At 36.1% G+C, this 72,089-nt stretch overlaps 1 protein-coding gene across 3 annotated transcripts; it reads left to right on the top strand.

The window, feature by feature from the left end:
• The first annotated feature begins 13,446 nt into the window (after positions 1–13,446).
• LOC132101745 (cholinesterase-like) lies at positions 13,447–47,481 on the top strand. 3 transcript variants are annotated; one of them, XM_059506926.1, is made up of 4 exons: positions 13,447–13,496; positions 39,589–41,127; positions 42,412–42,569; positions 47,077–47,481. In XM_059506926.1, exons 2-4 carry the CDS (start codon positions 39,605–39,607, stop codon positions 47,202–47,204), a joined length of 1,809 nt encoding a protein of 602 aa, XP_059362909.1. In that variant the 5' UTR covers positions 13,447–13,496; positions 39,589–39,604; the 3' UTR covers positions 47,205–47,481. The 3 variants fall into 3 exon arrangements, with proteins under 3 accessions (XP_059362909.1, XP_059362908.1, XP_059362907.1); XM_059506925.1 differs by having other exon boundaries at positions 13,455–13,563; XM_059506924.1 differs by lacking the exon at positions 13,447–13,496 and having other exon boundaries at positions 39,333–41,127.
• The last annotated feature ends 24,608 nt before the right edge of the window (positions 47,482–72,089 follow it).

Genomic DNA, 72,089 nt, shown 5'->3' with positions numbered 1-72,089 from the left:
CACTTGACGATGAATGAAATTAAATATGCTGTGTTTTCCGCCAACTGGCATCCCAGGAATGCCGAAATACAACTGTGTAAACTGACAGTGGGCGGGTTTCACAAAACAAAGACCAGCATTCCGGCCCAGAACGCACATTTTCAAAGGAGAATAACTGACTGTAGCATTGTTTTTCAGATAAACAAGTGTGTTAACTTAGCATGTTTTTTTTTAAATAGCTGCAAACATATTATGGTATTTTAATACTTTAGTAGAGTCAAAATCTTACATACAGCACCTTTACCATATAAATATTTTTAATCCTTAGTTACTAGTTAGCAATAACAACAGAGGTTTAGTTTTGCCATTTGGGGTTGGGATTACCTAAAATGAAATTTTCAGACATCTGTGGCTATGGGAGATTCAAATCAATTGTGAAAATGCTTGACAGATTAATTTAAAACCCTGCTCACAAATCACTATGACTTGCACAAGTTTTAATCTACAAAAGAGCACATTGAATTGAAGTTGTATAACATCTTGAGTGTGTTTATTACCTTAACTTTTAATTTTTATTTGTTTCCATGCAGTGCTTTATCTCTAACATACTCAAAACTAGGCTTTATGTTAATTACCAGTCCAGTTGCTGTAATTTTGCAGATGATTTGATGATATCTGTGTCAGTATTTGCTCCTGCTGTGTTCTACAGCACAGTCACGACCTCTTCTCTGTAGAATAGAGGTCTCTGCTGTACATGTAGCTTGATGTGATCTTCATTAACTTTTTAATTGGCACGCCTGCTGTGTCTGGAGGTCAGTAGCACCCATGCGTCCCGGGACACATCTATCCATCCTGTTCTAGTGGTCCAGGCCCCGCTGCTTTACCACACAGCTCCTTTCTGGATTTCTTTAAATTCATCCCAAAACTGAGGTAATTAGTATAAGGCCTGGGTTTGGGTGAAGATATATTGTTGTAGAAGCTCCGGGGAGAGGTTAATTGTGTAATCAGAAACTTCATCATCTGACGCTCGACTGGGATGCATTGAACAGGGGCCGGTGTAATTGGATGCTTACGTATTTGTTTGAGAGAAGAGTGCTGGGATGTTTTATCAGCATTACTTTTGGTTGTAATTGAGCCCGGGAAAGGTTAATGAGTTTCTGCATTGAAAGGAAAACCAAAAAAAAAAACAAGTGGAAGATTTGGAGAAAGAAAAAACTGTTAAGTGTTTATAAGGTTAAGTTTTGTTTGCTGTCTGAGCTTTTGCACACAGAGAGATAATTAAAATGAAGCATATGATATGAGGGTGTTCCATCGCGTCTCGCGCTCCCCTCAGTGATAACTCAGCAGATGATAGAGAACATTTATAGAACAAATGAAGGAAACAGACCGTTGGATCACACCATTAGTAGTCTATCACAAATGTTTTGACTTCAACCTTTCGCCTTAAAGTAAAAGAGTCTGTTACAATGAAAGCATGCAAAACTACATATTTTCAAAATGGAGTTGGTTCTTTTTGCATAAGTAGTCGCTCTAACAAATGGATTCTGACATGGGTTACAAGACACTACACACAAACAAACAAACAAATATTTCATACATTCATTCATGGATTCATTCCTTCATTCATTTGCAGTGCCTTTTGACCCATGAAATAATCCATCTTTGAAAGGAACTGCTTTATTTTATTTATTTAAAATAAATTAAAATAGAAATCTCAGTTCATTCTGATATATATAAAATGTATACTGACCTGTATATGAAATACATGTATAAATAAATGAAATATGTGTTGTACTCAATACATTTATTTATTTATTTATTTATTCTCAATTTAAGAATAAGAATAAAAACCTCAGTAAAAAAATAAAAAATAACATTAGTTTGATCTGTGGACATCAGAGCAGTTTTAGTTCAGTTCCATGGCGGAAAGAAAGTCATAGAGGCTTGGAATGACGTGAGAGTGCGTAAATAATGACAGATTTTTTATTTTGGGCTGAACTAACATTTGAATGTCTCTCATCCATAGACGACACCTCTCCTCGCTCGCTCCAGTCTGCTGTCGTTTCTACTGCTGTTCTCCATCTGCTTTTCCTGTGAAGACCCATTAAAGCTGACTTCAGGACGTGCTGTGATTTGTTGAGGGTTGGTATCTTTTTTTTTTTTGGCTGCTCAGTGTTTCAATTAACAAGCTGACTTTGGCAATAAAAGGAAATGTGATCATGAGACGAGAGAAATGCTGGTCACCACAGTCAAATTCACAAACCTTCGTAAAATTTGTGGTGGTTTCCTGAAATTATGCTACTGCATGAAAGAAACTAATACAAGAGATTATAAAGCCAGAGCCTATGGATATTACTGATGATAAACTTCATGATCATTTCTGTCGTGGCCTTCTTATTTTTGTAAATAATATTAATAATAATAATAATAAAAAATCATACTCACTCTCACTTTTGAAAGTAGAGAAAGTGTCCAAAATAAAGTAAAAAAAAAAAAAACAACAGCTATGGTATCGGCCAGCAAAAATAAAGCACAAAAATGCATAAAATCACAGATCAGTTGATAGTGACTTGCATCACCTCAAATGACTCTGAATGACTACACGCTACTGACGAACAGCATGAATAAATCAGTTCAGGTTTAATCAAATACACACACACTCACACACAATACAAACCAATCAACAGCTATGAGTCTGAGCAGCTTCATTATTTGCAAATGATTAGCAGCTCTGACTGACGGAAGCTTTGTGATCCGCGAGGAAGGACTGGGGCAAATATTGGAAAGCTTCACTGTAATAAATAAGAGTATAAAACAGAATGCATTAAAAATGCCAGAGCTTCTGTAAGTAATTTCATTTCTCTGTGTGGATGTAATATCTTTACTTTTTTCAGCGCTGTTATGGAATATGAGATGGGATGGCACTAAAATGAAATTGAGGTAAATTTGGAAATATCAGATTTCATCCATCTGCGGCAGCGAGGCAGTGTCAGATATGAAGGTGGCTGTGATTGAGTGTAGGATCACGGCCGGAGATGTTTTTGTCAAACCCTTGGATGTTGTGCTGAGGAAACCCTGTCATTATTCCATCATCAATGGAGGAGTCGTTTACGTTCCTCATCTCAAATGTACAATTAAGACAATTGTTAGCCACGCCCACATCCGGCCCTGTCATTATGACAAGAGTCACTGCCATTGTTCCAGCATCAATGGAGGAGCCATTTATGTTTCCACCTCTACAATTAGGAAATTAGACACAATCGCATTCACTCAAGCATCATTCTCAAAGAAAACTGTGAGGTTTTAGGCACTTTTCTCCAAGAGCAAATGAACAACAAAAAAGTTCAAAAAGTGTCACTGGAGTGGTATCCTAAGGTACAAATTCTTGTACTGTACATAATTTGTCTTTAAAAATACATAATATAACCTAAAGTTTATTATTAATAGTGCCTTTTAAAAGTGTCATCATATTAGAATCAACATGACATCAAAATCATGACATCTTCTTTACTTTACATGGTGAAAATGAATTTGCTTTTCTCGCTGTCAAATGATTTGAAATCATTTGATCTTTAGAGTATTTTTTATTCGTTTTTTGGCTTTTCTTTTTTCTTTCTTTGCAGGATTCTTAGAAAGTTTAAAAGATTTGTAACATTATACTTTTCTTCAGTCACTTTTGATGAATTTAATGTATCCAGTAAACTTCTTTCTTTCTTTCTTTCTTTCTTCTAAATTGCATCTTAATGAAAATATTGCAAAATATTGTTGTTGTTTTTATTGACAAGCTCTTTTAGCACTGTGGTCTTGGCTTTTGTATTTATTCAGCTTTCTCACTGTGGAAAAGGACAATATAAAACAGGCCCTATACAATCCAGTTTCATGTACTGTACAATATGTTTTTCTTTACTTCAGAAAATTCAATATTCATGGTCTGTCTTGTCTGTCTTCTCATTGCTTTCAGAACTTTTTGTTGAGATTCACAGAGTTTCTCTCTACCTAATTTGCCTGTTTGTCGCTGTCCTCGTATTGTATAAGTTACAGCACTTTTCTCAATTATTTCCAAATTAATGCAGAGACAATCATGCTTGTGAATGGAGACTGGCTCTGATGACACTTTAGTCATCTAACTGCCCTTTTCTATCCTTAAGATGCATCTTTGAGACCTTCAGTGTGCAAATGAGACTTCACAAATGTGGCCTGCGATGAGTCAGACAATCTCCTTCAAGACGTGCTACTGTTGAAGGTGTTTTTGGGTTCTGCAACCTTTAACACAACTCCAATCATCTTATCACCCGCGCCTGAACTCTCACCGAATAACCACCATTACTGATCAGTAATGACCGAGAAAGTACAATTTCCTCATTTAGTCAGGACCTGACCCTGTCCATCCAAGCATCCTTCACTTCTCCTGCTCTTCAGCTCTCTCTCAACATCTTTTTCGATGAGTCACAACCACAAGAAAGGGTCGGGCTCTTGCTCTCCCTCCCTGTCTTTTGTCTTTCTTCCTCCCATCTCATTTAGAAGCAGCTACGCTTCACTCCCCTCACTGAGTCCCACAGGCAATTTAGGGAAAGTAGGCCAAAATGAAATATGGCCTCAATAAAAATCCCACAACACTTCAGATGCACACTGGCAATAAAACCTACACAAGTGTATACATGGCAGGGCACTAAACAGCATGTTAGTTGGTTAAGTGTGTTATTAAGCGATAACCAGACAAGGTTTTTCACTCCCACAGGTCCTGGGTCAGCGATATGTAGCTTCTGCAGACATAAACACTGATGCATTGTGGGCAAAACTGACCTGAGATCAGCAGATCCTGCATGGTTCGTTGTTCCTCCATATTGGCAGCTTTAATCTAAAACAGAAGAATCTGGCCAGATGCTGCTTTGATGTATGTATCGAGACAGATCGGAAATGTAATCTCTGGTGAGTGACGCTAAAACGTTAATGCTCTATTCAGTTTGAACTGATAGTTCAACACCTTCGCTAAAACCATCATGCCATTTCAGTTTCCTTATACAAGTCTTTTATTCATGTTTCACTGGATTTGTACCTGAGTGCTCCACATTGCAAGATCAGTACTGTACTGCGTATTGTATGTATAGGTATGTTTTGCAAAAATGAGTAAAAATATTTCCAATAAGCATAGGTTGCTGTTTTAAAAATGTTATTAGCATGTTCAGGTTGGTTATTAGCTGGTGAATCAGTGACCATGTTCCAAAACCTAGGGGGACCATACGTCCTCTTTAGTGTCCAGGTTGTAGTGCCCCCCCCACCCCCCTGTTTGGACAATAGCAAAGCTAATCTAACACCAAGCATTTTATGCAGCTTAGAAATCCCAGCCAGGACATGTCTGGGAAAAGGACGTACAGTCTCCAGACAAAACCCAGCTTAAAAACTGATATGACCAGCAGTTAGCTGGATTGGTGCAGGTACAAGATGGCTTACCAGATAAAGACCAGCCAGAAACTACGAATGACAAGTCTGGACACACTATAGACCGGCTACTATGTTTAAAAACAGTTATTAGCTAAAGTTGGATTTTCCAGCATGGTAGTAAATGTACTCTTTATGTTATTTAAATGCACAAAAAAGGAAGATTCAGATCTTTCTGGATTCAAAGAGCCAGGAGCTGCACTCATACGCTAAATAGAAAATAGCTGTCCGGGGATGTTGCCAAGATGGTTGGTGAGTGAACTGCGTGAACTTCCCTTAAAGCAACTATAACATAGTAAGTGTTGCATCAGAGATGGAGGATGAGAAAGCATGTGATGTTTCATTGATTCACCCATTACATACAAAACAGAAAACTCTGCTGAAACAACGGAGTGCAGTCAAAGCTCTCTGGTTTCCAAAGCACATTGCATAAGGTAGTTCAATCAATACTGCTCAGACCCAGAGCAGCGATACAGTCCAGTGATTGTGTGTGTGTGTGTGTGTGCATGGCTGCGTAACAGAAAAACACTGTTAGATCTTACAGTTTCATTTCTATTGACTTTTAAATGGGATTTCACAGACTTTCTGCACACTTTAGCCAATTTTACTAGCTGTCTTTCTGAGAAGTAAAAGTGCAAAAAGGTCATGCTTGAGACTGGCAAATATATAACGCTTATTGTTCTTTAAAAAGATGTTTCGACAGTATTTCCAGCTAAAATGAAGCTCTAAGATGCACCATAATCTAAGAACGGCTTAAGAGGATGTCTTTTTGAGCTGAAAAGGTATTAGTGAAGGCACAACAAAGCCACACAGCAATGCTTAAATACATTTTCATAACTCAAGACTTTCTGAGGAATGTGTTAAAGGAATATAGGGCTGTGACCCACTTTTAGGATTAATACAAGCGTGTTCTCTTCACCATTGTGGTGTGCTATTCACATGAGAATCTCATTGGGTGCGTGCTGAAGAAAGGTGGAGCACGTCACACGAGATGTTCTTGAAATTGCATCTTCAGCAATTCTTCTGCTATTTTAAATGAAAAGCAAGATGAAAATTTTAATAAAAAAAAAATTACATGAAAAACTTTCCAATTAGTAGCACATCTGACTAATTGCTGCCCTGAGCATTTGCCCTTTGGCTCGCAGATTGTCAAAGATTACAGGCCTCAATGTGTGAATGCACTCCTCCGCAGTTCCCTGTTAACCACTTTAATGACAGTGTTCAGGATGATTTAGCATGTTACAGATGATTTTTGATCATCTGTGACTGATCTCACATGTGCTAAATGTTTATAAAAAGCAAAAAAAAAAAAATTAAAAATAAAATAAAGACAGCAGACGTCTCGGGCCCTCTTCAACAAGAAACTTGCCCCTAGATATGCTCCTATCTAAGTTTATATTTTTAAAGATAGTTTAATGCATTACGCTCTCGTCTCTGCAGACCCGTCCTCATTTGTACACAAAATTATAAATTATATGCTACAAGCCCAAACAAGACAACACACAGTCCCTTTTTCCAAAGACTGTCACAAAAATCTATGTTATGCTTTTAAAAACCTCCAGAATTAAATAGTAAATGGAGGAAGAAGCTTTTGATTGATGGTGTGATTACGACATCTACTAGCAAGGGCTAACCAAGTCATGCTAACCAGTTGAAACTGGATTACTTAGAAAAATCACACTATGAACTTTTGACACCATCACAAAATTGTATACTGTGCATCAGGCTTAAACCATATATCTAGTTATTCCAAGTTCTCTTGTCCTCTGAGGTGTTGATTTGCTGCTCTTCTCTTCTGCAGTGGATCCGTGGAGACGTGCCATGTTGACCTTCACAGGTCTTAAGCGGAGAAGAAATTATTCTCACAATGCTGAATTGACGTTTTATTAGTATTTCAGGGGGCCAGAAGCCCCTGTGAGAATCAACAGTACTGCGCTCTGGGTATTAACCTAGTTTTTTTGAGGATGTGGCCGATTGCAGATTGACACTTTCTATAGGGCTCCTGTTCTGTACCTGCACATGCACAATGTAGGCTGTCTGTATTTCTTTTATCTCTCACACACACATTGCCTGAACACGTGCTCTGATAGCTGAGAACCAAAAAGTGTAAAGAACATCATTTGTAGCTCTTATAAACAAGATTAAAAAGATAACATGAGATGTCTTGGGACAAAAAGTCTCTAAAATTAGACAGACTGAAATACTCCCTCGAGTCCCAGCCCCGGTTTAACACGATTAGAAGATGAGGGTGCGCCTAAATGGAGGCTTTAATCGACATTCAGTTCTCTTTTACACAGCTTGATCCCAGTATGACTGAGAAAAGCAGTCTTCAGAAACCCTCATCAGCACATTATAAACATACACACATACACACACAAATGTGTGGGGTTACAGTGGTGTTGAATGTAAAATAAAGCATGTTACAAAAACAGCCCAATTTTGTCAAATTTAGAACACACACAATATGCTTCATATTCAACAAAACAAAAATAACCTATAATAATGGATTAAGCAACAGAATCCGCCCTTTTTTATTATTATTATTATAGACAGTAGACAGACAAATTCAGTTAATACATTAAAATAATAAATTTTATATTTATGTAATTTTATATAATGTTTACAAATTTTTAACCTCATTTATGTAAATTATTTTATTTATTTTAGGTACAAAAAAATGAGAAAACTGGGCTTTTTTCCCCATTTCAAATCCTGTATTCTACATATACACCATTACATTTTCATATAAAGGAAAATTAATGATTGATTGAATGAATGAAGGAATTAATAAAGTTGTGGTGGGATATAAAAATTAGTTATTTGTAATACTTATACTACCCAGAAACTTGTTCAAACCTTTAACCCTATATAACTATTCAGGGGTGTCATGCATTCATGATTTTTGAGGGGGCAAATTGGGGGGGGGGGGGGGGGGGTTTCGGGAGTATAAGTCATTCTACGAAAGCACTGTATAACTGATATAGGCTTATTTTTTTTATTATTTTTTTTTCCTTTTTATTCAAAACAATTCCAAACATGCTTAATATATCAGGAAATATCTCGTTTCTCAAATATGTGTAGGTAAACGCGTTTTGCACCTTTATAGATTGTTATTTGATCAATATATGGAAATGTAGTGTAATCTATTAACTACACATAAAAACCTGACTTTTTACTTAAGTGCCATATCATACCATAAAATATTTTTAATACGACTGAATTTGCATTTAATGTAAATTTTAATAACAATATTGTAAGATACTTATTTTAACACTTTCATTTTACAGAGAGTAAAGAACATTTACATTATCAAAAAACATTGTCATTCAGTCTAGCCAGAGTTCAGGCACTCTCAAAAACTCCCATTAAAATCACTGAAGCACTTTACATTATGAAACGAATATCTTACTTACATTCGTACGCACATCTGCACTTTTTGTTGTTTCTGATGAGAGAATTCGCTAAATAATTCAGTCAACGAGCAAGTGAACAAAACACCGCGTTTCAGTGATGACTCTTCTGGACGTCTCTCATTGGCCATTGCATCCATAAGCGCAACAGAATAGTTTCTGATTGGTTATCATGAAGCGTTGTACGAACGCGTCTGTCTCTGGCTCAGCGCCAGCCAGCGAACGCAGATTTGAATTTAGCAGCTGATGCTGTGCACTGAACGATCTAATCACACCTCTGTGATTGTATCAAATATATAAAAAATATTATTCTGCAATTTTTTTTTTTTTAGTTTGGAAGCTGCATTTAAAATCCACTTGGCTCAGAAATCTGAGGGGGCACGTGCCCCCACTTTGAATGGGCACGACGCCTCTGTAACTATTAAAGGAATATTTCACCCAAAAATGTAAATGTTCTTTTATTAAAAATGTTTTAATGATGGATTTATGTCTTACAAGCATGCAGTACACATTGTTAATTGATGGATAGAAGTGGAGTTGATTGCTTGTGGATTATTGTGATGTTTTTATCGGCTGTTTGGACTCTCATTCTGATGGCACCCATTCACTACTAAATACGATTGCTGAGCAAGTGATGTAATGCTACATTTATGTAAATCTGTTCTGATGAAGAAACAAACTCATCTGCGTCTTGGATTGCCCGAGGGTTAGTAAAGCAATTTTTTTAATTTTGGCTGAATTTTTCCTTTAAATTTTGGCACATAACCAGAGTGATAAGAAGTGTGCTATTGCTTTTTTTTCAGCATTCATATGTATATTTTTCACCTGTAACAATAAAATGGTTTAAAAATTTCAGAGACTGACACTAAAGAAAGGACCTGTCATATCTAGTGACCAAAATAATTACATATTTCTGGATAAGCAACCAACCACCCAAAACATCCTAGCAGATAGCATAGCAACACCCTTGCTTATCTTCACAAAGTATGCGCTGCACTAATCCAAATCTGTTTCATCATTCCACCATAGTTCAGTGATCAGGTGACCATGCATTACAACAGCTGCTGTTCTCATCAAGGTGCATGATGTGTGTTGATGAAAATCATTTCATTTTTTTTTATTAACAGCAATAGTTTTTCTAATTGTCATTAGTAAGAATTTGAACAAAAACAGCAATTGTCAGATAAAGAGATCACAAATAAACTTGTCATTCAAACCTATTCTATTTATCATGATAGTTCTGCAGATGAGATAAACAAACAGCCTAAAACAACAGAAACTACAGGAAGTCTGTACACGGCTTCATCTTATTAGATTTGTTAAAGACATTAGGAGTGATGAGCTATGCACACGTTTTTATTTCAGCTTTGGGGAAAATCATAACATAACTTAAGTCAATCATTGTCATTAAGAATATTAAAAAAATACATCAGCATGAAATTGGCGCATATAGTGCATGTTCCACTCATTTCACAAATCATATAAGAACGAACTTCTAAATTCCCGCTAGGGGACTGAACAGATCGAATAAACTGGGAAATGAACGTAATGCGGTGGGAAGAAGCTGCTATTAAAGAAGACTACCAAAATTACTTCCAGTTTGTTCTTTGTAGTGTGTGTGTCTCAGTCATTTATGCATGAAAATGAACTGCCAGGTCAGGGACGTGGGAACTATATTGTGAGAGGGGGGGCGGGATTCTTGGGGGGGGGCGCCCAAGAATGAAAGTGTGTGCATAGCTACAGAGTTTGTGGCACACTGTCTTTTGGTTCTGCATTTTGAATAATGATATTTGCTTTAAAGCCTGTAATGGAAAAGCTGCAATGTTTTTGACTTCTGTCACCACTGGATGATGAAATCAGATGTGTTTTATAAACCACACTGGCTAAAATGGCACCTTAAAGTTTCATTTTTTTTTTTTAAATGGCTCCTTATATGTTTGGAGTAATAGGGTGTTTTACATATTTCCTTAAAGTCACACAATTCACCATTCAATGTTAAGTGACTCTCACGTGAAGATAAGCACTTGTGTGATCTTAAAAGGTGAGACTTCAACCAGTGGTTTTAAAGGAGCAGATGCAGTCTGTGTAGAGGCAGGGTAGTTGGCAGTATCTTCCCTGGTAGTGGCACAGTTGGTCATGTTTCAAAAGGAGCTCCGGGGCAGGGTGTTCAAATCTGCATATCTTGCACTGCATCACGCTAATCAGGAAAAAAAAAGAAAAAAAAACAATACAGTGGTAACGTTAGAACTAAATCTTTTGACAACAACAAAAGATTTTATTTAATTTTTTACCACAAGGGATACATTAATTCATTGCTGGAGAACAATATAAAAGAACAACTGAAAGGGATAGTTCATCCAAAAATCATAATTATGTTATAAATAACTCACCCTCATGTCGTTCCAAACCAGTAAGACCTCCATTTATCTTTAGAACACAGTTTAAGATATTTTAGATTTAGTATGAGAGCTCTCAGTCCCTCCATTGAAACTGTGTGTACGGTCTACATGTCCATGTCCAGAAAGGTAAGAAAAACATCATCAAAGTAGTCCATGTGACATCAGAGGGTCAGTTAGAATAAAAAAGACTTTATTCAGCATTGTCTTCTCTTCCGTGTCTGTTGTGAGACAGTTCAAAACAAAGCAGTTTGTGATATCCGGTTCGTGAACGAATCATTCAATGTAACCGGATCTTTTTTGAACCAGTTCACCAAGTCGAACTGAATCGTTTAAAACAGTTCGCGTCTCCAATAACTTTTTTAACGTGACTGACACTCCCTCTGAGTCAGAATAAACCAATATCCCGGAGTAATTAATTTACTCAAACAGTAAACTGACTGAACTGCTGTGAAGAGAGAACTGAAGATGAACACAGAGCCGAGCCAGATAACGAACGAAAGATTGACTCGTTCTCGAGTCAAGAACCGTTTCTGTCAGATGTGTCCGATTCGAGAACGGAGGAGCTGATGATACTGCGCATGTGTGATTCAGCATGAAGCAGACCGACACACAGAGCGTCTTAACCGAACTGATTCTTTTGGTGATTGATTCTGAACTGATTCTGTGCTAATGTTATAAGCACGACTAAACCGAAGGCTTGAATCAAGGGCAATCATCCTCAATGACGCCATTACGTCTAGCCCAAAAGAACCAGTGAACCGCTTTCTTCAACCGCTTTATTGAATCTAACTGTCCAAAAGTATATATATATATTTATATATGAACGGAAAACAAAAACAACGAAAAAAACAGCTGGCTGACCCCTACAGGGGTGGGGAAAAAGGTTGGGAGGGGGGGCGGCTGCCAGGTAGAAATAAACCCACAACATCACATCATAGTGTTTCGTATTTGCTTCTGGTATAAATTTTCTGGGAAATAAGAATGTTATCTGATCTCTGCACTATAGCTAACATACAGGAAGCACAAAAAGCAAACTTAACTGCTTTTGATTAAATTGAGAATGGACCCCTTCCGTTGTTTAAATGACCCCTGAATTTCAATAACAAAAACTTTTGTGTAAAACTTTTGCCATGTAATCAAAAAAATTGCTGACACTACAATAGTAAAGCGAGAAATACTGAATGCAACAAGCATTTCACTAAAGGGACACAAGCTGATGATGATTCAGAGAGTGACAAATCCACATGAGAGGTCAAACTGGTGGAAATGAGAGGCTTAATTTTAGAATTAAACACTCAACCACTCGGACATGATCAGGTTAACTCACGACCCAACTGAACTGAACTTGAAATGATGATCTGTCAATGAGCCACTTTTTAGTGACCTCTCATGTCAGTTAAATGAAATTTACACTTAGGCATCAGTGACCCATATCACACCTGCAGTGACTAATGGTCTTAAAAAAGACTGCTTATATTAATGAAAATCCTGAAAAAGGATAAAACAACTAGTAGAATAAAGCAATTATAAAAATGCATACACTTGGTGAGACTTTAATGGTTGGATTATAAACATTTAAATATTATAATATTGGTTCTTGTGGATTGTTTAATAAATCTTGGTTCAAAAATGCATTATATAGAAGGCTTTGCCTCATTTGAGAGGTTCACCACATGTCACTGAATATTATGTCAAACAATAATATTACATTAAAAATGTCAACGCAAATTCATCCAGACCAAAAGGCATACATAACACACATAGTCAAATCATGTAAATGATTTAGATGAAGATTAACCCTGAAGTACTAAATCAGTTTTTCCCCCAAAATGACAGGAAAAACTAAGCCACTTACTCTGGGCTTCTATGAACAACAGCAGTTAGCCACTAGCCAGTGACTCAGATTTGTGTTCCAAACATGAAACGAATTCTGCTTAAATCATAGCTTTTTAACTAATATACTGTACTGTAGCTCGGGGCACATGCAAACAAACAAAACATGAAAACAGGAACTAAGCAAGCAACACCCTTCACCCATCCTCAGTTTAAAGTGGAAATTCATAATGACAAGTGCCTTTTTTGATTGGTTTTGATTTATGCAATGTTTCATGCGCTTTTGTTCTCCATTTGTGAATCGCTTCGGATACAACCCTCTGAACCCTGCATGTAAATAAAAACTTGTCGCATCTCTCATCCTGACATCTCCAAACCTCGCGAGGTTTGAAGCTGGACGCGTCGAGCGCACTGCGCGCAATTGGGCACAACACCGGTAATGTACCGCGAAAACCCAAAACAAATCTGCTGTTAGAAGAGACAGGGTTCCACAATCTTGTAGGGTAAGAACTGTATCTTTATGCCTGAAAGCGTCTCCTTTTCCAAGCTAGTGGACGCATTTGGGTGGATGTGTCATTTGTTTCTGCATCTTAAATGGCGGATTTGTGAGGAGGTTTGTTTACACGCTGTTCGGGTGATTTTTTTTGGACCGTGTTTCAGTCTTGCTGGATTCTAGGCTTTGGTTCGGTTTAAGTAGAGTTGGTCCGCGACGCCTCGCGGATGGATGTAGCGTTTGTTTCACTGACGTGCGTCTCTTGTTTCTCTATCATTATTTCCTTAATAAGCAGCGCTGTAATTATTTGACTATTTTAAGACATTTATCTGATTCTACTGGCCTTATCAAAATGTTCCCACACCAGGCCCGGCTCCAGAATGAAATCATTATATCTATTTAATTGCATATTTAAATGTGTGTGACACACACACACACACACAGTCACATCACTTCAAAACTTTATTGGCATAATTGTCAGATAACTGATAAATGAGCCTGCTGTGCTTTCATGTACAAATGAAACTACGTGAATGATTAATTCCTCAACAAAACACTATAGTATTTATAATTATGGTCTATTAATTAGCCAAAATAAAATTAACTAAATGTTAAATTTAAAATGCCTTCCATTAAAAATTCCAGTCAGCATAATCAAAGCTTGATTTTCATGTCAAGCATTTACAGTAGGCTACTATTTACAAAAGTAATCAGAACGTAAAGACATTGAAATGAAGCAACAAAATTTATATATATATATATATATATATATATATATAAAATATAACCAGTGATAATGGTCTAATAATAATAATATACAAATATTACGGAGAAAAGACGATCAGTTAATGGACTTAAAAGACTGTAGGATGGATACAATTTTTTTCTTGTAGGTCTATTTTATATTATGCACTTTGTAACATTAATTCAGGCCACTACATAATATGACGTTCCCACGAGTTAATATGATGTTCCCACGGATTAATACCTTGTGGCCATTTTGGCACATATTGTCATTTTCTCACAAGTTATTATGTCATGCACTGTAAAAAGGTTGCTGTAAATTTTACAGTAACTTACTGGCAGCTGGATGCCAGTAACTTACTGTAAAACTGTTTCATTTACAGTAATAATAATGCATACTGTATTAATATTTACAGTACGAGTACTGTATTATTCAATTACAGTACAAGTACTGTATTTTAATATACAGTAATAATACTGTATATTGTATTAAAATTTACAGTACGAGTACTGTGTTTTTCCTTTACAGTACAAGTTCTGTATTTTTATTTACAGTACTAGAATTGATGTCATATTACTCAATTAGACTTTTTTGTAGATTTGAGTTTGCTTCATTTGCTTTATTATTAAAAAAATAATTAAATTTTTATCTACATGTCACAGGTAAGGTTGCAATAAAGTTGATGAAACGGATCAAATCGCAGCAGTCAAAGTTTTATTTAACATAGAACTCAAAATACATTCTACAAATGTGTTTGAATTCATCCTGTGTATTTGTAACATGGCTAAAAATGTAAACATTCTGAAAAGCAGAACAAATCAAACAGTAAAAACATGTTTTAGTCGTGTTTTCTTTCAATAATTTGGCCAATCGAATTCAACCAGCTCTCTGATAAAAGATGCCACAAGGGGATTCAGGCTGGCGATTTTTCCAGATGCCCGGCTGATCTGTGATTTGGTACCATCAGGGTTTATTCTCAGAATGAACCTGTAAGCACAATAAAAAACACATTTATCAAACCACTGATTTCCCAACAGTCATAACATGGTGCTGTATGCAGTTTGATGTTAAGTGAAGTGAAGTGAAGTGACATTCAGCCAAGTACGGTGACCCATACTCAGAATTTGTGCTCTGCATTTAACCCATCCGAAATGCACACACACAGAGCAGTGAACACACACACACACTGTGAGCACACACCCGGAGCAGTGGGCAGCCATTTATGCTGCGGCGCCCGGGGAGCAGTTGGGGGTTCGATGCCTTGCTCAAGGGCACCTAAGTCGTGGTATTGAAGGTGGAGAGAGAACTGTACATGCACTCCCCCCACCCACAATTCCTGCCAGCCCGGGACTCGAACTCACAACCTTTCGATTGGGAGTCTGACTTTCTAACCATTAGGCCACGACTTCCCTTAAAAAGTTCCCTTAAAAATTGCTTTAATAAAAGCAATATGTACTATATAAATAAATAATTAATTATACATTGTAGACAGATTATGAACAGATTAGACAGATTATAATGAAACTTTGTGAGGTTGCAATTAAAACGAGGGACACTTTTTAGTGATTATAAAGGGACAGCTCTTTGCGTGCTTTCTGCCATGCCAAATCAAACATAGTAGTCTATTTTTGCTTTTCTGTTTAAATTAACAGTGGTTTGTGAATTTAGATAATTTATTGGGAATGTTTATGCTGGGATGTGTTGTCTCTAGGCCACTGGTTCTCAAACTTTTTAGAGTTGTACCCCCTGAGGCTTTTAACATCCATCTGCGTAACCGCTCTCTGCAGTTACACCTTTTTCAGTAAGGGACAATATTTGCTCCTAATATTTGCTTCTTTACATTTACAAATAATTTTAGAAAATAAATAATGCTTTAAATCAAAAATAAAAAAAATCAATAGAGAAATATGCAATGATGGTAAAAACAAAGTGATGCTTTAAAATATTAAATTAAAACCCCCAGTATGTTGCGACATGTCACTATCTTTATTTGTGAGGCGTTCATTTATTCAGTAAGGAAGCAAATGGCTGTAATTATGAATGAATCATTGAATTATTGGCTCTCATAATTTATTCAAAGCCGCAGATTCATGCACAAACACTGCTGTGTGGTGCTGTTCTGCAGTAGCTCTCGTTGGAGCTATTTTTTGTAGCGAAAAATACTGACTATTACTGTGTTTAAAATGAACATCACTTAATATTAATACCTTTCGTTTGTTGAACTGTTGTATAAATCAATGTCACATTAGCAATCAAGTGGATATTCGTGTTAAACACAGGAACTCACACAGGGAATGTTTTTGTATTGAAGAGAGTTCGAATCTTAAATCGTAAGCTAGTAAGTCAGTAGGGTTGCCACCTTCAATACAGAAAAATAAGGGACGCCTGGGGGGGACACCCCTTTGGGGCCACGATGACCACAGGTCCGATGACATGCCAGTGGTGGTAAATCACAACTTAAAACATGTTTTCACAAAAATATGAATTGTTAATGAACTTTAGTAATTGTATAAGGTGGCGTGAACACAGATTTTGGATAAAATATTTGTCACTGTTTGCAGACAGTAACACAATCCAAACAGTGAAACCACATAATAAATAACTGATCTACAAACATTTCTAAATTCATGTAAAACACACAATTATTATTATTTTAGTTTTATTATTGGTAAGTTAATCTATTTTATATAGTCTATTCTTAATTTTACAGTAGCCTATTGAAGAATGCAATCATTTAAATTAGTTGTTTATTTGCTTCACATAGGCACTGTATTTTTATTATTAAATATATCTCTCTTATCTCTTATTAAAATAATGCTCATGTGTCTGACTGTACACCTTAACCGTAATAAACAAATCGGTAACACTTTAAAATAAATTTAAAAAATAATCTGGAGCAGCCTCCGCCATTCTTTCAAATCGACTCTCTGCCAAGAGACCCACCCTCCACTGACTCTGATTGGCCGTGAACCTGAAACAAACCAATCAATCCAACGATGGCAGCGAGTATTACCCAATCAGGGGCAGAATAGGACGAGTCTTCACAGAATGCCGGTGGGATGATTTGCATGAGATGCGAATTGAAGACAACTCCGAAAATACGGGACAAACCACGTCCAGTATTAATTCAAAACGGGACGCGCTATTTTATTCTCAAATACGGGACGATTTCATATTTTAAGGGACAGGGTGGCAACCCTATAAGTCAGTCAAGTCAAAATATATATATAAAAGAGCTCTTTTCCAAAACACGATAAATCCTATAAAAAAAAGTTTGTCGTGTAATTTTGCTGTGTACTGACCCTATTTGCTGCTCCATCAACGTTTCATGCCAAATCGCTATATTTCCATGTTTAAAATGTACTGCAAGATGCAGGTTCTTTCCAAACCGTGATAAGCACTGAACCTATTTTTAGCCTAAACGCGATATATCCTCAGGACTAATCAGAATTGTCTTTCTCTCTTCGCGCGCTCACCGTTAAATAACTCGCGCATATCGCGCCAGACGCTCAATTCGCCTCATTCGCGGATCCGCACCGTGCTAAACGCCTCGTGCCGCAGGACCTCCAGATGCACGTAAACGCGTCTTTGCATTGACTTAAAGTGATAGTTCACCCAAAAATCTAAATTATGTAATTTATAAATTACCCTAATGTCGTTCCAAACCCGTGAGACCTCCGTTTATCTTCGGAACACAGTTTAAGATATTTTAGATTTAGTCCGAGAGCTCTCAGTCCCTCCATTGAAGCTGTGTGTATGGTCTACTGTCCATGTCCAGAAAGGTAAGAAAAACATCATCAAAGTAGTCCATGTGACATCAGAGGGTCAGTTAGAATTTTTTGAAGCATCGAAAATACATTTTGTTCCAAAAATAGCAAAAACTACGACTTTATTCAGCATTGTCTTCTCTTCTCGTCTGTTGTGAGAGAGTTCAAAACAAAGCAGTTTGTGATATCCGGTTCGCGAACGAATCATTCGATGTAACCGGATCTTTTTGAACCAGTTCACCAAATCGAACTGAATCGTTTTAAACGGTTCGCGTCTCCAATACGCATTAATCCACTAATGACTTAAGCTGTTAACTTTTTTAATGTGGCTGACACTCCCTCTGAGTTAAAACAAACCAATATCCCGGAGTAATTCATTTACTCAAACAGTGCACTGACTGAACTGCTGTGAAGAGAGAACTGAAGATGAACACCGAGCCGAGCCTGATAATGAACAAAAGACTGACTCGTTCACGAGTCAAGAACCGTTTCTGTCAGACGCTTCCGATTCGAGAACCAAGGAGCTGATGATACTGCGCATGTGTTGCGTGATTCAGCGTGAAGCAGACCGACACACAGAGCGTCTTAACCGAACTGATTCTTTTGGTGATTGATTCTGAACTGATTCTGTGCTAGTGTTATGAGCGCGGGTAAACCAAAGGCTTGAAACAAGGGCAATCGTCGCCAATGACGCAATTACATCAAGCGCAAAAGAATCGGAGAACCGTTTTCTTCAACCGGTTTATTGAATCGAACTGTCCGAAAGAACTACTGGTGATCCGAAAACCGATGCAACCGGTTCTTGACTCGTGAATGAGTCAGTCTTTTGTTCATTATCAGGCTCGGCTCGGTGTTCATCTTCAGTTCTCTCTTCACAGCAGTTCGGTCAGAGTACTGTTTGAGTAAATGAATTACTCCGGGATATTGGTTTGTTTTAACTTAGAGGGAGTGTCAGTCACATTAAAAAAGTTAACAGCTTAAGTCATTAGTGGATTAATGCGTATTGGGGACGTGAACCGTTTCAAACGATTCAGTTCGATTTGGTGAACTGGTTCAAGAAGATCCGGTTACATCGAGTGATTCGTTCACGAACCAGATATGACAAACTGCTTTGTTTTGAACTCTCTCACAACAGACGAGAAGAGAAGACAATGCTGAATAAAGTCGTAGTTTTTGCTATTTTTGGACCAAAATGTATTTTCGCTGCTTCAAAAAATTCTAACTCACCCTCTGATGTCACATGGACTACTTTGATGATGTTTTTCTTACCTTTCTAGACATAAGCAGTATACTGTGCACACCGCTTCAATTGAGGAACTGAGAGCTCTCGGACTAAATCTAAAATATCTTAAACTGTGTTCCGAAGATTGACCGGAGGTCTCACGGGTTTGGAACGACATGAGGGTAAGTTATTAATGACAATTTTGATTTTTGGGTGAACCATCCCTTTAACACTTTAAAATCACTTGCGCCAGACGCTCTATTCGCATTTGGTGTGAACACCACTCACTCACATACACAATGTCATGTCGTGATGTGTATGTAGTTGAAAATGGATATTTTACTTGTTTAAAATGTGCTAGAGAAAGACATATGACTACTACACTCACGTCTTTTGCAGTGTCAAATTAAAATTATTTCACCGAATTGATCAAAGGGGACAGTAAAAACAATGCTATAAAAGATTATTTCAAATACATTCAGTACTGTTCTTTTGAATTTAAAAAAAAATCTATCACTTTCTCAATGCAAATACAAAAAGCAGCATAATGGTTTTCAATATCGATAATAATCAGAAATATTTCTTCAGCAGCAAGTCAACATATCGTCCCCTTGGAATTATAAGGTTCTATCTGCGTTCTGAGCAGTTTTGAGATATTGAGCTTTAAGGTTTTTGCATTCCATGTTGAAAGAACCTTTTTATTTTCTAAATGCAAAGTTCCAAAATGTACATAACTTAAAAAACAACATCATATAATGTAAAGAAGTGGTCACAGAATAAGAATATGTAAATAATTTAATTTTGACAAACATGTCAGATAGAACCTTATAATTCCAAGGGGACGATATTACAAAGATTTCTGAAGTATCAAGTAGCACTGAAGAATGGAGTAATGAAAAAATGAATACATAACATTTTAAAATATATTTAAATACAAAACAGTTATTTTAAATTGCAATCATATTTAAAAATATGACTGTGTTTCTGATCAAATAAATGCAGCCTAAAAGCTTTAGGATAAGAGCTTGTGATGTACAGCCTGGTTGGATTGGCTGCTGCCAAAAATAATTAAACATAATTTACCACTTTATTTACAAAATATTAATCTTCAATGCGTGTTCACAAGAGCACCACGACGCATGCATGTTGTGTTGACACAAGAGCAGACGTTCAGTCAGCTCTCAGGTATCCGTCTGCTGGTAGATGTTGACCACCATAGTATCAATTAAAAAAAGCATTTTAATAGACTTACCAATTGCAATCAGTCTTGGGGTACTGGGCAGAGAGAGGCTTCTTTCTGCATCTGCTGGAGTTGCAGTGACCTAAAAGTAGAGCAATTAAAAAAAGGTTGGAAGAAATTAATTACATATATAGAGAACATACTTGCATCTTGTTTTAAAATACTTCTCAATGTTCTTTATAGGCATATGTCACTTTGTGATATCTATGTCTGCCTATCTTGCAAAATAGAAGTTTGATCATAAATGATGATGAAAATTAAAGTGTAACTCAAATGCATGACATTTGAATACAAAAACAGTAATTGTCTTTTAGAACTTTCTTAAGAAACTATAATCCTGCCATCTCTTACATCCTCCAGTAAATGTGGGTCATCTGATCTGTGTGTCTTTGCATCAATGTACTGTGCTTTGACTGACTCATGGCTCAAAAGTGCATTGAGGGTCTCCTTTACTGGAACATCCTGCAAAAAGCAGTCCTTTCCTTTGGAATTTTTACCTAGATACACCTGTTCAGGTGCCACATAATTAAAATATACTTTTTAATAATTAAATAATTAATAATTAAAATACTCCCTCATTACAATCTCAGAAGATTATTTTTAATAAGACCAGCTATGATGTTATCAATATACGGTGGTGGCATATTTTGCTTTCTTAATTCATCGCTCAGTTTTGAAAAAATTTGTTGCATGTTGCGGTCATGCATCACCTGAAATTTATCAATTAAAATTTGGATAGTGGTGGCTGGTAGCAACATTTTAGCTTGCATCCTCAAATAGAAGAGTGCCAAATTTGTCAAATGACATCATGGATGTCATTTTCATCATGGATGTCACTGTCATGTCTACAGTTTGATGCATCAGCATCTATTATTACAGGGTTCTCCAAAGATTCTCTGTGTTTTCTGCTTATGTGAGATGTGAAAGTTGATTTTACATGAAAATGTTTTTCACAGTTGGGAAAGGGGCAGGTAACTTTTTTCCCATCTCGTATATGCCATTTTAAATGGTTGCAGAAGCTATGAAAATTTGGGGATGTACAGTATGCGCGCATCCCGCAACCTGACAAATCACAGCATCCGTTTGAGCAGGTCTGCAGTTAACCTTATTTGGTTGTGTGTGCTTATGAAGGCACGTCCTGATTTTGCTGAGTTAGATGTGTTCCTAGGTCAACATATTTTGTTGACCCTGGAACAACATTTTACTCCAAAAATTTATTCTTGACCATATCCCTACACCTAAACCTAACCTTAACCATGAGTAATCCCTAAAATCAGAGGAAATGATAGATTAATGACACTGATGTACAAGCACCAAACAGTGATTTTAAGCATAAACTTCACAAAATCTATAAACTGGTCCTTCAAATCTGATTGGTTAATCACAATGTTGTTGTTTCAGGGACAACGAAGATGTTGTCACAGGAACATGTCTCACTTGGTAAAATCAGGTTCTGCCTTACGAAACATGTGTGACTTTAGTGCCAACAGAATCTGAAAACTACAAGGACAAGTCAGCAAACCACAATTGAACCTAAAATTAGCCAGGTTCCTATGCATTATGATATGGTGGTAAAATCTGTAATGCATTCGCACAGATAACTTGCAGTGTTTGCACACAAACTGCGCAACCATCTTGACTGCTGCTTTTTTAAACAGTATGTTAAAGATAGAAGTTACAGTTTTCAGATAACGTTAACGTTTCAATATAAGAGTCAACGTTGGTATAATAATCACCAGCTTTTTCTCATTGAATTGTTGTTAGCTTACCAGTTTCTTCAGATGACGGTAACCGCCAGAAAAGAACTCCAAGCAACACCAAACCTCCGACGTTCCGCGGTTGTAACAGCAAAAAACTTTAAATGAAAACGAAATATTCACTTCAACATACTGTTATACAACCTCCGTCTTTAGTGTTGCCTCACGTTTTCTTTTCGTACTTCAAGATAGTTTGCTGTTAACGTAAAGTTTCCACAGAGTCCTCCTGCTTAGCTAATTTACATTAAAGAGGCAGAGGAGCCTTTAAAAAAGCTTATTTTGTTTCTGTGTCACTAAATATCAGTCAATGTAAACTTTATTCACCCCGTTGAAGTTGTCATAATGATGACGGCAGTAATAATTGTAACATTACCTCAGGCCTTGACAAACAGGCAGAAAAAAAGTCTCTTGACGACAGGAATATTGTCCTCACAACTCACTCAATTTGCAACACTGGTTCATGTTAGGTTGCTGTTAATAAGTGACTGCATTTGAAAATATCTCGGTTTTAAATAAAATAATTACAGAAACAATACTAACCTTTTTGTTGAGTGTTTCCTCAGTTGTCCCAACCAACCGGAAAAAAAACTTGAAAAGGAGTCTCCGTTGTCATTGGTCAGTTTTTTCACGGGCATTGTCGCTACTGTAAATCTATTTACAGTAGATAATTACAGTACTAAACTTATATTTTCCCATAATCCTTTGCTATTTACAGTATTATACTGTTGGCACATTTAACAGTATTATACTGTACATATTACAGTAAAATACTGTTCAAATTACAAAAATCCGTTACAGTGTGGCAACGACAAAACTAAGTGAACCGACCATGTCTTCTCACGGGCACCGTACTTTCACGCTTTTTAAATCATGAATAAATATACTTAGATAAATCAAGCGTGTCCCACTTTGCAAAAGTCACATTACTGATTTGATTTTACTGAATTGCACAGGAAATAGGGCTTTTATGGAGAAACTAAAGTGCAAAGCTGCAAAAGGGGGCGGAATGGGGAGCAATAATCGTGTTATTTCAATAATTGTATTTTCCTAATTGTTGGAGACCAACATCAAAATTTAAACCATTTTTCAATTAATTGCACAGCCCTAGTAGCTAGTTTAAATTTAGCTAGTCTAAAGTTTAATTTCCTCACAGGCTTTATTGTTTTTCATCCCTGGTAATTAGAGGAGATCAGTAAGGTGCAACTGCAGCACAGTGTGGCTTCAGTAAAGATTTGGCTGTGTGACATCTGCCACCGTCGTCCATGTGGATTTGCGAATTACATTTGTATTTCTCTCATGTCCCTCAAGAGCTCTGATTACATGGTCCAGCTCCTCATTACCAGCTCCTCATTGTAAATCATTGAGTCTGGAGGACGCCCTGCAAACGAAACCAGAGATTAGGTCAGATCACATGCTGTGGCCGAGGTTCTCTCGTATCATAGCTTAATTGCCGGCCTGCCCACACTTCCTGCTCTGAATAGATAATTGTATGCTAATAGAATGTCTGTCGTGCCCAGGTTTTGGCCTTTTTAGACCTGTGAGGCATTACAGTAGCACTTTCTGATGCGGTAGTAAGGGCAGTGTGTCAGGAGGCCTGAAAGTGCCACTCTTGTTGTTTATATATATATATATATATATATATATATATATATATATATATATATATATATATATATATATATATATATATATATATATATATATATATGTATATGTGGATATGGTCTAGCTGGTAAACTTATGTATAAAATTCCACTTTGGCACAAGCCACATTTAGGTTCCATTGACACTGAAACACATCAATGGCATCTAAAACACACAAGCGTTTTGCAAATGAACAACATTAGTGATGTGCAATTGTTTACAGTATAAATCCTTTTAGGTTCATATGTTCCTAATATGTTTTAAATAAAATATCTTCAGCGCTGTTATGTTAACAGTTTAAGTTTCATAATTTCATCATTATTAATCTTTTCTTATTCTTTTCATTTTGTTGAACAGTTATTTTAGTATTATTTCAATACTGTTTAATTATTTATGAATATTTTTTTAGCTTTATTTCATTTTTGTTTAATCATTTTAGTGCTTCAAGTTCAACTTGTTTCAGTTAGTTTCCAAGACAACATTTGTCAAATTTAAGGTTTCCATCTAATATATTTAATTTCAGCTTTAAAAAAACAATGTAATAGTTTGTTGTAGTTAACAATAACATGTTTTTAGCAGCATGATTCTGATGCAATGTGTACAATTATAATATTGAAAGATATTTTTGAAGGTGTTGAATTTGTAGAGTGCTTTGATAACTATTCTTTTTTTAAGAATAAAAGAAGATGATTAATTTATACACTCAAATTTACAGAGAGGCTTTAGGGTCATTCTCACGAAACTGTTGAAACGCCATGGCACTAGTTATTTTAGATATTAAACATGCAATTTAGTAATATATAAAAACACCATAATAAAGACAATACTGTTCTCTACCTTGCACAAAGAGTAATTTCAACATAGGAATTAATTATTTTTGCATTTTATTGCATTTTCTGCTGAAATTCTCATTACCGCAATGCGTCCAACTGTATCTCAACTTATGTTATGTTGTAATTTAAACAAATAACAATTAAAATATTCTGAAAAAAGTAAATGGATATTTTTCTATAATTTTTTTCACATGACAGAAAACTGAATATTCATGTATAGTAATAATGATACAATAGTGGAAATATAAAGTGTCCATGACTAATGTTCTCATCCTCTGCAATATTTTTTGAGGGTCATTTACGCGCACAATTTTTTTTATATATAAATCTTGATTTTAAATTAAGCAACACATGAGGCAGAACCTTCAAAATACCAACAAGGTAGGCAGATATCTTCATATGTTCCAGTTAAATGTTTAAAATTCTCTTGTCAGAACGTATACACGACAAATTGATTATCACCACCGAAACGGGTAGTTTTCCACATTTCGAAAAAATATTAGATTACAAATTTTCTATGAAAATATACTTCATTAGTGCCTGATTATATACACCGAGTAAAAAATTAGCTAAATCATCATAGCTTCTCTGTTTTTAGCAAAACATGCTAAGACACCTCATCCTCCTCCATTTTCACTCACCGCAACAATTTAAGGCCAGTTGCGGTAGAGAGAACCTCTTTTTCGGTAGTGAGAATTTAATCATACAGACTATTTTTAAATGTATATAATAAGTTATTAGATTAAATATTATTTAATAACAAAACAAAAAGCAAAGGCTAGGGTGACCAATTTCAGAGAAAACGTTTATACCAACCCACCAACTCCCAGGAAGGAGAGAGACATTATGGGTTAGAGGTTACAGCAGGAGTAGTTAACAAAAATAGTTGGGTCTACACATAAGTCTACACAAATGTTGGTGCATCTATCATTATGAGGACTTTCTATAAGTGTAATGATTTTTATACTGAGCAACAAAACTTTGTGTGTGTGTGTGAGAGAGTGTGTGTGTGTGTTCACTGCTGTGTGTGTGCACTTTGGATGGGTTAAATGCAGAGCACAAATTCTGAGTATGGGTCACCATACTTGGCTGTATGTCATATTAGAATAATTTCTAAAGGATCATTTGGCACTGAAACCTGAAAATTGAAACCACAGAAATAAAATTCTGGTTTAAAGTATATTAAAAAGATAACAATCACTTTATCATAATATTACTGTATTTACTGTAGTTCTGATCAAATAAATGCAGCCTTGATTAGCAGTAGAGGCTTTAACAAACTTTTTTTATTTTTTATTTTTGTTGCTAAACTTTTGAATGGCAGTCTATTTAAATATGAAAAAATGCAGCAGTTTTAAATTCTATTTCAAAAACAATTATTATAGAATTGTTAGGGGTTAAATTGAAGGAGAACATCTTTATGGAAAAAATTAAAATATATTGTGAACCATCCTTTTAGGAATATATGATATAAAATATTAAATAAAATAATAAGCATTATTTTATAATAATGTATTGTGAATAATTTTTAAATAATAAAACTAAAATTACAATACTAATATTAATGTCTTCTTTGTTTTCTAACATTACACTAAGTATTTATTTTTGTGGAAAACCACAGGGTGCCCTTTAAACTGTTTCTTTGCTCACAACAATATAATATTCTGTATTCACAAAACCTTTTATCTTGCCACTAAGAGTTCTCCTTAAAAGCAGTAAAAGTCTTTAGGTGCGAGTTTTCTCATAAAACCTATTCATAAAGCAGGAATGGGGAGAAATCTTAAGCTAATAGAAAGAGTGAGGATGACCTTTTTGGTATGGATGATGTCAGCATGATTACTAACTACACCAACAGTGATTGGCTGATAGGGGATGGGTCTATGTCAGTCATTTTATAATAGAAATATTGTAGATTGAGATCATGTTGCCATAATCAAATAAAGATTTAAAAATAAAAATGTTGCAATATTCAAATAAAGTTTTTAAAATATAGGCTGCTAAGTGTCACTAATTAAACAAGCACATGTTCAGCTAATTGTCATCCTCATGTCTGCATCTTATAAATAATTGTTATATGTATAAGAAGCCTTTTAATTAACAGACTAGAATTATTATGGCTGATATGACAGTAAGATTTAGTACAAAGGCAAAAGAAATCCAAACTGGATTGCTGTGGAAACAGCCATTTTAGGATTGTTTATGATTTTGTCTTTGTGATTTAGGTGTCTTCTTGACTACCACTAACTTTTCACAGATTTAAGAGCTGATTTTTACATAAAACACTTTGTGAAGTACTCTAAGACCAACAATTTAGGAGTCCTAAAGATGTGGAGTTAGGAGCAACATTTAGTCTTAAAATATTTTGTGAAAATGGCCCCTGGTGTTTTTAACCCTATGTTATCTAGTTTTGAAGCACTGCAATATAATTTATGCCAATATTATCTAATTTATTTTCTACATTAAATTTGCCCCTGGTTTCACAGACAGGGCTTAAGACTAGTCCTAGACTAAAATGTAAGTCTGAGCTGTTTCCACTGAAATAAACTTGCACTGACTGATCTTAAAAATATATCAGTGCCTTTTTAGTTTTAAGATGCACATCGGTAATGTTTTTTTCTAAGCATGTTTATAAAAATTACTTAAATGTCCTAATTGATCTATGGTCTAATCCTGGCTTAGTCTAAGCCCTGTCTGTGAAACCGGGCCATTATTTGTTTGACTATACCACATACTTAATATGCCTATTATCATTACCGAAATCATGAACCTCATTTTCGTAACCTATGTATCATTACCGCAACATGTTCGTTTAATATTTAAGAAATTGAAAAATAGTAGTTTGCTTTTAAATGTATGTGCAGAATCTATATATTATGTTCTTTCAGGTTTGCCATTTCATTTTGAAAATGTTTCAGTTTTTAATGAAAAAAAAAAAAATCTGCAAAATGAGTTGCGGTAATGAGAAATCATTGAAAATCACAAAAATGTTATATGCTTTTTCACCACAGAAATAAAATTCTGGTTTAAAGTATATTAAAAAGATAACAATCACTTTATCATAATATTACTGTATTTACTGTAGTTCTGATCAAATAAATGCAGCCTTGATTAGCAGTAGAGGCTTTAACAAACTTTTTTTATTTTTTATTTTTGTTGCTAAACTTTTGAATGGCAGTCTATTTAAACATGAAAAAGTGCAGCAGTTTTAAATTGCTAATTGTCAGCCTCATGTCTGCATCTTATAAATAATTGTTATATATATAAGCAGCCTTTTAATTAACAGACTAGAATTATTATGGCTGATATGACAGTAAGCACTGCAAAATAATTTATGCCAATATTGTCTAATTTATTTTCTACATTAAATATTGTTTGTTTGACTATACCACATACTTAATATGCCTATTATCATTACCGAAATCATGAACCTCATTTTCGTAACCTATGTATCATTACCGCAACATGTGTTCTTTTAATATTTAAGAAATTGAAAAATAGTAGTTTGCTTTTAAATGTATGTGCAGAATCTATACATTATGTTCTTTCAGGTTTGCCATTTCATTTTGAAAATATTTCAGTTTTTAATGAAAAAATAAAAAATCAGCAAAATGTGTTGCGGTAATGAGAGAAATCATTGAAAATCACAAAAATGTTATTATAAAAATATATTTTATTTCAGAGTTTCAAGTAACTCTGCATGACAGTTAATAAACCATTTTTAAAAATGTGAAAAAGTATTAGTTTTCCCCATGGCACTGGCCTTTTCAGAGTGTTACGGTAATGAGATTTTTAAGGACATGTTTTGGAAAATATGTTCAAAAGGTTGTTAAACTGTCAGTAAAACTTTTTTAAATTTATGGTCTCCAACACTTCAGACCTGGCTCTTAATGCTTAAAAAGAAAATTTGTTGATACAAACATTTTTTAAAATGTCATATATGAAATCTTTGAAACTACGATTTCGTGAGAATCACCTTTTAGCATGCTGACAGTCCAACAGTAGTGTTAACATGTTAAATTCTCTCTCTGAGAAACTGGCTCTGCATTCATCTTTTTAAAATAACTGATAGATAATGAAAACTGTAGTATGTCCAACCCACCCCCACCCCCCACATTAACTCCACATTAAGGGTGGAGAGAGACATGGCATACATGCACAAATACCTTTTCAGAACTCTTACTCTTTAAACCACACAGCTCATGTTATCTCTCTCTGTTTCTTTTCATTTTATGCTGAGCAAGCTATTATCTAAAAAACTAAACATCTTGTATTGCAGTTATGTTACACAGTCTTTAAAGGACAACAGATGTTTTCTGTTATTTTTAGACATTTCTCAATTATCAAATAATTTTTTTCCAGTCCTCTGAGAGTTACAGTCCTCCTTCAGCTACACTAACATTTTGGACTGAGATCTATACAGATGATGAAATCTATGAAGAGAGTCTCAGATGGTAAAGAGTCTCAGATTGTGCATATATACATCTGGCAGCATTTGAGTCATAAATGTGGAACGTTGGATGTTTTATGGCCGTGTTTGTGGGCTGACTGGCAGAAGCAGCAGTGTCCGACAGCACACTGTCTAATGGGCCCATTGTAAGCGCTGGCACAGGGAGCGGTGTGTGTCCAGAGGAGTGCGGAGTATCGCTCCCGTCAAATCAGTGGGTATGTAGCTGCCATTGAAGTTTTGACAGTCAAATAATGTTTATATATATATATATATATATATATATAGAGAGAGAGAGAGAGAGAGAGATTTTAATAATTTAAGATAACTTTTCTTTTTCAATCTATGTGAAAGGTGCCATACAATACAAAAATCACTTTTATAAGATGTTTGAACACAGTTGTGTGACCGCAGTGTATATATATAAAAAAAACAGCCTATAATGGTAAAAATCCACTCACTCATTGTTTTATAATTCCAAAAAATCATAAACCAACTCTCTACACAAGGAGTTCCAGACTATGACGACAGAGTCAGTGAAAGTCCTACCCGTTTGTGACGCCCTCTGGCTCTGCACTATTATCATATACACAGCCCTGAGTGAGAAGCTGCGGTCCATCATTACTGTTCTCTTGCTGTAGCTGCTTGAGGTACAATGTCAACGCTAAGATGAATTAAAAGTGTCATGTGTTGGGATGCACCAACGAACATAGGAGTCTCCATAGACCGCTGAGGTGACGGTGGTTCTCTTTCATTTTTGAAGAAAATGTCCTAGAAAAAAACGGAAAAGTCTTATATAACATTTTACACCAGACTGCCTCACAAACTAGGGTCCGTTCAGCACTGAAGCTATGCAAAGATTGCTTCTGAAAGAGGGGTCAGTACCAACGCATTCTGTGCAAACGTGCAAACTAATGTTTTTACATTAGTCAACATTAAATAAACTGCCAATTATATTGCACATTAATAGCTTTAAAATATTTTTTATCTAAAATGGAAACTTTGTGTGCTCACTAAAATGATGTGCTTCCAGATATTATCTTCAATTTACTGGCCTTCTTTCTTTCAAATAGTTTTCTAACTTCACAAATGTACACCACTTTGCTCTTTGTACTCTTTATGTTTGTCATTCTATCTCTCACTTCATTCACCCTGAAATCTCTGTATTTGTTTCTTCAAAAATTTTGGGGCACATGGAAATATTTAGTTAAAATCAGCTCAGTTGTTCTGATCGACCGTCTTTCCTATCACCAGGTCCACTTTCTTCTCTCATGGAGTTTAGTCTGTGCAGTTAGGCCATTGAATCATCTTTTTGAACATCTGAACTGGCTTTAGAAGCCACCTATTTATTTTTTTCCCTCAGCAATTAGTTTATCATTCATATACATAGCAATATTTATCTTGTAGTTAATAAGTAAACCCCCATAGGTATTATATTCACATATCTGTATGTTTTCCTAAAAAGGTTACAAATCACAAGAGGAAAACAGTGCAGCAGCATTCCTCCAATAATTCCCATCATGCTCTTCTTACTCACCCAGGAAGTTTGTGCCAGTTTGTGTGCTCCTCATTCTGATCTTGATGAATAACAGGAGATGGTGCGATTGGAGTGAGTCAGAATGTAGAAATGTGCTAGATCTTATTTCAAAGTGCCCAGCACAGATCCGAGGGCTTGTCTGGCAGACCTTTCGAGAGTGCTGGTAAGGGGGTGTTTGTGATGAGATACTGTGGGAGAGTCACAAACAGACGTAGGTATGACGCCATGAACTATTATTACTAAAGGCAGACGTCACAACTGCGGCGTTCAGTTCTGGGAAATATTATAGGGGTTTCCTTTATTAAAAGCGTTCGGTAAAACCCTCTGTCTGTTGAAGAAGTGTTCATGTGGGTGGATATTTAGAGTCTTCCGCAGCCCTTGCTGAACTGATATAATCTTCAAGACTGTTGGAAGACCATTTCAGGTGACTACCTCTTGAAGCTCATCTTAGCCCCTTTCACACTGCCATTCCGGCAAATACATGGGTAAAGTGTTCCGGCAATTGTTCTTTGTCCTTGCTGAACTGATATTGATTTTGGAGGAAAACATGTAGACTGATGGATTCCTGCCCAGTATGATGTTGTTTTTAAACCATCATTATCATATTAAGTAATAAACAGAGGTGGACAAAGTACACAAGTCCATTACTTATGTAAAACTGACTCACAAAGCTGCTACATAGTAATGACTATCAACCTTGAGTGCCTTGATAGACATTTAGTAGAGTGAAAAGTATGATAATTGTCTTAAAAAAATAAAAAATAAATAATCGATATATAATACTCAAATTAAAGTATTGCTACTCAAAAAGTGTACTTAACTACAGTAATCAAGTGAATGTACTTCGCTACTGTCCACCTCAGGTTGTAAAGCTAAATTGCTGCTTTAGTTTACAAATGTTATAGGTATACATGTATATTTTCTTAATATACATTTCTAGCCTGGTGCACTTAATGATCTTTTCTGCTATGGAATGCACATTTATCATTATCCAATCAGTCACATATAAAAAAAATTGGCCTTACATTATTTATTATTGTCCTGTTTCACTTGAAAATCACATTATTGAAGTTAAATGGGTTTTGAATGTCATTTCATTTTTTTATTGGGAAGTTGTGGTCTAGTGGTTAGACAGTTTGACTCCTAACCCTAGGGTTGTGGGTTTGAATCTCGGGCCGGCAATTACACGACTTAGGTGCCCTTGAGCAAGGCATCGAACGCCCCACTGCTCCCCGGGCGCCGCAGCATAAATGGCTGCCCACTGCTCCGGGTGTGTGTTCACAGTGTGTGTGTGTGTGTTCACTGCTGTGTGTGTGCACTTTGGATGGGTTAAATGCAGAGCACGAATTCTGAGTATTGGTCACCATACTTAGCTGAATGTCAAGTCACTTCATGTTGACTTTAAGCCAAATTTTCAGATTGGCCTTTACAAAGGTATGGTGCTTGTCCTAAGAACTGCAATGAAAGTCCCAAATGCCATACTCTTGTGTCTCATTGAGATCCGCTTCAGAGGTTTTTGACAACTCAACCCAAATGTCTTATTTCTCTTAGACAAAGGCTCAAAAATGTGTGTCAAAGATAAGACAAAGACATGAGTGAAGAGGGAAACAAACTTGTCTGAAGCCTTGGTCTAAAGGGACAAAATAAAAAAGTCGGGAGTCTTATCTTCTCAATTCAACCTGCAGACACAAGAGATTTGCTGTTGTCTTTCTGCATTGTCGGTCGGATAAAGTGCTGTGAATCTTCAGGGATCTCCTGACATTAAACATGCCATTTACATGAACCTGGCGCCAGTGTTGTGATGCTGCTGTCGGATGAATAAAACCATCATTAGTTCACTCGCTGATATCTCTCACACAAGCTATCTCATGCTTTTTGTGGGTTGACCCCTTGTTGTCTTTCTTTAGTCCTTTTCTGCTGCGACATTAAAAAGGTGTGTGTAAATATATATATATATATATAAGTATATAAATAAGCAGTAAATTCATTATCTTCTAAATGTTGATTGAAAAGGTGCCATTTATTGCCAAGGTCTCTAATGAATTCTTTGTTGCATATGATTTTTGTTTGATTTGTTTCATCAGTCAGGCATTAAATTGCAAAACGAACATGGATTCAGACTAAATTGAGACGTAGTCCTTTGTCCTTTTGTTCAGTCAGGCTCCTCATTAATGACAAAGCTCCTACGGCAAAACCCTATCGTTTACTTTGATTTATAAATTAGGGTAATCTAATATGTACAATTGACATTAAGACATTAATCAGTGTATTGCTGACTTAATCTACCAGTAAAATCTAATAATTAGTCCCTTTTATTATTGTGAATATTTACACTTGTTTTAAAGTATCAGGTTTGTAAGATTTGTTATAATGTTTAGGAAGAAGTATTTTAAACTCACCAAGGCTGCATTAATTATATAAAAAATATACAATAAAAACAGTAATACTGTATATGTAATACTGCATAGAATTCAAGGCATTGATGTTCGCATAGAACACTGGCTCTGCACCCCTTTACCTAAATTCATTAATTCAGGCTTATGTGTCCTCTAGAAGCTTGCGTTCTTGCAAGTGAACGTCGCTTGTTTGTGTCATCCCAAAGAAGCACAAAGTCACGTTTACTTTTAAATTAAATGTTCCCTCCTGGTGGAATGACCTCCCCAACTCAATCCAAGCAGTCCTTAGCCATCTTCAAGAATCAGCTAAAAACACATATGTTCCATCTTTATTTGACCCTCTAACTTTAGCACTCACTATTCTAATTCTATTCTTAATATATATATATATATATATATATATATACACACACTCTGAAGGCATCAAGGGCTATTTGACCAAGAAGGAGAGTGATGGGGTGCTGCGCCAGATGACCTGGCCTCCACAGTCACCGGACCTAAACCCAATCGAGATGGTTTAGGGGTGAGCTGGACCGCAGACAGAAGGCAAAAGGGCCAACAAGTGCTAAGCATCTCTCGGGGAACTCCTTCAAGACTGTTGGAAGACCATTTCAGGTGACTACCTCTTGAAGCTCATCTTAGCCCCTTTCACACTGCCATTCCGGCAAATACACGGGTAAAGTGTTCCGGCAATTGTTCTTTGTCCTTGCTGAACTGATATTGATTTTGGAGGAAAACATGTAGACTGATGGATTCCTGCCCAGTATGATGTTGTTTTTAAACCATCATTATCATATTAAGTAATAAACAGACGTGGACAAAGTACACAAGTCCATTACTTATGTAAAACTGACTCTCAAAGCTGCTACATAGTAATGACTATCTACCTTGAGTGCCTTGATAGACATTTGGTAGAGTGAAAAGTATGATAATTGTCTTAAAAAATAAAAATAATAATAATCTATATATAATACTCAAATTAAAGTATTGCTACTCAAAAAGTGTACTTAACTACAGTAATCAAGTGAATGTACTTCGCTACTGTCCACCTCTGGTTGTAAAGCTAAATTGCTGCTTTAGTTTACAAATGTTATAGGTATACATGTATATTTTCTTAATATACATTTCTAGCCTGGTGCACTTAATGTTCTTTTCTGCTATGGAATGCACATTTATCAAATACACGGGTAAAGTGTTCCGGCAATTGTTCCCGGGTCGCTAGATTTAGCACTTTCACACTGCCAGTGATTACCCAGGATATGTGCGTGCTTTCACACACAACCCGTAAAGATCCCCGTAACGACACGTGACATCAGGGCGTGACGTGTAATGTACGAGTCGAAAACGTTAGGCACATTATACTTTCACTGAAGCAAGCGAACGATCTCGGCGTCAGCGCGGAAAGTGAGGAACAAACTGATCTCTGCTTCATTACAGTTTGCACATATTTTTTCGTCGCGAACGTTGATCTTCCTTCAAAACAGCCGGTAAAAGAGTCGCGCGATAACGTGCGTCATCACTTCGACACTGCATTAGATCTGGCTTTTGTTCACACAGCGCTCGTTCCGGGTCGAACCCGGCAATGTTACTAGGTCCCCGACCCGGGTTCAATGCCGGAATCAATCCCGGGACGTGGTTGCTTTCACACAGAAGGTGACCCGGCAATGTTCCTGGAATATGCCGGGTCCGACGTGCAGTGTGAAAGGGGCTCAAGAGAATGCCAAGAGTGTGCAAAGCAGTAATCAAAGCAAAAGGTGGCTACTTTGAAGAACCTAGAATATGACATATTTTCAGTTGTTTCACACTTTTTTGTTATGTATATAATTCCATATATAATTCCACATGTGTTAATTCATAGTTTTGATGCCTTCAGTGTGAATCTACAATTTTCATAGTCATGAAAATAAAGAAAAATCTTTGAGAAGGTGTGTCCAAACTTTTGGTCTGTACTGTATGTATATATGTTTATATTCTATTATTTTTGTATTCTGTCTGTTTTCTTTTCATTTATTTTATTATATAAAAGCCCTTGCTATGTGTACTGCGTTAAGCTAACTGAGACTTGTTCTAGCCCTTGTATATCATTGCTCTTTTGTTGATTTTGATTGCTTCCACTGTCCTCATTTGTAAGTCACTTTGAATAAAAGCGTCTGCTAAATGAATAAATGTAAATGTAAATATATGTTGGAGACTTTACTGTCATGTTTGATCAGTTCTCTTTTAGTTTTCTAATCTTGCTGAATGCAAGTATTTGTTGAGCGTGTTGGACTTGATAGTACCATCCATTAGAATAATCGCACCTTTGTTGACATCTTGAGTAGAGAGTGGTAATCACTTCATTAGCCGTGTTTCCCCTGTCGGGCCAAAAGCGGGCGTGCTAGTGTGTGCCAGGGCCAGTCGCGTTTCCACTGTTGCTTCCAGTGCTTGATCGTGCCTCGTCGGTGCTTCCTTGGTTTTTTAGTTTTTTGCATGCTAGCCATTAACATTACCATAGTAAACATGGTAAATGCGACCACTTCTTTATCACAATCATGTATTTACTTAGTAACATATTTTATCTGTCATTAATCTTGTCTCAAGAGTTTAGCTCCTTGTAGCCTGTCATAAAAATATAATAATGGGTTTTGTTTGGGAGCTTTTCTAAAAATAATAAAAATGACAATTATTTCTATATGTGATGTAGGCTATATACTGTAGGCTACTGTGACTTCAAATAAACAGAAACAGACTCGACTGAATAAGCAGGCTATGTTTATAACACTTTATTTCTGTGACTAATTTTCAATCCTGATATATTAATTCATTATGATCAATGTATCACGTATTATAGTAAAACATTGATGCTTTTAGATTTAAATATTTAACAAAGCATGCAAACAAATGGCCGCTTTTATTGTGTTCATTTTGTGATTGTGCTAGTTCCAGTGACTTATTTCTTATTAGTTTTCTGATAACTTCTCCTTGTTGGTGTAATGATGGGGTTTCGTGATGTTGTTTCTGAGAGGCGTGTTAAGGGCAGGTTGTAGTGAAGCGCAGCGCAGAAGGTGCTACTGGTCCGGGGCTGCTAGCCTTGCCCGGCCATGTTTAAAGCACTTTCTCGCACTTGCCCGGCAGTGGAAAAGCGGCTATTGGGGTCATCAGTTGGGCACCCTCCTTCCTTGGTGTTTTGTTAACACCTCCAAGTAACCTGGTTATTGCCATGGCTACAAAACCCCGCAGCTAACCTCTACGGGGAACAACTGGGTTCCCTAGCCCTGTTGTACTGCTTCAGCTAATAGGTCTGAATACTTCAGGCTTTTATGTTCATGCCTTACCAATTGCAGCCTCCCATGGAACAGTTCCACTATGAACAAGGACTTTTGTGAAGTAGACCACAGAATTAGATCTGTCAAAAAACAAAACAAAACAAAAAAAACTCACTGACTCTTCACTTAGAGCGATAGTTCACAAAAAAATAAAATAAATAAAAATAACAATGATGTTTATCTGCTTACCCCCAGGGCATCAAAGATTACAGTAGGTGACTTTGTTCAGTAGAACACAAAGAGAAAATTTTTACACAAACCTTTTTTTTTTTTGGGTGAACTATCCCTTTAATGGAAGTGTAAATGTGCAATACCTCAAATCATTCAGGTTTCTGAAGAGAGTGCTGTTACTTTTGTAAGCCATCAGACTTTGTTTTCACCTGACATACAATAAACCAATGAAGAAGAATAAAAAACATAGGCTAGATCCATAAATCGGCAGATCTATGGACCAGAATACCTTGTAGACTTAGAAGTGGGCTTGTTTTGATAAACAACCCTGAACACTTTACACTATCAGAAAATGAAGTTCAAAAGATGTTACTGCAGCAGTAACTTCTCAAAAAGTTACACCTTTGTACCTTTATTTACCACTAAAGGGTAAATATGAGTGCCTAAAGTGTACAAATTAGTACCTAAATGTTACATATTGGTAAAGGTACTACTTGAGAGAGCTTTTATCTGAGAGTTTAGCTTCAGGAATCCTCAGAAAAATACTACTTTTCTGCACGATGTTCACCAGTCTATGACAATTAACATTTACAATTACGTTTTGCAGTCTAATTTCCATTTTCAGACACTCATTATTGTTTGCGTTCTACAAGATGTGAGTAAAGTTGTGATTTTTAGTATTTCTATTGAGATTAGGAGCAACTCCTTTCATCACAACATCAAAGACGAGGCAGAAGTAAAAATTCTCACCATGGTAAAGAGATTTTGATGGAGCAAACACACAAGTTAATTTAGCACATTGTCAACAACAGTCCCATTGTGCCAACTCTAAAGCTATCCTGTCACTCATGAAGATGCTCTGTATGGTGCATTTCCTGCTTAAGGAAAGTAGGTTTTCTCAATAATGTTAGAGCTCAGTCTTCTGGGTCAATCTGTCTGGTGCAGGCAGACCATATTAATCAAGCAGGATTTAGCCACTATCACAACAAGTAATCAGGATGTCTAATTTTAGAAATCAAAGGTTTTTTTTTTTTTTTTTACACTTGAAGCTTAGTAATCTTGAAAAGGAGAAGGGTTGCAGGGGTCGGTGGGTGTCTCATCATACTGAGTGAGTCATAGAGAGCATTTTGATTGTCTGAATTTTCCTCTCTATCTGGAGTAAGCTGGAACAGAGGTGTCATTAATAGCTGTCTGACTGTCTCTGCTGGCTCCTGCCTTACTTGTGTAGCCGGGTTACGCTGTTTTGTCACAGGGGAGAGCCAGCCTTTAGAAGAAGAAAAATATGTGTGTGTATGTACAGTACAGACCAAAGGTTTGGAAACATTACTATTTTTAATGTTTTTGAAAGAAGTTTCTTCTGCTCATCAAGCCTGCATTTATTTGATCAAAAATACAGAAAAAACAGTAATATTGTGAAACATCATTACAACTTAAAATAATAGTTTTCTATTTGAATATACTTAAAAATAATAATTTATTCCTGTGATGCAAAGCTGAATTTTCATCATCATTACTCCAGCCTTCAGTGTCACATGTAACATCCAGTCTATCACATGATCATTTAGAAATCATTCAAATATTCTGATTTATTATGTGTTGGAAACAGTTCTGCTGTCTAATATATTTGATGAATAAAAGGGTAAAAAGAACCGCATTTATTCAAAATAAAAAAAACATTTTCTAATAATATATATTCGAATAATATATTTTCGGTTGCACTTTATTTTACAGTACGTGTACTTACATGTACTTATAGTGTACTTACATTGTATTTATCTAAGAAAGTTCTGGTAGTACAAGGTAACTACATGGGGTAGGGTTAGGTTTAGGAGTAGGTTCAGGGTTAGTACCTAGTTATTACATAGTTATTGTAATTACTATAATAAGTACATAGTATGTACATGGGGAACAGGACTGTAAAATAAAGTGCTACCATATTTTCTTTACTATCACTTTTCATCAATTTAACACATCCTTGCTGAATAAAAGTATTGATTTTATTTAAAAAAAAGAAAGAAAAAAAAAATACTGACCCCAAATTACTGACCAGTAGTGTATATTGTTATTACAAAATATTTATATTTTAACAACATAGCTTCTTCTTTTTTTTTTTTTACTTTTTATTCATCAAAGTATCCTAAAAAAGTATCACATGTTCTGAAAAAAATATTAAGCAGCAGAACTGTTTCCAACTTTGATAATGAATCATCATATTAGAATGATTTCTAAAGAATCATGTGATAATGATCCTAAAAATTCAACTTTGCATCACAGAAATAAATGATAATTTAAAGTATAATACATTTAAAAACTATTATTAATTATTATTTTAAATTGTAATAATATATCACAATATAACATTTTCTTTCTGTATTTTTGATTAAATAAATGCAGGATTGATGAGCAGAAGAAACTCCTTTCAAAAACATTAAAAATAGTAATGTTTCCAAACTTTTGGTCTGTGCTGTATGTATATATATATATATATATATATTTGTGTATGTGTGTGTGTGTGTGTATATATATTTATGTATATGTATACAGTCATGCCCAAAAATATGGACGCCCTTGGTAAATATGATCAAAGAAGGCTGTGAAAAATTAATCTGCATTGTTAATCCTTTTGATTTTTTTAAGGGGGTAAGTGCACCGTATAGTTTCCTGCTTTTTTTTCCTTTGTCGATCACACCTATGATACATGATGATACACACACACACACACACACACACACACCCTAATACAACCCTGATGCTCTGTTGTGATTGATTTTGCTGTTTTTATGTTTGGGTCCCAGAGACGTCAATGGCAATTAATAAAGGTAATTTGAAATTAACTGTTAATTTTACCTCATATTCTTTCAAAAAAGAATGATCTAATCAAAACCCAGTGATATTTGTTAATATGATCTAGGTCTAACAGAACATGACTTGTTTTGATTGATGAAGCTTATCTCTTTATGGTTTTATTTATCAGCCTTGAAGACATCATAATGGGCGTTGACATTAAAGCTACTTTGCAAATTATGGCTCTGTTGTTCTTGCAACTGGAAGCAGGGCAAGATGAACTGATCATCTCCACTGACAAAGGCAAAGTCAGAGGACTGAGGCTTCCTTTGCTGGGTGGTTCGGAGTATGTGGCGGCCTTCCTTGGGATCCCCTTTGCCAAGCCTCCATTGGACCAGCTACGCTTCAGACAACCAGAGCCTGCTGTGATGTGGAATGGGATACGAGATGCCACTCGGTACTCCAATTCTTGCTTTCAGGTTCCAGATACATTGTACCCAGGATTCCCTGGAGCTGAGATGTGGAATCCCAACACCAGAATTAGCGAAGACTGTCTGTACCTCAATGTTTGGACTCCTTCAACTGACCTCCAGAACCATGCCAGACCCTTAATCCCAGTTATGGTGTGGATCTACGGTGGAGGCTTTTCCACAGGTACCGCATCCCTGGACGTGTACGATGGCCGTTTCCTCAGCCATTCGCAACAAGTGGTGGTGGTTTCTATGAACTACCGAGTAGGAGCATTGGGCTTCCTATCTCTACCAGAAAGTGAGAGCATTAAAGGTAATGCTGGTCTATTTGACCAGCGCCTGGCTCTCAGCTGGGTGTCAAGGAACATTGCCGCATTTGGGGGTGATCCGTCTTCCATAACCTTGTTTGGGGAGAGTGCCGGTGCTGGCTCTGTGGGACACCATTTGCTTTCGCAGGGCAGCCATGGACTATTCATCCGCGCAATTCTCCAGAGTGGCAGTCCCAATGCTCTGTGGGCGGCAGTGGAGCCAGCTCAGGCCTGGAATCGTTCCTTGACTCTGGCTCAGCTTCTGAACTGCCCACTTGGACCATCTGCTGATGAAATGGAGGCTTGCTTAAGGGCAGTTGAACCTGAGAAGATAGTCGGTCTTCAATTTGAAGTCATTCCTGATTCCGTTATAATAAGTGTCCCTTTTCCGCCAACAGTGGACGGAGAATTTCTCGTGGACATGCCGAGTGTCTTAATCCAGTCAGGGCATTTTCTGAAAACTGAACTTCTTTTGGGATTGAACAGGGATGAAGGGACATACTTCCTTATTTATGGCGCACCTGGATTTGGCATCCATAACCAGAGCCTTATCAGTCGAGACCAGTTCCTCGCAGGTGTATCCTTGAGCCTCCCTGGTTTCAGTGACATAGCCAGAGAAGCGGCTGGATTTCAGTATACTGATTGGACAGATGAGCAGAGCAAGCCAAAAAACAGAGAGGCCCTAGGCTGGTTGGTGGGCGACCGCTATATCTCATGCCCCTTACTGGATTTTGCCCGTAGGTATGTCGATAATGGTGGCAGTGCCCGTGTGTTCCTCTTTGACCATCACTCCAGCCTCAACCCCTGGCCTGGGTGGATGGGTGTAATGCATGGGGATGAGATCCCGTTTGTTTTTGGGATTCCTTTGAACCAGGCCTTTGTATTCTCAAAGGAGGAGGAAGCCCTGAGCAGGAGGATCATGAAGCACTGGAGCAACTTTGCTAGAAGTGGGTAAGTGTAAATCTGACACCAAACCTACTTCTAGAGCTTATTTTCTATCTAGATTCGCCCAAACCTGAACATACTGTAATTTACTCACTTTAATTTAGTTTCAAACAGATACTGCACTCTAAGGTAAATTTTTTCTTTTTTTTGTAAAAACTATACCTTAATGGTTCAACATCTTATTTGGGACAATTTTTTCACCTTATCAGCCAATGCAAGATGCATATTAGTACTTTAGAGTAGTAATGTGTAAAATGTATGTACTATTAAGAACATTTAAAGGGTAAATAAGTTACAAAGTTGCCCTTTTGAAGGTACTGCCCCTTTTATTAACTAAAGGTACGATATCACAAAAGAAGTTGTAATTCATTCCAAATCTTGCCCTCTGTAGCTGCTGTCGAAACTTATTTGTGTTGCATATATTCACACATAAAAACTATTATGTGACATCACATCATATGACTTCTGGCATACAAAACATGGATGACCCTTATGGTGCTATAGAAGTTTTCTTTTTCACAAAATAAAAAACTTTGTATGGTGTTGGAATGACACTTTTATTTTTATTTTTTGCTGAACTATAATTTCTTTAATACAGAGAATATTATACTCTCATTTGTGTTTACAAGACTATTTTATGCGTTTGTATATATTTACTAAAAACACTGAGGGGGATTGTTTATATTTATAGCTGAGAAAAATATAAACCAGTGCAGATTTGGAGAAGTTGTTTAATCCATAATATCTTGATGAGACAGGCTTTCATCTGCTCACACTTTTTCGGTTAATGTGTATAAAAAAAATGTCTTGGTGTTGCTGGCAGGCTAGTGTTGATTAGCATTCTCATTTGTTTGGCATAAATTATGGAGAAGCTGAGGCGGCCTTTCTTGTGGCTGTGAGCAAGCTTAGTGTCTTTCAATTAACACTTCATACACTCTTCACGCTGCAGGGGAACGACACTATGCTAATACATCAATGAACATGATCAGTAAACAAGATCACAATAGAACACGCTGAAGTTAATCTTTTCCTGAAAGGGGCTGATTCGCTTATGAAAAGTATTGAGTGTGATTCCTTAAATAGCTTGTTATGAAGACTTTGCTGAGATTCAAAGCCTCTTGTTGTAAAGGACTGCAAGGTGTTCTTTACAAGAGCATGTAAACGTCCTAGCTTTTGAGTTATTGCATTGATTTCTTTGGCTTAAGTTGTTTTGGGGCACAGATGTATTGATGCATCATGGCGCCATTCATAAACTGACCTTTTGGTTGATTTCCTTGCTTGACGTTTCAGTGATCCGAGTGTGCAGGGAGTGGATTGGCCGCCATTCACGCTGGAACATCAGCAGTATGTCACACTTAACACTGGCCTGTCACAAACACTCAGGATGCTTCGAGTCCAGCAGTGCAAGTTCTGGGACAGTTTCCTGCCAAAACTGCAGTATGTCACAGGTGAGAGTCTCAGAATGAGAACAGCCGTCCACCCACACCTCATAAACAAAGAAAATCATGACCCATCCACTTCTGCTTGTCTCTCCAGCTCTGCCCGGCCAAAGTGTCATCTTCTAGTCTCTCGAGGACACCTGTAGTGCAGAACTGGCCAGCTAGTGGAGCTTAATGTGGGGTTGGGGGTGGTTGAGTGTTTCAAAGGCATGGCAATTTTTCACATTTGGATTTTTTCATTTGGCAGGTGCTTTAACAGGGTTCCTGCAGATCCTTAAGCAGTATTCAATTTATTTATTTATTTTTAAGATTATAAAAGTCTTTTTTTTTTTTTTTACTTATTAGAGGTGTTATTTTCTTTTCTTACATGACACTTTGGCTTAGACATATCTAAATGCTTTATGCATTTAAAATGAATTAGCATTGCTTTTTATTTCTATTTCTTTGTGGATTTGCGTGTTCATGTGTCAGTTCATGCAAATTAAAGACAGTGTTTTATATACTTGCATGAAAAGGAATAATCCGCCTCCCTTGCCGGAGACCCAGGTTCGAGGCCCATTCAGAGCGAGTGCGAGGTGTGGCGGTGAGGACCTGGGAGAGAGTATGGAATTATATTTGCTTAAAAAAATGAACATAATTTTTTAAAACTGAACGTAACTTTTTCAGAAACTATCAAAAATATGCCATTACAAAAGAAGAAAAACACAATGAAAATGAAAAAAAATGAACTCAAATTTAACAGGCTTTTCAAATATGCTTCATTCTTTGTTAATGTTTTTCAAAGATTAATTTTCAGTAATCGTGGATTCTGAATGCATTGCCACAGATTTCGCTTACTCTTCGCAGTTTTTCATTTGGTGTTTTGACACAAACCTCTCGTAGGGGCGGGCTTAACAGTGATCTACTCTGATTGGATAGTGAGCTTTTGATGGATAGGTGCTCTCTGACCTGGAAGTACAGGCGTCACTCAGTGGCATGCATATTGGAACGATGAGTTCTCAGGAGAGACACGGAGTGGCATCATCTTCCTCCTCCGCTTGTCCTTCAGGGCAGCTTGAAGTAAGCTTGTGTTACTGAAGTAACCAATAACATCGATACAAGTTTTATTCATCTTACAGTGTGCAAAAGTTCGTTGCGGGTTATTATTGAAATTCACAATGAGGAAGATGATGCCGCTCCGTGTCTCTCCTGAGAGCTCATCTTTACAGACTGAGATGATCGAAGGTCAAATATTATTTATATATTTAGTAATACAATGCACTGCGTATTGCATACAAATCACCGTGAGAGCTTTCCAATATGTGCGCCACTGAGTGACATCTGTAATTCCAGGTCAGAGAGCACCTGTCCATCAAAAGCTCACTATCCAATCAGAGTAGATCACTGTTAAGCCCGCCCCCACGAGAGGTTTGTGTCAAAACAGCAAACGAAAAACTGCGAAGCGTAAGCGAAATCTGTGGCAATGAATTCCGAATCCACCATTAGTGAAAATGAATCTTTGAAAAACATTAACAAAGAATGAAGCATATTTGAAGAGCTTGTTAAATTTGAGTTAATTTTTTTTCATTTTCATTGTGTTTTTCTTCTTTTGTAATGGCATATTTTTGATAGTTTCTGCAAAAGTTACGTTCAGTTTTATGAAGTTATGTTAATATTTTTAAGCAAATATAATTACACACGATTACACACGATTTGGTCTGGAATCCAGGAGCTTGAGATTTAAATGTATACTTTCCTCAAAAGCTGTTTTGTCCCTACCATGAATGGCAAGTACGGTACTTGTTAAACCCATTCAGAAAGTATTCATAAGGTCACATGGAGAAATATGTTGCAGAAATGCTGCTATGTAAAAACACCATACATTTAAAATTAGCGTGCATGGCTTTGAATGCTTCAGTCTTGGCCTTGCATTAATTTGATCCATTATGCATGTATCCCACCATCAGGGTGTTTTCAGGTAAATTAGGTTTGATATTCTATTTGTTATTGAGGACTTTGCTAAAAGATCAACAGTGGAAGCTATTGAAGAGAAACTGAGAATAAAGGAGATAGAGTCTGAAGTTATTCAGGCACCTGCAACTAAACATACGCCTTTTTGTGACATAATATTCCAAAGTGACTTTTTTTCTGCTGCACTGAAGAGCATTTTGCTGTAGTTCCTCGCTCATTTAAACCTTTTTCAACTAAACATGTAGCTTGTGGTTTGTTTCTAGCCCTGCGGTGAGAGATGTGAGCTCTTAAGTGCGTTACTAAACATGAGGTGGGAGAGCAAGTCACAGCATTATGTACTGGAAGCGGTCGCTTGTGCGTTTGTATATTTAAACGGCTTTTGGCACACTTAAAATCATCTTGTAAACCTCGGGCTGTCTTCACAGCTGTCATTACTGATTTAAGCAATGAATAGAGACTGATGCTTTTAATCGGCTTTCTGGAGGTCTTTGCAAGGTGAAGCTCAATAGTGTAGCGTCAGGAAACTCCAGAAGTTCTGGCTGTCAGTATTATCGGTGGTAGAAAACGGAAGAGAATTGGAGTTCCAGGTAGTGCAACCGTAGGGAGCAGAATTGAATTTGACACTGAAATGGAATGAATCGATTCTGATTTGAGTCTAGGTGAAGAAATGTACAGAGAGCTGCAGGAGAAAGCCTTGTCTTGTTTATGTACTGGAGGTCAGACGCCAGTGACCGTGCATACAAATGCACATATGCGCAAATTGAATTATCGTCACTGCGGGCAGTGTGCAGTCTCTCTGGCGCTTGTGACGGCAAAGCCATTCCCGGAGGATTCACAGACGTGCCTACTCTTTTGAGACTGCTCCGCTTGCATACAAACAGTGTTTTTGAGGGCCTAGGAACGAAGAAACCTTATCAGCTTGACACATGAATATGAATTAGCCATGCAACATTCAGTCTTAGTAGCTGATTTTCTGAAGTGCATGTGATTGGGGTCATGTCGAGATGGTAAACTCCATTTGGCCCCTGCTTTTATGCCAAACTGTAGTCTGTAAGGTAAACAGTGATTTATGGTGTCTGAACCAAGTTGACACCCCCCCCCCCATCCCCCACCGGAGCATCCTGGGATTAAATGTCTTGATCAAGAGCATGGGTTGATCGCTCATGGCATGCTACTTCTAAGGATTGAACCAGCTGCCAGAACTAAACTTTACCAGTATAGCAGTCTGAAAATGCAGGTATTAAAAACCTACTACTATCATTGATACAATTCAGCAAATACTAGATATAGAATAGAATAGAAAAAGAATATTGAATGTACATTTTCAGAAATAAGTGGACAATGGTTTAATGAAAATGTTGAACAATACATTTAATCGTTTTAATTAATGCTCAGTTTATTTTGCTGTGTCTAATCAATTTCCTTCCTTTCATCTTTTGTAAAATCCCTTTAACTAACAAAAGCCAGTTTTTTAGTGATAGCGTCTTCCAGGAAGTGACATCATCAGCATGAATGTCAATGAGTGTTAGCAGCAGTTTTACTGGATTCTGTAATTGTTTCCTTTCCATTGTGTAAATAATTAAAGTGCATATTTCTAAAAGTCTGTTATACCGCTTTATAGAAATGCTTCCTTAAACTGCAGCACCGCCCTATTTATTTTTTAAAGTTACATAGTTAAAAAGTTACTGCATAACAGGAACGACTCATTTGTTGAATCATATTTTCTTTTTTTATATTAAATAGAAATTGGAGAAATTTGTTGACTCATAGAATTAAGCACAAAAGGGCTTGTTCCTAATTTTCTAGTGATTCTCTCATTAGTAGCACTTTGTAAAGTTCTCTCACTTGATTTCATTCTAAATACAGCACACACTTATTATACCCTGTTCTGCTCTCTCGCTCGCTCTCTGTGACATGGATCAAGTGACAATCTGTTGCCATGCAAGCCATGAGGCTATTTTCTTTCAACTAGAAAGGGAGCTAAAATAAAAGCACTGAATGCTCTGTTACAATAAGATGAGAAAATTATGCAAATAGAATTTTAACATAAAATTTCCATGAATAACTGTACAGCAGGTAACTACCTATTAACTTGGAATTTGTTTTAATTAGCAAGGTTTTTGGTGACTTTAACGTGTACCTTGGAAATAAATATCCACCATCAGGGAGTGTTTCCAACATTATTTTGGGTTTCAGTATTAAAGACAGGTTGTTTCTCTTGTTTCTCTTTTAAACAGGCCAAAACGTTGAGCAGAGCTTTGAATATTTGATTGAGGTTTTGGTTCTGCTCGATTGAAGTTGAGTATATGGCTTCAAGATGAGAAAATGTAAAGCAATTTATCACTTTTTCATTATGGCTGTTGTTACGATAATGCACGCATGCACCACTGCACAAACTCAGATGGTCATGAGAGCTGTGTTTAGGCTTTCTGAATGTTTCTTGTCTAAATGACTTCTCATTTGCACTATGATAAATATAATATCCATCTATCTCAAGTTTAACCTGTCTTGTTCTCTCTCTCACTCTCTCTCTCTCTGTGTGTGTGTGTGTGTGTGTGTGCTGTAGTGAGTATTGATGAAGTGGAGTTCCAGTGGAAGTCTAAGTTCCACCGCTGGCGTTCTTACATTCTGGACTGGAAGAATCAATTTTACGACTATGCCTCAGTCAAAAAGCAACAGTGTGAAGACCTTTAATGTCTGACCACATTTCCCCAAAAACAGCCCATGCAGTGCACTTAACTACTTCACAAAGCTACAGAAAGCCAGTGCCGTGCATATGGACGGAGAAAAGCTTCTGTGGTTTCTATATCTTCACAATATGGTGCCTTTTTGCTTCCTCTGGGCCTTGTCTGGAAGAGAATAGTTTTTTTGGGAACTAAAAAAGGGTCCATATTGAAATATTTTCGTAAGCTTGTTTAAGTGATACAAGAAAATGTCTAAGCCACACTGTGTATGAATAAATACACTGAAATATATATATATATATATATATATATATATATATATATATATATATACCGTGTATATATATATAAAGCCAGCATAAATGAAAGGCTGTAGAACACATACTATCATGCTGTAAAATATATATATATATATATATATATATATATATATATATATATATATATATATATATATATAAATAATTGTTTTTTTTTTTTTTTTTTTTTTGTATCACAATTACACTTTAGGTTGAAAAAAATACTGTTGCAATGGATTTTAAAACATATTAATTGTGCAAAAATTAGGGAATATTCCCTAATTTTGTTCTACAGCCTTTTATTTATGCTGGCTTTTAATGAAAATGTAAATTCATTAAAAACATTATAGTACAGAAATGTGAATCTAATGACAAATCATTTAGATTTTTTTTTTTTTTTTTAAAGCTTGACCATAAAATGACATTACACTTTATATATATATATGCCACACTTTTAAACTGTACTATTTATGCAATCTGATTATGTTTAATGTTGAAATTTATTCATGATTTGCTTGAGGCTTGTTCCTTGTTTTTTTATCAAAACAGTAATTTTTAATACTTTCCATTCTAATTAATTCTAATTAGAGTGAATATATAGAATTAAATATGAATGGAAGTGGAAATTCTGCATTTTATGATGAAATTCAGGCTTAATGGAGTATTTTTAACACAAAGCTTCCTTCAAACAGTAATAAACTATAGTGTTTACACGGCACATTTGTGGTGCTTTAAATAAGTACTTCTATAATGGAAATGAAGATGAATATTATTGTTGCAGCAACAGGATGCTAATATTACACAATTAGTCACTGTAATAACTCGGTCTGTGCCGGATTTTATGTAACCTTCCTTCCTTCCTTCCTTCCTTCCTTCCTTCCTTCCTTCCTTCCTTCCTTCCTTCCTTCCTTCCTTCCTTCCTTCCTTCCTTCTATCCTTCCATCCTTCCTTTCAGGAGACTTTATTCCCTGAGAATGAGAGCATTATTACTGTCTGTTCTTTTTAATTTGTTGGGTTGACAAAATGTAATCAACTTCTTCCTGTTATTGTATGTATTCAAATATTCTCTTACCTATAACTTATCATTCATCAATTTAATGTGAATGAAATTGGCTTAGGCAATTGAAAAAGTCAGTTGACAAATTTATTAGAAATTGTAACGTAAAGCATTGCTTGTTTTCAGCTGATGATAATGTTACTCCTGCAGATTTATATGATGTGCTCTATTTGAGGCTGCCGGCTACTAAAGAAAACATCTGTAGTGACTCAGGCATTTTACCATCTGTAAATTTACATTCAGATGCTTATACTGCATGCCTCAAGTAATTTTCTAGAACTCCATGTGGCAAATATTCCTCTCATTAGGCCTCAAGAAAAGAAATGTGAGGAGCAAAATCACAATGGGGGATCAGGTTGCTGTAATAGGTGCGTTTTCATTGATTGATGGAGACTGACTCATCTTACATTTAGTGTTGCATTTCTGGTTTTTTTTATTTTGTTTTTTTAGGGGTTTTTTTTGGCTCAAGGTCTGTATTCAGCTTTCATTAGGACTTTGCTTTCTGCAGACCAGTCAAGTTCTTCTACACTGACTAAAACTAACTTTTCATGCATGTTGTATGAAACACTGTAATGAAGAAATAAATAAAATGTTGAAACTGAGATGCATAAAATTATTTTGGATTCAGATACAAGACAAAAACCTCCACATCTGGTCAGTTTCTGTATCTATTTTTGTCTGCCCTGTAATGGCCTAGTTACAGTTAAGACTCCAATCATTAAGAACCACCAAACCTTCAACGGAGCTCCAGCTTTTGTCCCTACTCTTAATAGCCTCTTCCTCCTTTTCCTTTTTGATCACCCTCATCACCAAGCTGATGTTTTTGCCAAGCCAGCTTAAAGTTTGCAAAGAAACCCTCTCTTCTAGCTGCAGATTGCATTTTGATGTTCCTGCAGAGCTATTTTGACATCAGCACTCACATCAAGTGTCACTTTTCACTGTCTGATTATTCAAAGATCACAGCACTGAAATAAATGTGTGTACTTGAAACACAAGCTAATCTGATCACGTCATGTTTTGTTGTGAGACATTTGAGCCGTCTGCAGATTCTAGTTTGTATGTTTGCCATGTGTCCTTGAACTCGCCCTTCCTGCTGATAATATGAAGAAGCCACAAGCAGTTGGCGTGTAATGCTGAGGGTTTAACAGTCAAGCAGGTGGAGTTTGGGTCTGAAATGTCATAGTTGTCCATTTATTCAGTAATCATTTAGGGATGCTACTCGACTGACCTTTTCCAAAGCATTTGGTTAAAGGTGGTACTGTGTTCTGTTATTAGAGGCCAAAAAGAGCTCCCCAGATCAATACAAAAGAAAGTAAAGCACTGTGTAATAATAGCAGGTGCCCTCAATATAATAATATAATAAAAATATTGTCATTTTTTTTAAATGGTTGAGAAAACGGTCACGCATTGGAAATTATGAAAAATTCAGAGTTGTTGTTTGTGAAGTTTATGTAAAGCTGAAATGATATTAGCAGGACTGCATTGTAGAAATTGGAGAAATGTAGCATTAATTAATCATCAATGGATGCTCTGCAGTGAATGGGTGCCGTCAGAATGAGAGTCAAAACAGCTGATATAAACATCAAAATTAATCCACCCTCCAGTCTATCAATTGATGTTTCCAGTTTTTTTACTTCTCCAGACATTAACTGATGGATTGAAATGGTGTTTATTACTTGTGGATAATTAAGATGTTTTTATCAGCTGTTTGGACTCATTCTGACGGCACCCATTCACTGCAGAGCATCCACTGGTGAGCAAATGATACAATGGTAAATTATGAATGAACTAAGTCAGCTACATCTTGGATGGCTTGAGGGTGAGTACATTTTCAGAAAATTAAAATTGATTCGATGTGTTACTTTTTGTTTCTTTGTAATCATTTGTGACCTTTACTAGCAATTTATTAATGAAAATTATTTCACTATACCATTTTTTGACCAATCATTTTGTCTTAAAATGTCTCTAACTGAACTAGATCCTCATATGCAACTATTTGAAATGCTCTTCATGACCAGCAGCTCCAGTAGCAGTCATTCACGCACCAGACAATTAACAGTCCTTACGAGAAGTAAGTGTGTGAGAGATTCAACACTCATGCTGCCTTTGACTTCTCTGGGGAAGCTCCTAATTATGAGTTCGGAAGTTATAATTATGATGTGATGTGCATTCAAGTGATTTTAGTCCGAGTAAAATGAACGCTTTGGGCAATTTCATACTGTATTTCTCTTTCACACTTCCTGAAGAAAACAGGAAGCTTTTTAGCACTAGTGTTCAGAATAAAGAGGAAAGGATGCATGTTAGAGTAGATGTGTAAATCATGCTTTATCTCTGTGTTTTATCATTCGCACGTTGCCATTGAAATTAATTGGAATGCTGTTTAGTTGTGCAAACCTGTGGCCTCACATGATGCATGATGGTATGTGTAGGGATGGGACGATAACCGGTTTTATTGATAACCGTGATAAAATGTGCTGAAGGTTAGTAATATCGTTTAAAAATGAATTATCATTAAAACCGTGTTTGATTATCGCGGTTTTAATAACTCGCTATTAAATCATGTCCAGCCAGCAACAGTCTGACGCAAGCGCAGCGCGCAATGTTTTTTGGGTTTTTTTTCGAGAAGGAATGGCGAAAGTCAGTGACTTTTCTATGCTTTTCTATGCTTCTACACTTTTCATTGTAAGGAAGGAAATGCCACAGAATTTAATCTTTCTTTAAATTAAGTGCATAGAGTTGCTTGTTTTATTAGTTGTTTGTTGATTATTAAATATAAAACTTGCTGAAATGTTTTCAGTGTGAGCATCAACTATTTTTGAACACTTTCATCTCGTTTCAACAAAACCGTGATGATATTGATAATCGTGATAATTTAAGTCACTATAATCGTGATATTACATTTTCATACCATCCCATCCCTAGGTATGTGTGTGTGTGTGTGTGTGTGTGTGTGTGTGTGTGTTTGTGTGTGTGTTTGATTATGACCAATTGATGCTAATTTGATTCTGCTAGGATTTTTTAATTATCAATTTGTAAAGTGTTGGCACAAACAAAATTCCAAGTTTTTCTGCGGTTTCTAATTGTGAAATTGTAAAGATTTTATATGTGCTCAGTTAATTCATTCATGACTTCGAAGGCAGCATCATAGTTTATATTAATAGATTCTTACATCAACATGTTACTAAGCAAACAACAAATAAGCTATTATAATGACAAGTAATGGATGATTTGTGTATTTTTTTTAATTCATCAAATTAAACTGCAGTATGTTTAGAATTGAATTAAAATATGATTTATAATCTTCCTTTGTCTTATTCGCAAAGGATCTATGTAAGTAAGTGAAGTGATTTGTAAGTGATGTGACATACAGCCAAGTATGGTGACCCATTCTCAGAATTTGTGCTCTGCATTTAACCCATCCAAAGTGTGCACACACAGAGCAGTGAACACACACACTGTGAACACACACTTTGGATCGTTTTTTGTATACAAAATTATTATAAAATTGTATAATGACATTGTTAACAATAATAATAAATAAATAATAATTGTTAACAATTATTAAAAAAATCAGGGTCATAAATATATTTGTAATTTTTTATCCAAAACATTGTAATTTTCTCATATTTTATTTCTCTTTTGTTGGTTTATATGCCATTCAAATTGCTTTTGACGCATAAAAATTCATTATTTCGATTTTTGAATTTTCTAAGTTGCAAATGAAGGTGCCTACCGACTGGTGAACCAGTTTTTCCTGTCTTTTTGAGGTGATTTTTGAACCCTGATTATAATAACGAGCATATGATCTTCATGAGGTCAGAGTGTTCAGAGCGCATACAGCAGCAGCCCGCAGGATTCTCCTCAGCACATTTCTTCCATCTCATCAGTCAAAAACAAACACACACCTGCATCTCTCACCACTGGAGCACAAACGCGTTCTGTTTGCAGATTTCCACAGAGACCGGCACCACACAACACGGACAAAACCACTGCTGGGTTTCTAATTACACTGTTAATTGCAATCCAAAGTGGGGATGGATTCAGAGTAGAGTACCCAACCCCCCCCCCCCCCCCCCCACACACACACACCTTTGTTCTCATTCCTCAGTAGAGACCTCCAGCCTTCTGGTCAAGTTTTGGACCTGGAGAAGGAACTAAAATAGTAAATGGCTCCCTGTAATAAGATCTCTATAGATTATTGATGATATACACTACTGTTCAAAAGTTTGAAATAATTATGATCTTTTTTTTATGATTTTTTTGTTTTTTTTTGTGAAGTCCCTTATGCTCACCAAGGGCACATTATTTAATTAAAATACAGTAAAAAAAAAAAAAAAAACGTAATCTTGTGAAAAATCTCGAAATGACTTTTAAAAAAAATATAATTTATTCCTGTGCTGCAAAGCTAAATTTTCAGCATCATTACTGTCATGATCCTTCAGAAATCATTCTATTATGCTAATTATCCTCAATAAACATTTCTGATTATCATCATCAGTGTTGAAAACTGTTGTGCTGATTAATATTTTTGTGAAAACAGAGATAGTTTTTTTTTTTTTTTTTTACTTTCTATTCAACAAAGAATCCTAAAACATTTATGATGGAAAATATGAATCATTGTTAATAACTGAGCAGCAAATCATCATATTAGAATGATTTCTGAAGGATCATGTGACACTGAAGACTGGAGTAATGATGCTGAAAATTCAGCAGTGCAGCACTGGAATAAATAACATTTTAAAATATATTCAAATAGAAAATGGTTCTTTCAGTTTGTAATAATATTTCACAAAATTATGGTTTTTGCTGTATTTTTGGTCAAATAGTCTCAGTCTTGGTGAACATTTGACTAGTACAGTGGAGTCGAAAGATAATTAGTTGTGCTTCCTAAGACAAGTATTATTATTACTATTGCTCATGGTTGAGGTTAGTGGTCTCTCTTTCATTGAAAATGCATGACTTCTGTTTGCTTTTGTGAAAGGCTCTTTATGCTGTCTGAAGTTTGTCCGAGCTGATGGACCTCGGAGAGCTTTCCTCACCCACAAACCCAACAATCCATGGAGATGGATCGGAAATGCCATGGCAACATACACTAAAAGCTGACCTCCACTGTCATGGGCCATTCACTGTCACATCAAATGAAAGAGAGATACACATCAGCAGAGAGAAAGCGGTGGGTTTATCTTCAGGTTCAGCCGAGTTGGAATGTGGAAACATATGGCGCTGGAGAAAAAGAAATCAGGAGGACTCTAATGTGATTGTTTAAGGTACATTGAACAACTTGTGACAATTCTCACAGCTCATGTATTTATTCATTCAGTGTCTGTTCTTCACTTGGTGATAATTGTTTGAATTGGTGCAACAAATGTTATTGCTTTTGTTTATGTAGGAAGATTAATTCATCCAGCGTTTCCCTGTGTATGAGTAGGTATCTTATGTTGTCTTATTTTCAACATTTCCTTTTTCTTCTTTCAGTTTGACTGCATTTCAGCCTGTCTTTGCTTGATTTTTACTGTTTGCCCCCCCCCCACTCTCATTTTCTGATTTCTAAGCATATATGGGTATTTGAGAAAAAGAGCTGTAGGCCGAAACTAGGCCAAGGTAAAACTGTATGTATTCTGCATATTTGTGCAAATAAGGGACAGGCAGCGCTGATTTATAAATTTTTTATCATGCAAGGGAGAAAATTCCAGGGACATTGGTCAACTTACCATCATTATACAACAATATTTAGCAGTAAAATTTCAGCCAGGTCATTCTCCCCTCATTCTGCACCTGTAGTTCACACTCCTCCCTCTCATCTTTTCATCAAATTCACACACTCGTTCACACCCCTTAAACTTTTTCAAATGGTGCTTGGATAATGCTGTTTTCAAACTCCCTCTGGGATTAGCTTTGGACTGTTTACTGGGCAGTCATTTAATTGTTTTGCAGGAATGCTTGACTTTTGTCAGGACAGCTGAACGTTTGATGTGCAATTTAGAGTTGTGTGTCACTGATGATGAACACTGAATTTGAGATAGTTGATTGCGGTTCAGTACCTTTTACAAATTTGGGCTAAATCCTTTTTTCTTTTCTTTTTTTTAATGCAAGTATTCCTTTATGTTAAGCCATACGTTTATTATTATTATTATTATTATTATTACTAATACAGCTTAAACCATTCTGGTGAATGGAAAGACGAGGCTGCAGCTTGGCACAATCTTATGGTGTCCATAGAAGAGTTCTAGCTCAGCATCCTCATCCTCTTAGGATCTAAAAGAACCACAGACTGAGCTGTGTCAAGGCCTGCCAGGCATGGCAATGCCAGCTCTGGGATTTAGCAACCAGAAGATGGGAAGGTGATGAGAGACGAAACCGAATATAGGCCTTTTAAGTTCGGTAAAGTTCGGCACTTGCAAGTCGACTCTTTGTCTCTGAACATGGTAACTTGCATATTTAACTGGATTGGATGTTGATTCATAGACTAATAAAGATTCTTTAGAACACTAATAGGTTGCATAGGTATAAACACATAATATACACTCTCAGTTAGGTCATCTGAAGACAAACTCATGGAGGCCAAAAATGGTATATATAAGATTACATTAACAAGTGGTTAAATCATTAGCATGTATAAAAGAGTATACAATATAAATGACAATATACAAGAAAAGTAATATACACAATGACCTGAAGGATATGTGTTCATTCAAAGAAAGGGTTTTCTATGAATGAATTGGTGAACAATCTATTTTTATGGGCATAATGTTTTTCCTATGAATAAAAGGTAGGGAGAGTTGCTCTGCCTGCATTCCTTTGATCAATAAAACTGGTGTCATCAGATGATTAACTGAAGTTAATCTGTCCAATTATTTTAAAGATTTTTGTAAACTATAAGTAGTATATTATCATACAGATGAACATCAAAGCATTAGTTTGACCATTTGGGATTTTAAATGGATGTTGAACAGAGAGAGAGAGAGAGAGATAATAAAATATGGTTGTGAAACCCTAAATTATGTTTTTAATTACAACATATTATGATATGACCCTTTGCATGTCTCGTTGTGCTACATCTATTGATCATTTCATGAAAGGAAGCATAAGCTGTGCACTGTCATTGATTGACTCTGATCTGCACTTCATTAAACCCCATTAGCAAACACACATGTGCCGTCACACTTGGGATGAAGGTCACATATTTGCATGTTCACACACACTGACAGCTAGGAGAGCGAAGAGCCTTCTCCTCATGGAAGAGGAGGGTAGAGGAGAAATGGCTGGTAATCAGGGAGGAGGAGTGAAGGCAGTGATTGTGGAAGCGGAGAGGAGGGAGTCCTCCTCGGCGGGCTGCACACTCATCGTTTGCAGGGCAGTGTTGAGCGCTCGGGGGTCTTGCTGGAGGACCCGTGTGATTGGGTTGATTAGAGGGTTTTGTTGCACTGGAGAGGTGGTGTGCCACTGCCTGCTGTAAGAAAGATTATTACCCATAACTTCCCCCCCCACACACACATGAGTGTTTCAGAGTATGAAGCGACACTGATTCAGAGATGCTGGGATAAAGAGTAGTTGTGCTTTTAGTGCTTTTTAGGCTTAATTGTGTCATTTTTTGATGTTAAAGGATAGTTGATGTTCGAGTCAACTACCAAACTGCCAAAGAAAGTCACCAGTATCAACACTCAACGACTATCACCTGACAGCCCTCACTCCCATCGCAATGAAGTGCATTGAAAGACTGACGTCAAAAGTCACATCAAATCCAGACACCCTTGCAGCATGTGACCTATTTCAGTTTGTATATCAACCTAATCGTTCCTTTGATGATGCCATAGCAGTAACACTTAATTTGAACCTGGAACATCCAGAGAGCAAGAATGGCTATGTGTGGATGCTTTTAATTGATTTTTAGCTCCGCCTTTAAAATAGTTAGCCCCCAGCACTTTGTGAAATAAACTTGGCCCACTAGGCATTAACACCTCACTGTGCAATTGGATATTGGACTTTCTTACTGATAGACCTTAGACAGTACGAGTTGGGAACAAAATCTCCGGAACCATCATCCTGAATACTGGGGTCCCACAGGGCTGTGTTTTGAAACTTTTCATGGACCACTAATACCACCTCCTTGGTAAAGAGGGCTCAGCAGTGTGTTTACACTTCCAAGTAAACCTTACCCCTCCTGTCCTTACAACCTTTTATAGTGGCACAATAGAGAGCATTCTGACCATCAGCCTCTCAATCTGGTTTAGTAGCTGTAAGGCTGCAGACAAGTTACCTGATGTACAGATATATATGTACAGATTGGTTGAATCATTTATGTGGTTTCTTCTGTTCTGATTATACACTCATAGTGTAATCATGTGCAATACATGCATTTTTGCAATACCTTAAGATGTATAGTAATGTAAATAATGTTATTTGTTGTCGCGATGTATGTTATGTTTTTTGTTGTCGTTTTTGTTAATTATGTTTGCACTTGCAAAGAGCCTATTTTTTAAAACTTGAAATATTTCTTTAAATTCTAGATACTGTTTGTGCCGTTGGAAGCGCGGTGATGTTGGAAGCGATGTGATTGTCATGCTGTGATTAATTTCATTTACTGTAATAAAAATCATCCACAGGTCTGAGGGTATCTATTATTTTTTAGGGGGTTCTTTCGGGTAACCACTTCGGAAGCGTGAAAACTATTGGCGGTCTGTCTGTGCTCAAGTAATCGAGAGTGGCGGACAATGAACTCTTTCGCTCCACTCATGATGCATGGCCACTGAGAGCAGAAACCCAAGATAAACTTGCAAGGTGAGGAGAGGACAGGATGAAGTGGTGTCACTGAATGAATATATTAATTATTGTGCGCACAAGGGAGTGATTAAAAATGGTTTGGGGTGTGAAAAAATGCAAATTAAAGAAATGAAACCTGTGATTTTCTCTTTCATGTGAGGAAAGAGCTGCTTTAAAATGAAATTGCTGCAGCAGGAGGGACTCCCTCAACCCTTGCCTTCAGACGAGCAACTGCATACCTGTAAATGTGTCTGTTTTCTTTGCTAGGTGACTTGAGCTGACGTCAGAAACTGAGACATAAAGAAATGTGGGTTAAATTTACCCAGTGAACTCATGCGGTTCTGGTAAAGGCCTGTGTCCCATGCAAATACAGGTATGTTCCGCGTTTCCCGTAAATAACAATGATTATAATGACTGATTTTAATCGACTGATTATACATAATAATTGACTTATTATAATAATGAACGACTGAATATAATTTTGTATGGAGTTTTTCAACACAGTATACCAGGTGCAAAGGAATATGTCATTGGGCAGCATAATCTTCCCTTTTTTCCCCCTTTTTTTTCTTAAGAAATTGTTTAATAGCAAAATTCTGAAGAAAAAAAACTATAAATGGTAGAAATACGCATTATGCTAATATAATTCAATCTTCAAACCTCTTTAAAGGGGTTATATTATTAGGGTTATATTACTTTATATACAGTATGGTGTATCAATTGATTTTGTATTCATAACCAATTACAATGAAACGATAGATGTTTGACCATTTTTTAATTAGATTGTCATTTGCTGTCATTAATACAATGCATTAATACAAGTCTTCATGTGCCTAATAATGTTTTTTTTTCATTGCTTTTCCTTTTTTTTTTTGATGCTCAAATACTTTTCTTTTTGCCTCAGATCAAAGTATGTAATATTGTGATTCATCTCAGATTATAGCTTTGAACCTTTTATTTGAGGATTTTTTTAAACCCTGCACTGAAAACAAATGAGAAAAAAGTTTCCATTTGTGCTCTATAGTATTATAGTTACTGTAATTCTTAAAGCAATAAAAACACAAGGAATGTTTGCACATAATAAAAAAATAAAAAAAATTAACAAACACACGCACACAAAATCATTTGATCAAGCTCTGTGAGTGAAGTTGTTGATGTGGAAAGTGCATCATGTGCATTTTTAAGCTGACATACAGCTTCCTCTCTGCCATCCTCCTCTTTCTCTGGGGCTTATGAATTCCAAAACCACCCTCAGCCAGCATCAACCCATCTCTCTTTTGCTCATAGTCACTTTCTTTCTCTCACGCACACACCTCATCCATCACTCATCACCAACTATTGCCTCCGCCACATCTGATGTCTTTTACGGAGAGGCACTAATCTCTAATCAGCTTAAATGCTTTTATGCATCCAAATATTTAATCAGCGTTTTTGAAAAGGTGAGTTTGAGGAACAGTGAGAAAGATAAGGCTCAGGATATCGGTTTAAGCTCTGACCCGAGACTTCTGTTTTTCCTCTTTGATGTCTTTCCAAATGCAGCTGAGATCTCCTAGTTGAATCTTAAGGTTTTTTTTTTTATATATATATTTATATTTCCAAACATGTTAACTATATTAGGAAATAACTGGCTGTAGCATTGTTTTTCAGATAAACAAGTGTGTTAACTTAGCATGTTTCTTTAATATCTGCAAGCATTTTATGGTATCTTTGTGCTTTAGTAGAGTCAGAATCTTACATACAGCACCTTTAAGTACCAGAAGTTGGTGTCGTGCCATATTATTTTTTTTTTAATGTGGCTGACTTTGCATTTAATGTGAATTTAATAACAATATTGTAAGTTACTATATTATAACATTTTAACTTTACAGAGAGCAAAGAACATTTACATTATCAAATAACATTTTCACTTCAGTCTTACCAGAGTTCAGGCACTCTCAAAAATTTAAATTACTCAAGCTGTTTACACTGTGAAATGATTATCTTACTTACATTCGGCTATTTTTTGTCTTTTGGAAGCTGCATTTGAAATCCACTTGGGTCAGAAATCTGAGGGGGCACGTGCCCCCTCACTTTGAATGGGCAAGACACCTCTGGGCTGCTGTACCTAACCAGTACCGAAGTGTTGCTTTGTTCTGCTAAGAGTGCAACCTTTAAATTTCCAATTAACACCCCGGGAATTTTTTCAAAGATCAAACGAAGCGAGTTATGGACAGTTAGTTGTGTTCTAGATGAGGAGAGATGTCAGGTCTGTTGTTACATTTACAAAACTCACTTGTGTGTTTTCTTTTTCTTTTATTTATTTCACAGCTGCTTTTTCCCTATGACTTGCTTGTTAATAATTTAAAAGAAGTCAGCAATCAAAGGAACATGCAATTTACTACCTTGTACTGTGGCTCATACATATTCAACAGCTGAGGCGTATTTAGTTGCTGAGTGGGGCTGTCACTCTACAAGACTCGACATGAAATATAATCAACTTTTTTTCCTCCCTCAATCTTTTTGACAGTCCACAGTGGAAAACATCACACTCTGCCCTATTTTCATTCTCCTTCTTCTCTCCTTCTGTAATTTCATGCTACTTTTTTGTGGTCTTGGCCAGTTTCTGACCATATGAATGAATAAATGAGGAATTTATATGTCTTCAAAAAGTTTCCTTCAAATAGGAATGCCAGTAAACTGAACACTCAGTTTTTTGCATTTATTTTGCAAGCCCCACCTTAAGGATTTGCATATCAGTCTCACCTTAGCAACTGTTGCCATCTGTTATATTACTATACAAGCTTTTGCTCTTAAAAGGCAATGGCATTTCTATCTTGATTTTATAGTTCTAAGTCAAAGTCTATAGAAAGTAGTACCTAGAGAAGAAATGTTTTTTTTTTTAGGGACAGTTCTGTTTCTAAACACTAATAATATCACTTGTAATTGCTTTCGAATGAGGCCTTAAATTGTTTGTTAGGTGCGTGATTCACAGTCTCTGCAGTTTTTTAATCACATTTCTGCGTGGTTTAATAATTGATTTAATGCGAAATGGCAGATAAAAAATGTTGTGCAATGTCAAGTCAAGTCAAGTCACCTTTATTTATAAAGCGCTTTAAACTAAATACATTGCGCCAAAGCAACTGAACAACATTCATTAGGAAAACAGTGTGTCAATAATGCAAAAATGATAGTTAAAGACAGTTCATCATTGAATTCAGTGATGTCATCTCTGTTCAGTTAAATAGTGTCTGTGCATTTATTTGCAATCAAGTCAACGATATCGCTGTAGATGAAGTGACCCCAACTAACCAAGCCAGAGGCGACAGCGGCAAGGAACCAAAACCTCCAGTTCTCCTCTGAACAGACGAAACCAGTAGTTCAATTCCAGGCTGCAGCAAAGTCAGATTGTGCAGAAGAATCATCTGTTTCCTGTGGTCTTGTCCTGGTGCTCCTCTGAGACAAGGTCTTTACAGGGGATCTGTATCTGGGGCTATAGTTGTCCTGGTCTCTGCTGTCTTTCAGGGCAGTAGAGTTCCTTTCTAGGTGCTGATCCACCATCTGGTCTGGATACGTACTGGATCCAGGTGACTGGTGGCTACGGTGGCCTCGGAATAAGAGAGAAACAGACAAATATTAGTGTAGATGCCATTCTTCTAATGGTGTAGCAAGTACATAGGGTGTTATGGGAAGTGTTCCCGGTTCCGGTTTACCTAATTAATGCAGCCTAAAAAATCCTTTAACGGATTTGGATATTAAAAGCATATTAGTATGTTATGTGTATGCCAGGTTAAAGAGATGGGTCTTTAATCTAAATTTAAACTGCAAGAGTGTGTCTGCCTCCAGAACAATGTTAGGTAGGTTATTCCAGAGTTTAGGCGCCAAATAGGAAAAGGATCTGCCGCCTGCAGTTGATTTTGATATTCTAGGTATTATCAAATTGCCTGAGTTTTGAGAACGTAGCGGACGTAGAGGATTATAATGTAAAAGGAGATCATTCAAATACTGAGGTGCTAAACCATTCAGGGCTTTATAAGTAATAAGCAATATTTTAAAATCTATACGATGTTTGATAGGGAGCCAGTGCAGTGTTGACAGGACCGGTCTAATATGGTCATACTTCATGGTTCTAGTAAGAACTCTTGCTGCTGCATTTTGAACTAGCTGTAGTTAGTTTACTAAGCGTGCAGAACAACCACCCAATAAAGCATTACAATAATCTAACCTTGAGGTCATAAATGCATGGATTAACATTTCTGTATTTGACATTGAGAGCATAGGCCGTAATTTAGATATATTTTTGAGATGGAAAAATGCAGTTTTACAAATGCTAGAAACGTGTCTTTCTAAGGAAAGATTGCGATCAAATAGCACACCTAGGTTCCTAACTGATGACGAAGAATTGACAGAGCACCCATCAAGTCTTAGACAGTGTTCTAGGTTATTACAAGCAGAGTTTTTAGGTCCTATAATTAACACCTCTGTTTTTTCAGAATTTAGCAGTAAGAAATTACTCGTCATCCAGTTTTTTTATATCGACTATGCATTCCATTAGTTTTTCAAATTGGTGTGTTTCACTGGGCCACGAAGAAATATAGAGCTGAGTATCATCAGCATAACAGTGAAAGCTAACACCATGTTTCCTGATGATATCTCCCAAGGGTAACATATAAAGCGTGAAGAGTAGCGGCCCTAGTACTGACCCTTGAGGTACTCCATACTGCACTTGTGATCGATATGATAAATCTTCATTCACTGCTACAAACTGATGGCGGTCATATAAGTACGATTTAAACCATGCTAATGCACTTCCATTAATGCCAACAAAGTGTTCAGTACTATGATACGGTCTAAATCCTGACTGGAAATTCTCACATATACCATTTTTCTCTAAGAAGGAATATAATTGTGAGGATACCACCTTTTCTAGTATCTTGGACAGAAAAGGGAGTTTCGAGATTGGTCTATAATTAACTAGTTCTTTGGGGTCAAGTTTTGTTTTTTTTGATGAGAGGCTTAATAACAGCCAGCTTGAAGGTTTTGGGGACATATCGTAATGACAATGAGAAATTTATATTAGTCAGAAGAGGATCTAAGACTTCTGGAAGCACCTATTTTAGGAGCTTAGATGGAATAGGGTCTAACATACATGTTGTTGGTTTAGATGATTTAACAAGTTTATTCAAATCTTCCTCTCCTATAGTAGAGAATGAGTGGAACTGTTCCTCAGGGGGTCTATAGTGCACTGTCTGATGCGATACTGTAGCTGACGGCTGAATGGTTGCAATTTTATCTCTAATAGTATCGATTTTAGAAGTAAAGTAGTTCATAAAGTCATTACTGCTGTGGTGTTGGGAAATGTCAACACTTGTTGAGGCTTTATTTTTCGTTAATTTAGCCACTGTATTGAATAAATACCTGGGGTTATGTTTGTTTTCTTCTAATAGAGAATAAAAGTAATCGGATCTAGCAGTTTTTAATGCTTTTCTGTAGGATATGTTACTTTCCCGCCAAGCAATACGAAATACCTCTAGTTTTCCTCCAGCTGCGCTCCATTTTTCCGGCTGCTCTCTTTAGGGTGCGAGTATGCTCATTATACCATGGTGTCAAACTGTTTTCCTTAACCTTCCTTAAGCGTAAAGGAGCAACTGTATTTAAAGTGCTAGAAAAGAGAGAGTCCATAGTTTTTGTTACATCATCAAGTTGTTCTGAGGTTTTGGACATGCTAAGGAATTTGGATACATCAGGAAGATAACTTAAAAAGCAGTCTTTTGTGGTAGAAGTGATGGTTCTACCATACTTGTAACAAGTAGTAGAATTTACAATTTTGGCTATATGAAGTTTGCACTAAACTAAATAAAACTAGAGATATCATCACTTGGCTGCATAATTTCAACACTATCAACATCAATTCCATGTGACAGTATTAAGTCTAGAGTATGATTTCGACAATGAGTAGGTCCTGAAACGTATTGTCTAACCCCAATAGAGTTAAGAATGTCTTTAAATGCTGATCCCAATGCATCTTTTTCATTATCAACATGGATATTAAAATCACCAACTATTAAAACTTTATCTGCAGCCAGAACTAACTCGGATTTAAAATCACCAAACTCTTTAATAAAGTCTGTATGGTGCCCTGGTGGCCTTTATACAGTAGCCAGTACAAACATAACCGGGGATTTATCATTAATATTTGTTTCTCTGGATAATGTTATATGAAGCACCATTACTTCAAACGAATTATACTTGAAGCCTGCCCTCTGAGAAATCCTGAAATCCTGTTATAAGTTGAAGCAACACCTCCCCCTTTGCCTTTTAGACGCGGCTCATGTTTATAACAGTAATCTTGGGGGGTGGGCTCATTTAAAATAATGTAATCATCAGGTTTTAGCCAGGTTTCTGTCAAACAGAGCACATCTATATTATGATCAGTGATCATATTATTTACAAAAAGTGTTTTCGTAGAAAGGGATCTGATATTCAATAAGCCAAGCTTTATCATTTGTTTGCAATGTCATCTCATCAATCTGTGCTCATCATCAGTGCTCTGTCAGGTCACAATAATAGCACAGGTAAGATAAGTAAGAGGTAATTAGATGGCCTAAAATGCCACCAAAAGCAGAACAATTTGCATAAAAGACCTTGAATCTCTGGCCTGAGGACAGTTTGTTCTATTCTAAAAGGAAAGAATTGCTGGAATGTGTTCTGTGATGTTTGCAACAAAAGCTTGTTATTGCACACATGCTGTAAATAAAGCAGAATGTTTCAGTCTCTATTACCTTTTTCTTAATTCATGTTTATACACTTGGCTAAGTCTTTGTTTGACCTGATTGTAACTATCTAAAGTTATGCACTGGTTTTGTATGTATGTATGTTGTGTGTGTGTGCACACTTACTTACTTGCTTACTGTTTATTTATGTATTTCTATTTTTGGACATGGTAGTGATTGATAATAATAATAATAATAATAATAATACAATCCTACATTTTTAAAAGTGGATAAACATACTACTACTACTACTGATAATAATAATAATAATAATAATAATAATAATAATAATAATAATAATAAAATCCTAAATTTTTAAAAGTGGATAAACAACAACACCAATTTTATTTATTTATTTATTTACTTGTTTATTATTGCTTGCAAGAATCTATTTGAGGAATTTGGTGAGATGGTAAACATAGTGGATCAGCCTTTTATATAGAATTTATTTTTCATTTCAAATATTTTTGGGAAAAAAATATTGGTCCCTTTGTGGTCATTGTTGGTTCCTGTTGAAAAAAATAAAATAAAATGAAGCTATTTCTTATTATTATTATTTATAATAATAGTAATAATAAAATTCAAAATTTTTAATAAGTAGATGAGCTACAATAATTTCATATATTGGCTTTTTGATTGTAAGAATCTATTTAAGGAATTTGGTGAGATTGTGGAAACACACAAAGCCTTTAATATAGTGTTTTTTTGTTTTGTTTTTTTGCTGGTGAAAAGATTTGAAGAATTTGATTGGATGAGATGATTGTGTATGGAAAGACTTGATTGGACGGGGCTGTACAGTGAGTCCGTTTTCACCCCTTACCATTAGTCTGGTTTCCACCAGTTTCTCACAGGCTTTCTTACAAATGACCCCCAGCCCCACCTCCATGCATGGCCATCAACACGCTGTAATTGACCCAGGGCGTCCTTAATACATATCCCCCTCAGACGCTGCCGCTAAAGTGGCTGTAAGAGGCACAGGCTGATTGGAGAATCAAGGAAAGAGCTCCTCAGCCTGCAGTTCATCGGCACCAGGCTTAAAGTGAACCCACTGAGGGGGCCGGACAGCTCTCCTAAAAAGGATGGAGTGGAGAGCAGCCCTCCTAATCACAAACCACCATCGGCTCCAATTCCCAGGGGGCATTGCAATCGGCCCATCCTGAAGGCGGCAGCACCGCAGCCCAAATGGATGTTTATAAGATGCGTTATGTAGACGCGGCTCCATTTATTCTCCCCTGATTAGAGCTGTCAGGGCTGATTCCTTATGGGCTTTTTTATTTATTTCTCCTGTTTGGAGGGGACGGGAAACTGTTGAGCACAGCACAGGAGTGGGTAGCGTTTACTCTGAGAATAAAATGGGAATGAGGATTTTTAGTGGGGGAGAAGACAGAGAACGACATTGGTTTTGTGTGTGAGAGCAACTCTGGTGAGTTAATATCCATTCCACACGTTGAAATACGAGACTGTGGTCATTAATCAACATACTGGTGGGATTCTGAGGGAATTAAAGACTTCTTATCCATCCTGAAACCCTGTCATTCCTGTCAGCCGTAACCCAGATACCAGCCACTTGAAATTAGACTTATTGAGCTCCAAACCCATTTACAGTGAATACAGACTAGATTTTGGTGCAGAAACCAAAACCTTCAATTTCTGAAAAGCTGTGAGAATCAGATATAGATTAGTTGTTGCAGCTGGTTTTGCTCCAAGGCCTATATATGCATTGAGCATCCAGCAACAACCCAAAATAATACCAAACCTGTATGTAATGTAGATTAGGCAATGTTTTATTTTACTTAAGTTGTTTTGTTCATGATTTTGTTAAGCATAAAGGCATGAAAGGCAACCTGTATATGTTGACATTTGTGTAATTTGACGAGCTTCTACCAAGTGACAGATGATTTTGTACTGAAATACAGCAGAGATGGTATTTAGTGCTGTCTAATGATTAATTGCGATTAGTCAAATCCAAAATAAAAGTTTTTGTTTACATAATACATAATTACATATACATGTATATACTGTGTAAGTTAATTATGTATATATAAATTGAAACACATGCATGTACATATTTAAGAATAATATGTTATGTTTATATATTACATGTTTATATATAATATAAAACATAAGAATAAAAATATTTAAATGTAAATACATGGAAATATTTTCAAAATATATATTCTGTATGTGTGTGTGTTTATATATACATAATAAACAAACTTTTATTTTGGTATTAATTTTAATTTGCAAATAATCATTTTACATCACTAACATATACAGTATATATATATATATATATATATATATAGACCTTCAACTATAAACAATGTATGAATGTATGTATAAAATTAAAAAGAACACAGAAATTGCCTTTACAAACAATTACAAAAAAGAAAAGTAGCTCGTAAAATTACAAATAAATAAATAAATAAAGTAGAAAGATTATATTAGAGAAAATATTATTTTCTTTTAAAATGTGCTCCAATTAGTATTTATTTTTTTATTTTATTTTTAAGGTAAGAAAATCTCACCATAAATAAATAGGAGCTTATATGGTTAATTCACAGTTGTATTATTTAATTAATTAAATTAATGTTTTACAGTTTATGTCATAACATTCCTTAGATCTGAACTAATTATTCAGTATCATAATTAATACAATTGCAATACGTCTGTACTATATGATTATACTGACAGCATCCAGCTTTTCATTTAATTGTGATTTGTCACGCAGTTCTGTCCTCATAAACACATAGGAAATTCTACCCAGGGAAGCAATATGTGTAAAGTGGAATCCAAACGGACATGCATGACAACACTAATCCCAGAATAATACAGGCGGGAGAGGAAAAACATGAGGAGTTTTTGTAAAGGTGAGCATCTTATGAGTTTTCACTGTGATTCACATTTGATTCTGTCTGTTTGAGTTTCCTTCCTCCTGTTACTGGTGTTTTCTCTCTCTTTTTTTTTTTTTTTATGAAATAAATGTGCTCAGACCAGCTGGATATGTTCTGGTGTATCAGTCACACTGAATCTCCTCTTACACTCTGAGAGCTTTGTTTCCCTCCATGCATTGACAATGCAGTATATTATTGTCTAATATGTAACCTGTGTTTTCCTCCTAATGTCTGTTGACACATCTGACAACTTTTTCTTTTCTTTTTTTATTATACAGTCTAATGCATTATACGTTTAGTTAAGAGTTTCTGCATCTATCTGGACATATTAGAAACTTCAACTAATCATTGAGCAAGACCTGAACATACTCTATGCAGTTACCATAGTTATCCTTTTAATAATTCTATAAAACAAGTTTTAACGGCTTCAGACAAAAATTTGGATTAATTCCACAATGAAAAAAGGATGCAGGATCTCCTAATAAATAAATGTTTAGTATTTTGAAGTAGAAAGACTGACATAGTATTTAGTAATTCATTTTAAAATGCACTCCATTTTTTTATTTTTTTATTTACAACTTTGAAAAATGTTTTTTACAGTCAACATCACTGTTCAAAAGTTTGGGTTTTTATTTTGGTAACACCTTACAATATGTTAATATTAGTTAACTGCATCTAACAAGGAATAATCCTTCTAAATCATTAATTAATCTTAGCTAATGTTAATTTCAATATTTACTAATGCATTATTATAATATTATAAGTGGTACCTGTTCATATTATTTTGTTTATTTGAGCTAATATGAACTAACTATGAATGGTTGTACTTCAATTTAAGCAAAGATGAATAAATGTTGCCTCAAATGTATTGTGTATTAATGCATTAACTAACTTTAACTAATGGACCTTATTGTAAAGTGTTACCAAATGTTTTGATCTTTTTAAAAGAAGTCTGTTTTGCTCACCAAGGCAAAAATAAATAAATAATAGCATGAAATATTATTATGCTACAGTTGATAAATAAAATAAAATTATTCCTTTGGTGCTAAAGAGGAATTTTCAGAAGCCATTTCTCCAGTCTTCATTGTCAGTTTTGATCATATAATGCATCCTTGCAAATAAGTGTTAATTTCTTAAAAATGTCCAGATTTTGATTGAATGGTGACAAAAATTCCAGTCTTTTCCTTGAAGAAATTCTGCCAGAAGGCTTGGAATATAATCTCATTTTAGATCTTGTCAGTCTTTCACTTCCATCACATTGAAAAGAGTGGCCAGGTTATATGTGTAAAAAAAAAAAAAAAAAAACCTCACTTTTTGTGTTTCACAGAATAAGTCAAATGTGATTGGAATTACATGAGGGTGGATAAATTATGACTGAATTTCCATTTTTAACATATTATTCTGGAGGTATTTGGATGTTTGTGGGCTGCAGTGAGCTTTACATAATGTAGCTTTAAAGTGCTGTAAGTGACTTCAGCCACTGAATTAGATCTGTCCTCATTCCTTCAACCCCAAACCCTGACCTCCAAAGACATGTCAGCAAAAACCCAAACAGGCAAAGTTTGGACCGTTCTCGTGACTCTCCTGTGCCGAGTCTAGTTTAGATACATGGACACATGTTTCTCTCATCTCTTTCAGTTCATAGAGACATTTTATGCATGCATTTCCAAAACAATCGCTTACAGCATTGTTAATCTTGTCTAATTCTGCACTTTGCCTTGTTGCTGCTGCTTGAATCAGATTCACACACATCTACTGTCAGTCTCTATTCATGTATTTCTCTCACTCCAGGCTAATGTGGGCAGGCGCTTTACATATACACTATCATAAACCATCTTTCATGTTTTCCGGCGTGTTTGAAATATGTTTGATGACGTGCGCTGTATAACCCCTCTGGGAGCTGAGTCACTTCTCATGTCTATTTCTGTGCATTTTTGTGCACGTTTTTCACAGATAAGTGTTATAAATAAAAGTGCTAGTCTGGAGAGCCGGTGGGAGTGTTGGAGTGGAGATGTTATGCAGTGATTCTCCCGTTCCTCTGTGTCAGCCCACAGACTCCCTCTCACTCAGCACAGGGTCAGCTGTGTCACGGTGCCTACGATTCCCACAATTCCTCGCTCCTGCTAGGATTCACCCTCGTTAGGGCTCCACACAGGAGAATTCAATCACAGTTAGCATTACACAGATACATTTATATGTAAAGTTGCATTAATGATTGCGCAGTTCTCATGTAAATTCATAATTGCTGTGCTACAATACCTGTTTGGTTAATAAGACACTGTTCATAATAAGCATTTAGAAAATGTCTTTAGATCCAGGTTGTGTATATTGCTTATTATTGTATATTGTTGAGTGAATTGGTGGGTTTTTGGTAAATGTGAACCAAAATCATCACAATTAAAAGAACCAAAGACTTAAACCACTTCAGTCTGTGTGCACTGCATTTATTTAATACACGAGTTTCAAAATTTGAGTTGAATTACTGAAATAAATTAACTTTTCCACAACATTTTAATTTATTGAGATGCACCTGTATGTACATTTTCAAATTTTTCATATAGAAACAATAGTTTTTGAGCCACATAGATCTCAGATTTTGTGTACTGTAATTAAAATATTACAGTAAAAGTGTAATATTGTAAATATTATTACAATTTAAAATAACTGTTTGCTATTACTATCAATACAGAAAACAGTTGTGTACCTTCATATTTTTGTGTAAACTGTAGCATTTATTTAAGATAAAAATACTTTTGTAACACATGTCTTTCCTGTTAATTTTGATAATATAAATATTGCATTTTGTTGTTTAATATAAATATTGTATTTGTTTTTGTTTGCTGGAAGTCTTTCACATATGAATGCCAGATTATTATTTCCAATAACCCTTTTTGTAAACGGTTATCTCAAAGTGCATGTAAAAATAAATAAATAAATAAAGAAAAAGATATGCATCAAAAGAAAAAAAAAAGTGTCATCATATAATGTGCACTAGGCATTGCACAAGCAGAGACAGACGGTGCATGTGATGTTTTTATTTTATTTAATCTGCCCTCCGTTCTAGAGACTGGGACAGTGTTCCTGGCTGTTCCTCTTGTTGAAGATAAATGACAGATATGACCTCAGGAAGTCCTCTGGATCACCCTCTCGCAAAGACATCCAACATCAGGACAGAGTTTGACTTTGCAGTCCACCTCTTTGTCTTCCACTCAGGACTGGAGAAAATAAGGCAGTAGTGAGTATTAACACCTAGCATCTATGTTAAACCAATTCTGTCTGATTTTGCATCTAAAAAGTAAATTTATTATGAAGAGGCCAGTTTATAGATTTTGTTTCAGTAAATGTTTTTCAATGACTCCTGGGGTCAAATGTTTTTGTATATTGAGTCGTACTCATGCACATCTGAATAAATCATCCAATGGCTGATCAACTGATATGAATTTACAATATACTATGTGAATATATTTTCATGCTTTGCACCCATTCCCCATGAATTCATCTACATTTCTAAAGGACGTCTTGGTTAAAGTATGCACATATGTTTGAACCGTTAGCGCTGTGACCCATTCTGATGTGATCCGGTGTGTGTGAGGGGTACGCTTGAGGACATGTATGCATGTTCATGAATGCTATTGTCTCTTTCTGATGTAAACAGCACCTTATCTGCTGGTGAGATCATGCATCGCTGCTTTATCCTTCCATGCATCAAGCCCAGCATTATCTGTGGGATTAGACATGCCACCGCGTCGCTCCAGTGCTGGAGAGTACAGCGAATCATGCAAAAGCAGGTGAGATAAGATCACATCCCCTCAGGATTGGGTTTAGAGAACAACTAAGTTTTATTGTGTTCAGCATAAGTTCATAGACACTTACAAGCATGTTTGTGTGTTTTCATCCATAGGCCAATCTTAAAATACTGTAAAGCAGTGTATGTAAATAAAACATACGGTAAAAACTGTAACATAGTGAAATATTGATACAATTTAACATAATCGTTTTATATTTTAATATATTTTGAAATCTAATTTATTTATGTTATGCAAAACTTAATTTTCAGAATCATTACTCCAGTCTTCAGTGTCACATGATCCTTCAGAAATCATTTATATACCGATTTGATCAATAAATATTTGTTATGCTCAGTGTTGAAAACATTATTTTTTTGTAGAAACATGTTACTTTTTCTTTAATAAACAGGAAGTAAAAAAAAAACCTACAACAACATTTATTTGAAATAATAATCTATCGTCTATCTATCTATCTATCTATCTATCTATCTATCTATCTATCTATCTATCTATCTATCTATCTATCTATCTATCTATCTATCTATCTATCTATCTATCTATCTATCTATCCTTTTTTCTTCACACCGGTTTATTGTCATGGTGTTAATAATTAAGCTAAACCTGCCCGTTATAGGCACATATACGTACCAATGGGTTGGTTATTCACTTCAAACATCATTCTCATGGTCTATTTCTGTCTAGGTAGGTGGTTCTTGGCCAGAACAAGCTTCAAAATAAACTTTACGCAAGTACGTTTTGTTTGACAAGATTAGCTTTTGCATATATTAGTATGAGATAAAGATGAATGCGTTTCCTTTTTTGAGAGCTGTAAATCACTCTTTGTAATCACTCTTTTCATTAGTTCATTCTTCAGTTCCGCCGTTGTTGGTGGATTGGGAATTAAAGCCAAAAAGTGGGCCAGAAAACCGCAACAACTTTTGTCAAATCAGCACTTTAGACTCTGAGCTTCAGGTGTAGGAGACCCTGAGAGTGTCCCATATGCAGAATGACAGCATTTAAAAATGTCAGTGCATTCAGCAACCTGTACTTCTAAAAGTTCTTTAATTGTCCGCTTAGGAACTGAAACTCCCTAATTACACACTTAACAATATGGCAAGGAATTTTCCTAAGGCTGTCAGCCTAATTCTGATTGGCTGAGACGACATTATATGCAAATGACAGAATGAGGTTTCCATCTGACTGTGTCAGATCCACAGGTACCTTCCTCGCTCCCTAGTCATTCAATGACTTAAAAATACAGTTGTTGTAATTATGAATGCACCTTTTTAGCTTTAGCCAGGCTTCCAAAGAATTCTAATGTGACATCTAGAACAAATGTAAATGAATT

The sequence above is a fragment of the Carassius carassius genome, chromosome 23 (assembly GCF_963082965.1).
Source record: "Carassius carassius chromosome 23, fCarCar2.1, whole genome shotgun sequence".
NCBI classification, from domain to species: Eukaryota; Metazoa; Chordata; class Actinopteri; order Cypriniformes; family Cyprinidae; genus Carassius; species Carassius carassius.
Note: the sequence above shows the minus strand (reverse complement) of the source record. Positions and strands in the feature narration are given on the sequence as shown.

Excerpts from the sequence above, each read along its gene's own strand:
- LOC132101745 (XM_059506924.1), top strand. The coding sequence starts at position 39,572 with ATGGTTTTATTTATCAGCCTTGAAGACATCATAATGGGCGTTGACATT. Across the intron at positions 41,128-42,411 it reads AGCAACTTTGCTAGAAGTGG|TGATCCGAGTGTGCAGGGAG; the intron begins GTAAGTGTAAAT and ends TTGACGTTTCAG. Across the intron at positions 42,570-47,076 it reads AAAACTGCAGTATGTCACAG|TGAGTATTGATGAAGTGGAG; the intron begins GTGAGAGTCTCA and ends TGTGTGCTGTAG.